This window comes from Erythrolamprus reginae, chromosome 1 (assembly GCF_031021105.1).
Source record: "Erythrolamprus reginae isolate rEryReg1 chromosome 1, rEryReg1.hap1, whole genome shotgun sequence".
NCBI lineage: Eukaryota > Metazoa > Chordata > Lepidosauria > Squamata > Dipsadidae > Erythrolamprus > Erythrolamprus reginae.
Genome location: NC_091950.1, coordinates 164,610,584 through 164,682,672, shown reverse-complemented (window position 1 = coordinate 164,682,672; position 72,089 = coordinate 164,610,584). Strand labels below are relative to the sequence as shown.

The 72,089-nt window shown below is 39.9% G+C and overlaps 1 protein-coding gene across 2 annotated transcripts; it reads left to right on the top strand.

Moving 5' to 3' along the window:
* Positions 1-13,310: 13,310 nt before the first annotated feature.
* ACTR3 (actin related protein 3) lies at positions 13,311-57,520 on the top strand. 2 transcript variants are annotated; one of them, XM_070731036.1, is made up of 12 exons: positions 13,311-13,785; positions 36,601-36,656; positions 41,443-41,567; positions 41,933-42,043; positions 43,982-44,077; positions 46,823-46,930; positions 47,828-47,971; positions 48,914-49,087; positions 50,721-50,813; positions 51,709-51,834; positions 54,351-54,434; positions 56,366-57,520. In XM_070731036.1, the coding sequence occupies exons 1-12, from the start codon at positions 13,742-13,744 to the stop codon at positions 56,459-56,461; spliced, it is 1,257 nt and encodes a 418-aa protein (XP_070587137.1). In that variant the 5' UTR covers positions 13,311-13,741; the 3' UTR covers positions 56,462-57,520. The 2 variants fall into 2 exon arrangements, with proteins under 2 accessions (XP_070587137.1, XP_070587141.1); XM_070731040.1 differs by lacking the exon at positions 13,311-13,785 and adding an exon at positions 20,535-21,001.
* The last annotated feature ends 14,569 nt before the right edge of the window (positions 57,521-72,089 follow it).

Genomic DNA, 72,089 nt, shown 5'->3' with positions numbered 1-72,089 from the left:
CCACTTCTCTCTTCCCTCTCCCTTTTTTTCCTTCTTTCTCATTTTTTTTGTTTCCCTCTCCCTCGTTCTTTCCCTCCATCATTTTCTCATTTTTCTCTTTTTCTCTCTCACATTCCCTCCCCCTCACCTTTTTTCTCTCCCTCTCTCTCTTGCTTTCTTTTTCTCTCTCTCTCTCCTTTTCTTCTCTCTTCCTTCCTCTCTTCTTTTTTTTCCTGCCCTGCAACACGCCGCGGGGCAATCGGCTGCAAGCAGAAGCTCCCAAGACAGTGGCACCGACGTCGGGTCGCAGTACATTGCTGGTGCTGCGCTGGGCATGGACACGGGGCTGGCACTGGCCCGCTGGCTGGCCCAGGACGGAGGTGCCAGCCCCATGCCCAGTGCAGCACCAGCAATGTACGGCGTCCTGCAACACATCAAGCCGCCGCCGCTGGTGCCTTGCAGCCAACCGCCCCACCGCCGCCTTACGACTACTGCTGTGCCCTCCCGCTTGACCCACGCTGCGCCACCTTTGTGGCTTGCCCTGCTGCCCCGCGCCCACCAGAGCTCCCAGTGCGGCCGAAGCGCGGGGCGAAGTAGGTGGCGGCGGCTGCTTCAGGCCCACCCCCGAGCTGAGCTTCCCTTGGCTTCCTTCAAGGCAAAAGCTGCAAAGCTCACCTGCCGCCTCGAAGGAAGCCAAAGGAAGCCCAGCTCAACGAGGACCGGGTGTTGGTCCCTTGAAGCTGCCACCGCTGCCGCCGCCCACTGCGGAGATCCCTTCGCCCGAACGGAGGCGACGGGCTCAAGGGACCAAGAGCCGGTCTTTCTCGGCGCTGAATTGTTGCAGCCTCAGCCTCCGGGCGAAGGGATCTCCTGAAGCAACGCAGCTCCGAAAAGGACCGGCTCTTGGTCCCTTGAACCCGCCGCCGCCGCCGCCTCCATTCGGGTGAAGGGATCTCCGCAGTGGGCGGCGGCGGCGGCAGCGGCGGCAGCTTCAAGGGACCAAGAGCCAGTCCTCGTTGAGCTGAGCTTCCTTTGAGGTGACAGGTGAGCTTTGCAGCTTTGCCCCGAAGGAAGCAAAGGGAGGGCCATAGGGAGGGCCTCCCTGTCGCCTGGCCGGGACGGTGTGCCCGTTAACAATTTAGTGCGCGGGTGTCCTGATGGCTTGTTTACTGCCCCCTCCAGACGCTCTTGCAGGGCTTCCAGGCTCCCTGCGGGGCAGCGAAGAAGCAAAAAAGCAGCACTCTCCGGTTCTCTCTCTCCCTCTCTTTCTTTCTTTATTTTTCTCTCTCAGTCCCTTTCTATGTCTCCCTCTTTCTCTCTCTCCCTCTCCGCAGCAGACCCCCCCCAACACCAAAAGTGCCCAAACGCGCGCAAACCTCACCGGTGCAAAAAAAAAAAAGCAAAAAAGCGGCACTGGAGGGACCAAGACGGTCTGCAACTGAGTGTCTGGAGGAGGAGGCGGAAAGCCAGGCGGCGGGGAGGAAAGCAATTGGCTAATTTCTTTCTCGCCTTTAGGGAGAGGAACTGTTGCTGCTCTGCCATAGGGTGCTTTCCTCCCCGCCCCCTGGCTTTCCTCTTCCTTGCCGCCGCCAGATGCTCAGCAGCAGAGTGGAGGGGAGATTCGGGAACTTAGTATATTATATATGGTAAAATCTTGTACGCTGCTGCGGGCCAGGTAAATAGCCTCAGCGGGCCGCATCCGGCCCGTGGGCCGTAGTTTGGGGACCGCTGCCTTAAAGTGTTTGCTATGCTCTCCTTTTGTATAAGATATTTGCTGTGGATAGTGTTAGTTACCAGAACTATAGGAAAATAGTGGGTTGAGTACAAGGCTGAGTGGCACAGCATGTAATGTAACTCTGTAAGCAATTTTGAGGATAATTTATAAAAGTTGCTCAGTTATGTCGCATGCAGACATGGCTCAAGATTTTGCAGTCGGCTTCCTTTGAAACATTTTACTCATTTTACTTTTCTTCTGGCTTGGTGTGATTCTGCTTCGTTGATTATTAAAAGCTCACAGACGTTAGGTAAACACACATCACACCTTTGTGTAAATTCTAGAGTAGGATACAAGAACTGGTCAGGATCTACAAAGAACTGATTCACCAAAGGCCTTGTACACTTTGGACTTCCTGTTTTAGGACAAAGGATCCAAATAGCCAAATATTAGCTGTTTTTTTAAATTGAAGAAAGAAGTGGGACTTAGATTTAACCTCCTTCCACTCCACCTTCAGCTGCAAAATCCTTGATAGAGAGGTTCAAGCTAACTGATAGGCTGCAATGGGGCTTAAATTCTCTAGTTATTACAATATCTTGATCTTTTTTTCCTCAGAATTCCTTGGAGGAAGAAGATTATGAAGATGGCTGCTGGCAATTCTGTTACAGAAATGAAAGAGAAATTGTCAATATCAACTTCCTTTAGAATCTCAGTACTTAGCAGCCATTTGGAAATTTACAAAGCCATTTATTATTTATTTTATGGTAATAGCTTAAGCTGCACTGTTTATATTATGGTTTTGAGCTGGGGGAAGATTTGCAGGTTGTGGCAGGGGTAGGTTCTATTTATCTTCCCTATCGATTCACATTGTAGTATCCTTACTGATGGTGTTCGTTTCCTCGTCGCCAGATGTGGTATCCTTACTGAATGAAGGACTGCACACTTGTGGTGAGTAACGGTTCTTTATTAACTAGAGTCTTCGGAGAGGGGCGGCATACAAATCCAAATAATAAATAAATAAATAAATAAATTAACAACGAGTAACGGTAACAGAATAAGCAAAAGACAACATGGCCGTGCCTGGCAGCTATATATATGCCAGGCTGCCAACCAATCACATTATAGTATTTTCCCGCCCAAGGAATATGGGGCGGTACAAGGCCTAACTGTCCTCTGGACACAACACACATCATGATGGAAGTGCGTGTTTTGCATGCACTTACGCTTGCTTTGCTCACACACACACGCGTGTATTGCTTTGTGCAAATTAGCTTTAGTGCAATCTCAGTGGTGAAAATCAAGCCCTCCCACAAACAAGGAGCAGGAAAAATGGGTGATCAGCTGCACTTCGGAAGACGCAATAAAGATATGTATAAACCTGGGGGGGGGGCGAGCCCACTTCCAAGCACACACAGAGAACAGAAACAAATTTGGGGGGGAAATGCAAAAAAAAATAAAATTCAAGCAAATTCAAAATAAAAGTGGCGGCCATGGACTGGCACCGACTGAACTGGATCTGTGATGTGGTAACATCACCAGCGGGTTGCTACTGGTTTGGGCATACCGGTCCAAACCGGGAGGAACCCACCTCTGGGTTGTGGGCAATGTTCCCTCTATTTTTTTGTGTGTGTGGGTGGAAAAGTATAGTGTCTGAGCGACACGTTTTCATGCCTGAGCACCTGAATGTTTTTCACAGATGTCATCCAAGACAACAACAAAATCAGTGCTATTTGAAACTCAAAGTTATGTTTATTCAATGTACCCTCATAATTAAAAATGTGATATATCAGTATCACTTATAATACTGCAATATTAAAATATTGTATGGTATTTAGGTTAATGAGGTGGAAGAATTGAAGAGCTCTGGCTGTGCAGTGGGGGGAGGGGGGAGTGATTGGCTACAAACGACTATGTAAAGCTCAGCTGAAGTGAGTCATCAAGACTGCGCAGCACTTGAAAGTCCTGCGCTAAAGTATGATTTTGTGTGAGCAGCCGCGTGGCTGCTCACCTTAGAGGGAACAGTGGTTGTGGGTTAAACAGAAGGGGGAGTAGCAATGCTTCTGTTCAGAAAAGCGCAGTAATAGAAGACAATAAGCAGAAGTAGAGAACCAGAACCTACTGGCATTGCTACTCAAATCATGATCAACAATGCATCCAAATGTGAAGAAGGGTATACATGAGCTAAGTTTTCTCATGACGCATTTGGTAATAAGCCATTCAGGTAACTATGGTTGGTGCAAATGGATACGCACAAGGGGATATCAATATGGAGAAAGTATCTATCCTCAGTTCCCAAATGGATGGCTGAAGAGAGAAGGCAAAAGTTAGCCTAAAAAGTTCTGTTATTTTCATGCTTTTAACCTGCAAAGGAAAAACATAAAACACTAAGGTGAACAGCAGGGAATAAACAGGTAAATGTACTTTAGTACAGTATATATATTTGTGATGTGTGCTTAGATTGAACACCTGTCCCATCCATTCCTGTAACAATATCCTGAGATCGGTTGGGTTAAAAAAACCCAGCCTTGTGAGGTCATCCAGACAAGAAGCACACCCAAGGTATTATATATTTTTTATTGTAAGGTTGTAGTAACAGAATCTTACAGTTTGAAAGTGCATTTCTCCCATTACCTTTACAGTCCAAACAGTTATAGAAAAATCCTTGTGATATGTTTGCTACTGCCTCATTCCTTTTGTGGGCTCAGTTGCTTATCTGACATTGAGGAGCCCAAGGCTCTTCCTCCTGTCTGCTAAGGTCATTCACACATTCCATTACAATGACTGGTCCCACATGATCAAGTGAGCTCTCATGGTTGCAGGTGGGTTTTCCTTTTCATCTGTAGAAAGTTAGCACCCACCCTTCTAGAAAAATGAAATATTGTAAGAAATATTAAAAAGACAGAATATTATATTTCCCTGGATGAGAAACGGAGAAACATATTTTTATGTTAAGGCAGAAAGCAGACTCTCTTTTAATAGTCCCTACCCTCCTCAATACCCCACGGGAGATCTTAGCACTTAAGAGATGAAAAATAGATGCCTAGGTCCATAGTTCCCTCTAAGCTGAGCAGTGAGCAATCACTCACTTAAAAATCATCATCAACTCAGAGTTTTTCAAACCTGCCCAGAAGCCGAGAGGGAAGGAGAGAGAGAGAGGAAGAGAGGAAGAGAGAGAAACAGATAGAAAAAAGAGAGGAAGGAAAAGAAAAAGAAAAAGAATGGGAGTAAGGAAGAGAGAAAGAAAATAAAAATCTAGTTTGAAACTAGCTCAACTATTTAAGTGGCATTTTGATATTGATAGAGCTGCCCTATCATGAGCTCACTGTTATAGACACACAGTACAGTATTTTATTTTGAAATTCTCTGAGGCAAAACAGGGTGGGTTTTTTATTTGTTTGTTTGTTTGTTTGTTTATGTATTTATTTATGTATTTATTTATTTATTTATTTAATATTTCTGTGCCGCCCAGTCCCAAAGGGACTGCCGCTCATACACTATACTTTTCCGCCCACCCACAAAAAAAAATTAGAGAGAACACTGCCTAGGTCTATTCCGGGGGTGAAATTCAGCTGGCTCTATCTGGCTCGCAAGAGCTGGTACGGCTGGCGGAGGCTAGTTCAGAGATCCAGTAGCGCCTGTGGTGGGAGGTGTACCCCCTCAAACCGGAACATCATCACGTCCTGGTTTTAACCATCTGTGCATGCAAATAAGGTTTCGCGCACGTGCAGATGGTGGTGCGGCAAGCAAAGTAGGTGTGTGCGCACATTTTCCCAAGCTGGTAGAGAGGTAAGTACATTTTTCCCCCTGCTCTATTTATAAACAAATACCCAAAATCCAACAAAGGTAGGATTAGCCCTCAGCCGTAATAGGAATTTCCCAAAACCCCTTCATTGCATCACTCAGCAAGATTCAACCAAGCCTGGGACTGAAAACAATCTACAAAGTTACCCCTGCATGGCCCAATGGGAGTCTGACAACCAATCAGAATACATTTCTTTCACAGGAACACAAAGCAAGTTCAAAGCCCAAGAGAGGGTATAAATCTTTGTCACACACATACCCGTGTGCTTGATTGGCCAGGACCTCAAACCATGTGATCCTGTCCACCATTAAACCAGGGGTGGGCTTCAAAAATTTTAGCAATGGGTTTTCTACCCAGTTGCTGGCTGGGTGTCGCCATGATGGGCGTGGCCTAGTTGGCCTCCTGTACCATGTTAGGGAGGTGTTTTCAGTCAACTTTAAGACTTATGGACTTCAACTCCCAGAATTCTCCAGCAAGATTACGAACTTTGGGGATCCTGATCCACACTAACAGAAAAACAGAATTGGAAGGGATCTTGGAGTATTCTAGTCCAACCCCTTGCTCAGGCAGGAAGACCTATTAACATTTAAGAAAAATAGTTGTTCAATTTCTTCTTAAAAACTTCAATTGTTAGAGCATTCAAAACTTCTGCAGGCAAATTATTCTACTGATTAATTGTTCTAACTCAGGAAAATTCTTAGTTATAGGTTGCTTCTCTTCTTGATTAGTTTCCATCAGCTGCTTCTTGTTCTATCCTCAGGTGCTTTAGACTATAGCTCGACTCTCCCTTCTTTGTGGCAACCCCTTAGATCAGTGTTGGCGAACCTTTTCAACACTAAGTGCTGAAATGGGAGTGCGCCCATGCGTGCTGGAAACCGAAAGAGCAGCTCCCAGGAAGGGGGCAGGAGAGGGGATGGTTCTGCGCAAGTGGCCATCAGCTCCATTTGTGCAAGTGGCATGCATGTGCGTGCCTGCCTTTCATGCAAATGGAGCATGCACGCACATGTTTGCCTGCTGTTTGAACAAGTGAGGATGCGCATGTTGCAAACTTCTCATGGACCACAGGTTGGGGAACCCTGCTCTAGTAATGTTTGTTGCTCTTCTCTGCACTCTTTCTAGAGTTTCAACATCTTTTTCACATTGTGGCGACCAAAGCTGAAATGCAGTATTCCAAGTATGGTCTTACCACCGCATTATAAAATGGTATGAACACTTCACATGATCTTGATTCTAAAAATCACCAGAAAAGTCTTCTGTTCCTAAGAATCCTTCTCCAGCTAATTTATTTTCTAATTGAGTTCTTTCAGCTTGCTGAGATCACAGTCTTCAGAATTCCTAACTCCCTTGGCACCAGTTGCGGCCCTATCTGGATCGGGACTCACTGCTCACAGTCACTCATGCCCTCATCACCTCGAGGCTCGACTACTGTAATGCTCTCTACATGGGGCTACCTTTGAAAAGTGTTCGGAAACTTCAGATCGTGCAGAATGCAGCTGCGAGAGCAATCATGGGCTTCCCTAGGTATGCCCATGTTACACCAACACTCCGCAGTCTGCATTGGTTGCCGATCAATTTCCGGTCACAATTCAAAGTGTTGGTCTTGACCTATAAAGCCCTTCATGGCATCGGAGCAGAATACCTCCGGGACCGCCTTCTGCCGCACGAATCCCAGCGACCGATTAGGTCCCACAGAGTTGGCATTCTCCGGGTCCCGTCGACTAAACAATGTCGTTTGGCAGGTCCCAGGGGAAGAGCCTTCTCTGTGGTGGCCCCAACCCTCTGGAACCAGCTCCTCCCTGAGATTAGAACTGCCCCCCACCCTCCTTGCCTTTTGTAAACTCCTTAAAACCCACCTCTGCCATCAGGCATGGAGGAACTGAGATAACTTCCCCAGGCCTATACTGTTTATGTATGGTATGTTGTGTGCATGTTTTTTAAATTATGGGTTTTTAGCTTTCTAATTATTGAATTTGTATTATGTATATTGTTTTCTGTTGTTGCTGTGAGCCGCCCCGAGTCTGCGGAGAGGGGCGGCATACAAATTTAATAAATACAATAAAGTAATAAAATAAAATAAAGTCTTAGCAAGGCTCCTGTTGGGTGGCAATTGTAGTCTTAACCATGTTGCAGCCTATTCGATTTGGGAAAGTAGTTCGTGGATAAGAGAAAAAACAAATTGTTGATACCTTCAGCCAAGTTTGCCAACCTTCTCAGGGAGCTGGATCCCCTTCAGCTGAAGCAGAGCCAACAGTAGCAAAACAGGAAGAGTGGTAGCTTTCTGAAAACAAAATCTACTCAGGCAAAATCCAGAGGGAAAGGAAGGGAAGGAAAAGAAAGGTTTTCCCTTTGCGGGCAGTCATCAATCAGAACGCAACTATGAGAGAAAACTAGAGAACTGTGTGATCAAGGGCAGGACCAGAATGTCCACCTCACTGCCTACAATATATTTGTATTCAACACATAGTTTAAAGATAAATGTAGGAGTGGTAGATAAGAGAGTCTTGTGAATACGTATATTTCAATTGGTTTTGAAAATCAGCACCTATTAAATAAAACATAGACATTTCTAGAATATTATATTCCTCTTTGGTATAATTGATGTGAGAACCAGTTTTGTGTAGTGATAGAAACATAGAAACATAGAAGATTGACAGCAGAAAAAGACATCATGGTCCATCTTCGGAGAGGGATAGCATGCAAATCTAATAAATTATTATTATTATTATTATTATTATTATTATTATTATTATTATTATTATTATGTCAGTACAACACAGCAAACGAGATCACTATGCTGGATTTCGTATTTCATCACCAGTCGGGCGCTTCCCAAGCACCTAGGACTGCGTGATATAGCGGCGAATTATGTTTGCCAATCCCAGTAAAGCGGCCTTTTGCAATTGACAGATGGAGATTTTGTCAATTCCGATGGTTTTCAAATGTCCGCTGAGATCCTTTGGCACTGCGCCCAGCGTGCCAAGTACCACTGGGACCACTTTCACTGGCTTATGCCAGAGTCGTTGCATTATTGTTATTGTTATTATTATTATTATTATTATTATTATTATTATTAATATTATTATTATTATTTATTGTTATCGTTATTGTTATTGTCATCATCATAATCATCTAGTCTGCCCTTATACTATTTCCTGTATTTTATCTTAGGTTGGATATATGTTTATCCCAGGCATGCTTAAATTCAGTTACTGTGGATTTACCAACCACATCTGCTGAAAGTTTGTTCCAAGCATCTACTTCTTTTTCAGTAAAATAATATTTTCTCACATTGCTCCTGATCTTTCCCCCAACTAACCTCAGATTGTGCCCCCTTGTTCTTGTGTTCAATTTCCTATTAAAAACACTTCCCTACTGAACCTTATTTAACCCTTTAACATATTTAAATGTTTCGATCATGTCCCCCCTTTCCCTTCTGTCCTCCAGACTATACAGATTGAGTTCATTAAATATTTCCTGAAAAGTTTTATGCTTAAGACCTTCCACCATTTTTGTAGTCCGCCTTTGGACCCGTTCAATTTTATCAGCATCTAAAAAACAATAACTTATTGGACCCAAATCAGCATGGCTTTACTGAAGGCAAATCGTGTCAGACTAATCTCATTGAGTTCTTTGACTATGTCACAAAGGTGTTGGATCAAGGTGGTGCCGTGGATATTGCCTATCTGGACTTCAGCAAAGCCTTTGATACGGTTCCACATAAAGAGCTGATAGATAAATTAGTGAAGATTGGACTTAATCCCTGGATAGTTCAGTGGATTTCAAGCTGGCTGAAGCATAGACATCAGAGAGTTATTGTTAATGGCGAGTATTCTGAGCAGAGACAGGTTACAAGCGGTGTGCCACAAGGGTCTGTTCTGGGTCCTATTCTTTTTAATAGGTTTGTGAGTGACATAGGGGAAGGTTTGGTAGGGAAGGTTTGCCTATTTGCCGATGACTCTAAAGTGTGCAATAGGGTTGATATTCCTGGAGGGGTCTGTAATATGGTAAATGATTTAGCGTTACTAGATAAATGGTCAAAACAATGGAAACTGCAGTTTAATGTTTCCAAATGTAAAATAATGCACTTGGGGAAAAGGAATCCTCAATCTGAGTATTGCATTGGCAGTTCTGTGTTAGCAAAAACTTCAGAAGAGAAGGATTTAGGGGTAGTGATTTCTGACAGTCTCAAAATGGGTGAGCAGTGTGGTCGGGCGGTAGGAAAGGCAAGTAGGATGCTTGGCTGCATAGCTAGAGGTATAACAAGCAGGAAGAGGGAGATTGTGATCCCCTTATATAGAGCGCTGGTGAGACCACATTTGGAGTACTGTGTTCAGTTCTGGAGACCTCACCTACAAAAAGATATTGACAAAATTGAACGGGTCCAAAGACGGGCTACAAGAATGGTGGAAGGTCTTAAGTATAAAACGTATCAGGAAAGACTTAATGAACTCAATCCGTATAGTCTGGAAGACAGAAGGAAAAGGGGGGACATGATCGAAACATTTAAATATGTTAAAGGGTTAAATAGGGTTCAGGAGGGAAGTGTTTTTAACAGGAAAGTGAACACAAGAACAAGGGGACACAATCTGAAGTTAGTTGGGGGAAAGATCAAAGGCAACATGAGAAAATATTATTTTACTGAAAGAGTAGTAGATCCTTGGAACAAACTTCCAGCAGACATGGTTGGTAAATCCACAGTAACCGAATTTAAACATGCCTGGGATAAACATATATCCATTGTAAGATAAAATACAGGAAATAGTATAAGGGCAGACTAGATGGACCATAAGGTCTTTTTCTGCCGTCAGTCTTCTATGTTTCTATGAATATCTTTTTGTAGGTGAGGTCTCCAGAACTGAACACAGTACTCCAAATGTGGTCTCATCAGTGCTCTATAAAGCGGGATCACAATTTCCCTCTTCCTGCTTGTTATACAACCAAGCTATGCAGCCAAGCATTCTACTTGCTTTCCCTACCGCCTGATCGCACTGTTCACCCATTTTGAGACTGTCAGAAATCACTACACCTAAATCCTTCTCTTCTGAAGTGATTAAGGCAATAGGCTAGAACAACTCCTGGGCAGGCACTTGTTCCTGTGTGTGCCAGCTGCCCATTCAAACAAAGGTTGCATGCGTGCGGCCCAGTTCTCCTCCCCCCGACATCTGGATCTGTAAGCCACAAAGATTGGGGACTGCTGGGCTAGAAACAGGGAGACTGTGAGTTCTAGTCCCACTTTTGGCACAATTCTAGGTGTCTTAGAGCCGGTCACTTTCTCTCAGTCCTAAGTAGGTGACCATGGAAAAACCCTTCTGAAAAACTTTGCCAAAAAAATTGCAAAGACGTGTTCAGGCAATGGCCAGGAATCAAAATTTATTCTAAGAAACCAAAAAATCTAAATAAAAACCCTATATGTTTCTGTTGGTTTTTTTAGATTTTTAATCAATTAATTGGATTAAGATATTGTGTATTGCATATTTTATATGTTGTGAGCCACCCCGAGTCCTCGGAGAGGGGCGGCATAGAAATCCAATTAGTAAATAAATTAATAAATAAAATGTACCATATAGCACTCCAAATAATAATGACAATCGAATGCAAGAATAGTGTAATTGCGTTTGGAATCTGTAATGATTAATATATAACATTGCTGGGGAAGAAATTTTGGAAGATGTTATAGATAATTTTTTAAAAATTGCATAATCGTTGATGAAAAAGAAAGGTTTTTTAAAAAAAATAAAAATATGCCACTTAAAACATTTTTCAATAAACAAAAGTAGGTAGTCCAGGAGTTTACAGTTTCAATAAGAAAGGATTTGAATCCAGTTGAATTTGAATTCTGCATGCTCCATCTGGCTTTTTATGTATAAAATGAAAGTAGCTTAAGGAAAGATGGCTGGAACTTTTTTCTACTCTTTATCTCACCTTGCAATGTCATTGTAAGAGACTCCTTCTGTCTTTTGACATATAATATTAAAATATCTTCTTAAATGCAATGGGGTAGAGAAGGAAGAAGGGCTACAGTATAAAAGAATAATAATTAAATTCAGGGATTTTCTTGCATAAGTGGAGGTGCCACTCCATTTACATGTTGGTTCTAGCAACACACACATACACAATAAATATTTATATTAGAAGCCACAAAATAATTACCGGTACCCATCAATGACCTATGACTTGAGATGGAGAAAGATCTATAATTTAAAATAGAATATTTGCTGTCAGTTGAAACAACTGACTCTCAATATTAGAACAACATTGCTCCCCATTATTGACTTCAACAGCACTTACACTAATGCAGTTTATGGAAACTGTCCAATAGATATGCTTCGTTGGCCCACTGTTTTCAAACATTTAGAGGTCAAAGGTGAAGAAAAAATGTATCTTGTGGCTTGTGAAGAGGTATGCAAGTACAGAAAAACAATTTCAACCGCTCATTGGTTGTTTTTTATTTGCAATATATTAGATGTATCAATACGTTTTCTAAAATGAAAAAAAACCCTTCATATACTTTACTAGGAAGCATGCATATTAATCTGTGTACATCTAAAGACTGACTTTAGGCACTAGCCCATGTTTACCTATATTATTATTTGTAAAGGCCTGCACTTCTGCTGTAATACAATATTTTTTTAAAAAAAATACCATGTCATTTAATTCGCATATTTCTCCTCCTTAGAAACAGGCTTAAATCCCAAAGTGACATAAGCTCAAGCCCCAAAAGAAGGTGCAACAACCTGCAATGAAATGTGAGAGTGTTCATAACTGTTCAATTGAACCAAAAGTGAATTGTGAGGATATAATTGTGAGCCGTTCATGTCAGATAGCACTGGCTCACGCATCAACGATGAACATGAGGCGAATATGGAAAGGAAGGCCATCAGACTGGCAACCAAATGTAGGTTAGTCAGGTCTATGGTGTTGCCCGTAGCCACCTATGGTTTCGAAAATCCGACGTTAAAAAAGCAAGACAGGAAGAAAATCGACTTATTTGAGCTGTAGGTGCTGGAGAAGGCTTCTGCATATTCCTTGGATAGTAAAGGTGTCCAACAAATATTGGAGTGCATAACACCAGACATGTCATTAGAAGGAAAAATCATGAAACTTACTTTTGACTTACTGTGACATAGCCATGACATGGGGAAGAATTGGCAGTAAAAGGCTGCCAAAGAATGCAGCGGCTGGACACCATCAAAGCTGACACCACCAGAGCACAAAAACTTTATTATTTTTTTATATTTCATTCATTTCATCTTCTTTACAGTTGGGAAACTTCAGTACAGGATTCAGGCTAGTAGAAAGATGGGTTATAAATGAAGTAGATAAATAGCTTGTTTAGGAAAATGTCAAAGGCTGCAAGAACTGTTCAATGTGCTAACACAAAATGCAACTGATAGGCAATATAAAAATGTACCTGTATATTTTTGTATGTTAAATTATAGGACAATAGATATACTATTTATTCAAAAAAAAGAAAGAAAAAGAACAGTCAAGAGTCAGATCTACTTAATCCTTGGATGGAAGACCACAAGGAAATCTCATGTTTAACTTGGAATGTGAGGCCTGGCCAAGTCCAAAAAGCATCCGACAAAGGACTTCCTTTCGCTGTGAAAGAGGCTTGCCAATCCTGCCTCGTATGCAAGCATTAAAGGCTACTGCAGCTCTGCAAAACGGCTGCCTTTTAAAAAGCCGGGATTCTGAAGGCAGCCAGTTAGGAAGGGTGGTCAAAGAAAGATTATTCCATCACGTGCTTTAAAATTTAAAAATGCCGTAGAAACCACGGCTTCTTAAGATATTATTTCTGGCGCTGACTAAAACGAGGAGGGCGACTCAAGTCAGCGAGCAACCAAGCCCCAACAAAGTGAAAGAAGGGACGCGCCAGCAGCGCCCGCCCGCCTCTCTTTTCCATCCCCCGAACAGCGCGCTTCTCACAAAAGGCCTCTTTTGCTTGACGCGCCCGCCCGCTCTGCCTCTTTCCGCGGCGCCCCTCCTACGCCCGCGTTCAAGGGAGGGAGGGAGGGAGCGACGGAAGAGACGGCCATCTTGGGCTCCCTCGCCGGGGCTGTGCGTGTGCGAGCGGGGAGGGGGGGAGGGAGGCAAGGCAAGGCAAGGCTGGGGTAAGGGAGTGACTCTCGCTCCTTTGCGGAAGTGGTGCCTTCACTCCCCCAGAGTGGAAGGAGGAGGAAGAGAGAGAGAGGCCCGCGGGGTCGTCGGCACCTTTCCCCAGCGGCGTCTCAAACCCGTGGAGGATGGCAGGGCGGCTCCCGGCCTGCGTGGTGGACTGTGGCACCGGGTGAGCCCAGCAAGAGAGAGATGAATGGGCGACTGGGCGCGCGGCAGCGGCGGGGGCTGACAGTTGGCTTCCAGCGCCGGAGAGGGCGGGGAAGGGAAGCGGCCGGGCTGCCGTTGCCTTTCATTGGGGCGCGTGGAGGAGACGGGGCTGCTCTTGCTTTCTTTCGCCGGGCATGGCAGGGCTTTCAGCCCCTCACTTAATCCAAGCACCCACCCCCCTTTATCCAGGGGTGGCAGGTGGGGAGGAAGGCTATACCTGACTGCTGGGGCCGACTTGGCTGCTTCCCGGCAGCTCTTTTTTATATATTATTATTATTATTATTATTCTGCCTTGCGGCCGTCAAATACGAGGTATTTTTGTGTGTGTGTGGGCAGAAGAAGGGGCGAGTCACGCCCTAAACTGCCCGGGTTCATACCGTCCCCTCTTCCAGTCCTTCGGCGAGGCTTTGGCCTTTGCCAGAAAAAAGGAAGGAAGGCGGCATTGTCTCCTCCTGAATAAAAAAAAAGTTAAACTGAGGTGGCCGGCGGTCTTCATTCATTGTATGCTTTGCGAGGATGACAGAGCACCTTCCGCGGCTGGGAAGGGAGAGACCCCTCGTTGAACGTTTTCGAGACCCTCCTTCCCCACTCTCAGGGTTGCAAGAATTTGGATTTTTGCTGTTGCATTGGTTCAAGGCGCTCCCCCCCACCCCCGCTGTTAGAATGCAATTTTGGAGAAGAACGTGTGCAGCCTAAATTTCATTTAGGAAAAAATAGCCATCTCTGGGGTGGGGTGGGGTGGGGGTGGGAAAAAAAATCAGCGCCAGCCTTTCTCGGGTCAAACCGGCCTGTGTATAATTTTCAACTTCAGTGTGCGGGGACTGAGGGGGAAGCCTTCAGATTGGCGGCTTCCTTTTGCAGTGCCATGATTTGTCCATATGTGCCATTTATTCAGCATTACTTCTCTCTGTGTGGGTGGAAAAAAAGAAGTCTGCCCTCTCTTAATGAGCAAGCGCAAAAGGAACTTCCTTAGTTTTGTCAAAGGCGCTTCCTCCTTTCAGGCTTTTATACCTTATAAGGCAGTTTTCGGTGACAAACCTGAACCAAATCCTTTCGAGAAAGCAACTTTTCTTATTTTGTCGTTGCTAATTAATGTGGAGAAAACGGGGCTCAACGTTGCTGTTTTCTAACCTAGGAAAGAACTTCAGTGACATTTCTTTCAGGGAATAGGAGAGGCATGGATGATAGCACTGGAGGGTTATCTAGGAAAGACTTCCTGGTACATAGGTACTTTATGGCCTTCATTACAGTTTCTTAAGGAATTTAGTTGAGGCAACTTCATTTTGTACTTTCACTTTGCTTCATGATAATAAAGATGGGTTTCATAGAAAATTCTGCATGCAAGTTGGCCATTGCAGCAGTAGCTCAATATAATTGCAAGTAAAATGCTTCTAACTAATCATTCATCCATCAGCCATAGTTTTCTGTTTAAAAATGGTTAATTAAATTTTTTAAAAAATATTTTGAAAAATGTGTCATCAAACAACATTCTTTGGAAATTGTGATCTTACCTTTCCATTTGAAAAACAAACCAAAACCTAAAGATATCTACATAAGGAATATGATTGCGATAGTTTACTTAAAAGGAGCACAGAATATACAGTTGGATGTAAAATTGCAGCAGTAAATTACAACTTGTACTGGTTGCTGTTCTGCTGTCTATAGTAACTTAAAAGATATGTGTAGGTACATTGAAATTACAGTACAGTGTTCATTGTAATACACTAATTAAAGAACATGTCCTTTTTTCATTTGAAGCTGTTTTTGCAGATTGAGAGGCTAGGGATCTCTGGTAACATGTTTCATTTGTAAATTTGTGCATAAATGAAAATGAATGGGAAATAATCAAAAGAGAGAAAGGGATTTAATTTTAGATTCTGCAAAGGGGGCTATCAGTGAATGCACAGTCATTGGTTGCAAAGCGCAGCATCTTTTAATTAGTAACTATGATTATGCAATGTCTAAATTGAAGTGTGTCAGTGACCCTGAAAAATCTGGACTCTGATATCACAAGCTTTAAAACATTAGGTATGAACATTAGAGAATTCAAATTCCAATATATTTTAAGGGTGCATCTTTTTTATAATCTCTTTTAGTATCACTAAATAGAGACACCCTATCTATTTCTTGAGGAGGTGACCATATACCCCGATTCTATATGTCCACATGTAAATTTGTGCAAGCTTCTACTTACTGTATTCTTCTAGTCTTACATATTGGTCTCAAAATAAGAGGGGAACAGAACGGAACATTAGAGGGGAAAGTCTGGATAGACTGTTATGCTAATATAATGTGCAATATGAAAATGTTTTAGAATTGCTTTAGAAAATTTCCCTTTAATGTTCCAATCTGTTCCCCTCATATTTATATTTATGCCTTCGTAACTTTGGGTACAGCTATAAATATTTGAATAATTACTAGTTTCCACTGTTGGTTAACATGTTGTCATGATACACTTTTTGCAAATGTGTTATTGCATTTATGATTGCTGTAGTTCAGTTAAAAGTGCAAAGAAATACAGGTAGTCCTCAACATACGACCACTACTGAGCACAAAATTTACGTTGCTAAGGGAGAAATTTGTTAAGTGAATGTTACCCCATTTTACAACTTTTCTCACCACATTTGTTAAGTGAATCACTGCCTTACATTAGTAATATGATTGTTAAGTGATTCTGATTTCCCCATTGACTTTGCTTGTCAGAAAGTTGCAAAAGAGGATTACATGACTCCAAGGCACTACAACCACCATCAATATGAAGCTGTTGTCAATGATTCAAATGTAAATCATGTGACCATGGGGATATTGCAATGATCATATGTGTGAAAAATGGTCATAAACGACTTTTTTTCATTGCTGTTGCAACTTTGCATGGTCATTAAATGAACTGTTGTAAGTTGAGGACTACCTCTAGTGGCTTCCATTATATTTTGCAGCATTCACTTCACAATGCCAAGAGATGAATTGGAGAAGAGCAAAACTAAAATAATTCTTCAATAATACATTGAGGTTCCTGAATTAAGTACATGAAATGTGACACTGTCTATTGAAGTAAAAAGTTAAAATATGATTGACTTGAAATATTGAAGTATAGCTTAATTTCAGACATATTAAATCAGATTTCCCATATGGGTTTAAATGTAGACCAGGTGATATTAATCTGATCTACCTTAATTTGGAATCCAGAATTGATCAGGAGATCAATGACATAAAATTGATCAGGAGATCAATGACATAAAATTGTCTCCAATTTTAGGATTGATGGCATAAAAGTCTGCTTTGGTGAATGATTTGAATATGTACCTAAAATGTGCTTATTGAATTACATTTAGGGAAAAATAGTAGTATTTCTTAATTTACTATATTTTATACATTTGTTATGTAACCTTTTTCATCTGGATATCAGGATATTTAAGTTAATGTTTATTATGGATTGTTGATTAATATTTTGAATTACTTTTGAGATGAAACATCCTATGTGATATATTACTAAATGTGGTTCAGATTGTAGTTGCATCAGATGAGAATACATGTCACATGTGCATTTATCAATATATTTTATAAACATTATTCCACTAAGTTTAGTGCTTTTAAAAATGCATGAGCAAGCTCAGAATTGTTATACATGATAAAAATATTAACAGCTGCAGGAAAAATGGAATTAGTAAAAACATGAATCAAAAGTCTCATAAGTTTGTATCTTTAGACCAAGCTGCACACATTATGTTGCACTGTATACTGTACTAAGTTCCATACTCCAGAAGTAGAAAGGGCAAGAGGAACCCAGTGTGGTAAATGGTTTTCAGGAATAAAATAGTGTATAAAGCTTCTTTGTAAATTTATCACTAAGGACTTACTTTTTGCACTCCCACTTTAGGTCTCAGAACTTTTTCAAGAGGCCATATAAATATTCCACTCATAAAGTTGTACAGTACATGTATTCCCAATAGATAATATAGAATGGTTAAAATAAGATTGAAATAAAAGTTGAGTGGTTATTATTTGGGCTTGCTAATAAAACTAATAACTAACTAAAGTCTCTATACATTATGAAAATCTGCCTTGGTTTAGGAATATGGATTTAAGATGATTTTAGGGAAGTTGTACATAGAAAAGCAAGAAGGACAGAAGACGTGAAAGTTCATTGCATGTTAGGAAAGCCATATATTATTTTACGTATACCAGTTTACTGATAGCTAGTCAGAAATAGTTACTAAGAACTAGTATGAGTTGTTATGCCTGAACAGTTAAAAACCAACAACACATTTTACTACAAAATGTGCTTTATTTTTGGAAGACACTTAGAACTTGATAGCATAAATTACAGTCTTTGGAGAAGGGTGGCATACAACTCTAATAAATAATAATAATAATAATAATACATATGTCTCATGCCTAAATTTCTTTTTCTGAACATTGCAGAATAAATAATCTCATGTTGAAAATAGGAAATGTACTTCACTGAATGACTGTGAGCTAGTCACTCCTTACCTAGCCTTCCTCAGGGTATGGTTATAGGGAAAAATGGAAGAGCATATGCTTCTATGCTACATTGAGAGTTTGGAGGAAGTTGGGGCATAAAACTAACAACACTTATATCCTCTGTTATGCAATACAATAAATTCTTTGTTTAACAGCCCCCCTCACTTTTAGTGGATTTAATAGATTATACTTTATTTATGTACAGCAATTCCGCCTCCCCCCCCAAAAAAATATCAGCCAAATTTATTGTTACAAAGTATGATTTGAAGAAGGCAGCTAAACATATTCATTTAACATACTAATAGAATAGAATGTTATGTAATTTAAGGGTTTTGTTTTGTGTGTGTGTATGTATGTATGTATGTATGTATGTATGTATCCTAATCCTAATAAACTGAATGTTTAAAAAATCTAAACTCAATACATATGCTTAATGTTATAGGGAAAAAAATAGCCAATTAATGATAGTGTAGTATTGTAGTATTTTAATGATAGCAATTCAGTGCTGTACGTACCTAATAGTACAATTTTTATATATATCCTGCTTTTCTAAGATTTGTTATTTTCATCATTTCTGTCAGCTAGCTGTGTTGCAAAGCACAATTGACTATAATCTGGTCTATCCAAATATATTGAAAACAAAATATCCTTGATGGAGGTTCAAAAAACTTAAAGATTGTGGCTCCTACAGATGTCCCTGATGTTTGGACTATTGCTAAATTTCTTTAACAAATAGTACTCTTTTCTCCTATTTTCCCCACAACAACCCTCTGAGGTGGACCCAAAGTTTCCCAACTGGTTTTTCAATCTAAGGCAGGACTAGAACTGTTATATTTCTATGCTTTATACCATGCTGAAGTCAATGGCATTCTCAGTGCAGTTTGCATCCCAGCGAACTGGGAAGATTGCATTATATTTGCTTAGTAGGTATATTTTACCAGTTATATCTTATTTATCAGGTCAACCTGCAGGATAATTTTATTCATTTGTTCATTCAATCAATTTTTATGTCGCCCTTCTCCTCAGGGCAGCTTACAACATGTTAACAATAGCACTTTTTAACAGAGCCAGCTTATTGCCCCCACAATCCGAGTCCTCATTTTACTCACCTCAGAAGGATGGAAGGCTGAGTCAACCTTGAGCCGGTGATGAGATTTGAACCGCTGACCTACAGATCTACAGTCAGCTTCAGTGGCCTGCAATACAACACTACCTGCTGCGCCAGCCCGGCTCCTTATCAACATTATTTAATATAATCAAGCAATGGCTTCCTAACAAGGGGAAACGGAACTACTTAAGAATTGTGCACAACATATGAAATAAGTCCCTTGCTATGCATGAAGCCTGTTATAGATCTACTTTTTTTAATCATTAAAGCAGCTATATTTTCAGGCTTCCTGAGAACAAACCAGTGTTTCTGTGCATCAATGCACTTGGAATCAATTAGGAATACCATTTGAAACAGCTATAAAAGCCTTTTAAATGATTGCTTTGTCCATATAACTTGTCTACAAATAATAGTTGCCAATATTCCCCAACATTGATATGTTTTGTAGAATTCCTTAATAACTGTTTTAAAAACTGACAATTGGAATACATAGTACGATATATAGAATAACCATAGTAAAAAATGTTCAGTAAATGAAGCATTCTGCAGAGTTCATTTGTGAGCTTACATGCCTTCTTTAGCAGTAAAATAATCCACGTGATTTCAGATCCGGTACATCTGGCGGCTCCCTCTTCTGTTTCTGAACTCTTGTTTGAACTGAAACCCCCTCACGGATCTATCTTGAGGCTGGTGCTACCTAGATCCAAACTGACCATCGGGCTAGGAGAAACTGAAATCCTGGTCAGGAGCCCGAATGGGCCACTGGGAATAGGGAGAGTGGTGGAAATTGTCCCGACTAGAATCAGGTCAAGAGCCTTTCCAAGATTCTGTCCCTGGAAAGGAGATGATGTCAGGCACCACTTATGGTGGGTGTCAACAGGCTACTGGTGAAGCCAATTCATTGCCTAGCAACTACTGAGGGGGCCATAGCCTTGGAAGCATAACGGGATGCAGGGAGAGAGGCATCTGCTGCAAACTGAGAGACAGCAAAAACTTTGTTTAAATCCTGATGTGCTTGCAGATTGGATGCCAGGATTTGTTCCTGGAGGATTCCCAGCCAAATTGAAGAGTGAGCCAAAAAGGAAGCTGATAAATAAGCCTGTATCATCCAGGCGGCTGCCTGGTGGGCTTTGATAAGGGTCTGCTCAATTCTTTTGTCTTACAGCCTCAACAACTCCTCCGACACCTGACATAGCAGTCAGCACATGAAGGACAGGAACTGGAGTGTCGACCGCAGGAACATGAAGAAGTGAGGCTAACTCTGGAGCCACATTAAAATGATTGCAGTTGAGTGAGTTAGCCGTAGGCCCTGACACCAGAGCCTTCCACTGTCTTTGGACGTTGTCCAAGAAGAGTTGGGGGGCAAGGATGAAGTCCACCTCTGGTGTGAAATCAGCAAACAACGGGTCAATATGCGGAGACGTTGAGTCTGCAGCAGAAGTAGATGGGCTGTCCAACCCCGCATCAGACTAGACCTTATAAAATAAGGACTTGAAGAGCCCCGGAGGGAATAAGGCCGAGGAGATCTATTGTTCCTGTGACAAATCATCAACATCTGAAAGCTCATAATTCCCCTGGTCTAAGTCCAGTAAGTGCTCCTAACCACTGAAATCCAATCATCAGATTGGTGATCTAGGCTCTGTTGTTGGGCAATGGTCCTAGGCCAGAAACAGGACCCCTGGGAACTAATGGGTAGAACCGCTCACAGATTTTAGACAGGTGGCCAGTCCCTATTGCACTGCCGCCATCAGCAGCTGAAGGTTAGCTGGGTCCAAGGAGACCAGAGCCACCCAAACGGGAGCCCTTAATGTAGAAGGCAGGGCCTGAAACCCGGAGCTGAGGGGAACCCGAAGAGAAGGCCCCAAAAGAAGGCTGAACCCCAAAGGTCTGCAGTACACCTAAACAGAGCCAGATTATCAAGGGATAACTGATTGCCCAATGGGAGAGAGGCCACGAGTTCATCCTCCTGGTCCATGGAAGAGGAGCTGTGATCATGGGAGCAGATGGGTTCCAGCTTCCTGCCTGGCTACCGAGCCTGTTCGGGACATTGTCCCTGCAGCGCTCCACCCTCTGTGGCCTTTGTGAGGCACAATGTGAGGATTTTTCGACCAATTGACTATAGGGGCAGGCTGATCCTTGTCTGCGGCATGGCAATTTGTGTTGTGAAGCTGCTTGCCCAGAAGCTTGTCAGCTGAATGGCCCATCACCATGCTGCTTGTATGCTGAAGAAAATGGTTATTGCAAGTTACAAAATGGCCACCACAACTGACTGTTGAGAAATGGCAGGCTGGAGGGGAACCAAGAAGCCACTGGTGCCAATCTGGGCAAGCCCTGTGTGGTCCAGACACCTAGAAACTAGCTGAGTAATTAGGGCCAAAATGCTGCTATCAGGCCAAGCAAAGAGGATGAGACTGCGGAGGGAGCATGAGCTTCTCGTAAAACAGCTGAAAGATGGGTGGGAAATGATGTCCATTCTGGCAGGATCAAGCAAGCGACTAGCAAGCAATATGAGGAGGCTGTGTGAGTGTGACCTCCAGCAACTGTGCAGAGCCCCTCAGTAATGTGCCAAAACTTGGTGTAATAGAAATGTCCACCCTGTCAGTGGCAAGCCCGCGGGAAAGCCAAACATAGGATGGGTGTGTTTGTGTGTGTGTGATTGGGCGAGGCGCTCCAAATGCAGAAATTCAATAAAGACAGGCCAGGGGCCCGTAGCTGTCAAGTCCACCCCTCTCCCAAAGCGTCTGAGCCACCTTAGCCACCGGGAGAGTCCCATTCCAAGTCCTGCATGGTGAATGTCCAGAAGCTACTGCCGCAGCAGGAGCCGAAGCTCAGATGCTAAAATGCCTGAGCACCTCGCAAGGCACAGAGGGCTGGGGTCAAGAACTCACAAAGTCAAAACAGTCTGAGTCGAAAGCCAAATAGAGTGGAAATAAAGCATCCAGGAAAGGAGAACTAATTAGCCATGTCCATTCAGTCTGAGGACCAAGTTGAAGCTGGGTCCTAGGAGGGCAGATCCGGCAAAAAGTAACAGACTCGGTTCTCATTCTGAGTGGATGAGGACAGCCCATCCTGAAAGCTGGCTCCAATCACAATGGAGAAAAGGTCTGTTACTTCTTTTCACTTGAATTGCTATTACTTTACAATTGTCTCATAGTATTGACAGAGTTGGGCATGTATCGTTATATGCACATTCTCTCCTGTCTTTCTCAGATCCCAATTCCAAAGTAATTTCATAGGCTAAAATACGTTTTGGTGGCTTTTTCAAAATTATAATATTCCCTCTATAATCTCTTCTGTTTCAGTGTCAACTGAGGCAATTGAGTTGACTGATTTGAAAAGCTCTGTGCTAGGATTACCATATCTGGAATCCAAAAATCCAGGAAATCAACCAAATGCCACCTCAGATGTGGTAGTGTTACCATTTGCTAATAATCAGTGACATCAGTGATAATTTCCTGATAACAAATTTATTGCTTATGTTTTTTTATTAGGCCCTATAAGCATATAGGGCCATTAGCTCATGAGTAAATATTATTTGAAAATACTAATATTTGTTGCAACAGTAATTGTTGAACTGAGTAAGCCAATCTGTGGTTTGTCTGCATAGTGTTGCTTCTATTCCCTCTTCCTCTTTATAAATTAATAGGGTTACAGTATTTGTCTGCAACCTTGAAGTATCAGTTTCTTCCTCCAACTTCACAGACTTTACAGATGCAGTTAAAGAATTGTAGTTCCTTATTTTAAATCCATATTAGTTTACATACTTAACTAACAAGAAACCTGCAGACCAATATGCACCATCACAGCCAACAATTACTTGAAAAGGTATTTTGGTGAATGTTCTAAAACAAAACCTACTTTTTAAATAAATGAAGTAGATAATGCTTGTATAGTTTATATGAATCTTACATTTATCTAAATTAATTTTTAACTGATTTGAATTATACCTTGTCCTATATATTAATAACTTCAGAGCAGATATTTGTTAGTTACTATTTAGCAAGACTTGATATTTGAATTCTAAACATGTTATTCCTTCAATAACATTTAGCAGTAATTTGTCTATTAAATTTTTATTAACTAGCTGTATTGGTGAAATACAGTTTATAATTAAACTATTAATAGTCTGATTCAAAAATTAACAAGAAAAATTAAAAGTGAATAGCTATACATTATCACTGGTGGCAGCCCAAGAAACATAACACTTAACGTTTGAGAGCCCAGGTGAAAATTTTAAAACAAGGGTGACTGACCACCAACCGAACTTCTGTGAAAGTGAGCCAATTTCCTGAGATGCAGTTCACCAAAAGAACTTTCCCCCAGTCCTCTGCCATTAGCACCTCTTAAATCTGGGAAATACCCAATATTCTCTGTTGGGATGAACACAGGTTGGTTCTATTTGGAGGACATGTTCCTGCAGATGTAGGGCTTTTAAAGTTAATAACCACACTTTGAATCACAGCTGAAGCTAGTGCTATTCTGTAGTATTAGTGTTATGTGCTTGCAATTGTCATCTGCTAAGGTGGATAGCTTCATAGTTGTAGTAGACTGTTGTGATGCTAGGAATGTGAATAAGCATTACCAGAGCCTCTTGCAGGTATGTAGATTTAAAGCTGGTAAATCAGACACAGTTGGTTTGTTGATTAACAATCATGTTATTAATCATTGAAATCAAATGACTTAGTGGCTAGGATGACAAGGTTATAACACCACAATAAGAATAAAATCAGCATTTAAAAAGTGACGGTGAATTCAGATAACTGCTTTCTAGATCCATGCCTCTGCTGGCTAACTAAAGCTGCCTGGTGGTGATGGGAGGTCAGGTCAAGTTGTAATAGCTGAATCCTTCCTTGGTTGAAGAAATTGTTCTACCTCTTGAGGAAGTACTGGTTCATCTTCTTCAATAAATCATAATTGGATCTTACCATACTGGGCAATTTTTAGAGCTATGCAACCTCCTCCTGATGAAGGTAATTGGGAAGGTAGTTGCAGAACAGCCTTGGGCCCCAGGATTAATTGGTCTCCTTTCAGTCATGATGCAAGCTTGAGTATAGGTCAGAAATGGCTGGTTCATTTTTGACCTCTTGTGGGGACAATGGAGGATCTGCATCCCTGCTTGAATTTGTAATGCTCTTAGGTACCATTGGTCATTATATCCCTCTGATTGGCTCAGAGGGTTGGGGGTAGGTGACACAGGGTTGTACTGGTTTGCTTCCTTCCTCAATTCCAGTTATGGCTAATTAGGAAGATGTCTCACCCTTGGCTCCTAATATGTGGAGTGCTGCAGGTTTTTTGCTCTCTGGTGCAAAATATAGTGGCATGGACATGTACAGTTGGAATGACACATGACACAGCTGCTCTGTCAGCTGCATTAATTAGCTTCTGATTTGCTTCCAGGTTCAATTAAAGATGCTGTTTTGACCCTTAATCTCCTTTATTATTGGGGTTGGATTATTTGAGGGACACACTTTTCTCAGTTACTTCTCCCATTCCATGAGGTGGATCCCATCTGCAAAGGAACTACATCTGGTGGGACCCAGGATGAAAGGCTTTTCTACAAAGGTCTCTGTCCTGTGGAACATCATCTCCACTAGGGTGAAATTGGCTCCAGCTTTTGGAAGTTCCTGAAAAGTTCTGGAACATCACTTGTCCAATCATTGTCCAATCAATCGATTGTAAAAGGCAGCTTTGTAACACCTTACATCCTTATAACACCTTACTTGTAAGGTGTTACAAGCAAAGCTTATCCTTTTAGTAAAGGAATGTGCTTTATCCCAAATCCTTAGCAAGGATTCAGTAGGTGGATAAAAATATCAAATCCAGTCTAAACATTTGGCTGACTTTGCCAATTAAAAAACATAATGCTTTTTAATTGTAGATTAAAAAAACTTTATGGTCTTTATTTTACTTGGCCCAGAACCACAGATGTGAGATGGGTGGCATATATGATAAAAGTTCAAAAAAACATGGACTGATTAGAAAGAATAGTATTGTTCTGTTTTCAGCATTTTAATTACAGTCAGAGAGGGCCAGTTTGATGCTATAGAGAGATTATTCCTCAAAAATGCTACTTCTACTGAGAAGGAGTATATCCGGAAGAAATAGTATCACTGCTTGTTGGAGTTGAAACTCAGCTCCAACTTTTTCCATCCAGACTTTCACTGTCTTCAAACTTTGAGTCAGGAGTTCCACAGCATCTCTGGCCTGACCTGGAACGCATTACGGATGACCTCTTATCATGGACTGAACAGTTAATCTATCCCTCTATAGTTTTCTGTTCATTAAAAAGTGGGAAAGAAAAGAGAGATTCCTAGTAGCATAGTGGCTATTTGATTATTTGTTCAGTGTGTTTCCTCTATTGAATTGGAAACAATTGGAATATTTTAAAGCTTATCCTTTCCTCGCAGTTTAGCCTGATTCAATTCTTTAAATTTAAAAATGTAGGAAGGCAAAAGGTCTGATCATGCAAAATGGCATTGGAATACTCTAGTTTCAAATACTAAATCAGATATAACAATTTACTCTGTGTAAGCTAAGTTGTATATTGCTTACTCAGAAAATATGAGATTATAATATATTGCCAATAACAGTTCTGCCAGATACTTAAGGACTAGTGTTTATTATTAAATTGGAAATTAAAGATGGCCCATGATGATTCTTCAAATAAGTATACTGTATATCTTTTTTTTCATGATTTAAAATAATGTGTTGTGAGTTTAAAAAATCCTTGAATATATTTGATTCGGTGCAACTTTTTCTTTGAAAAAATCTAGATCTATATATTGAGGAGTATCATTTCTTCTCCTGTTCTACTTGTCCATTATTTTCTTACACAATATAACTTGATAACGGTTTAATTCTGAATGAGAAATTACTGTTTAAAATGAACTTTAAATCTTTGAACAATAAAGTAGTAAAAGAGCAAATGTGCTTGGTGTTAGGTGTCCTCAGTGTCTGCCAATAACCATGTTTATTTTCATGATTCATTCTTCTACATTTTTGCTAGAGTAGCTATGAATATTTTTAGAAATGCTGAACTGTGCAATATAGGCTTTACTGGAAATACATATAACATTTTTTTCCTAATCCTTAAAATATTTTGCAGAGAATAATTTCCATTACAAGATACTAAAATTTATATAGTGAATAGCATTCTGTTTTAGTTTTCCAAACTTATCATTTGTTCTGTTTTAGTTTTCCAAACTTATCATTTGTTAGAGTATTGCTTGACTTACGTTCTTTTTTGGAACTTCTTTCTCAATAGCATGCTGATCTTGAGAGTCTTTCTTTAAAGTAACTCCTGATTAGTTTAGTAGAATTATACATTATATGTGCAAATGAGCAGGTATAGGACTAAATACTAAAATTTCAGTTTCTTAGAGTATTTCAAAATTTACTAGTACATGTAATCCTTTTTAAACCATTGTTCTATTTAGCAACCATTCAAAATTTAAGATGGCACTGAAAAAATAATTTTATGACCAGTTCTCAAAGTATCCCTGCAATTGTGATTTGGAAGCTTTTCAACCGGTGTGTGTTTAAGCATCTTGAAATCATGATTGCAATTTGGAAGCCTCACAACTGGCTTCTGACAAGCCAAGTCAGTAGAGAACCTGGCAAGTCGCAGTCATATGATGTCCCCCTAAACTGTGAGTGATTTACTTAATAGCCATAATGGGACTGATGTTAAGTCCAGTATGTGATGTTTCATTTAATGACTGTGTCACTTAGCAATGGAATTGCTGTGCCCTGTACTTTCCAACATAAGCTTTCTCATCTTCATCATTACAGATAACCTTGTGATCAAAATTTGGGTATTTGGCAGGTTGTCGACATTTATGATCTCTGTGCAATTCAGTCCCTCCCTCCCTCCTCTTTGCCCTTTTGGAAATCCCAATTTTCACCACCTTTGCTTACCCCTACTGTCTTACTTTTCACTTCTGATGTCGTACACTGCTCATTTGCGATCGCTATGCCAGTCATACTTCCTCAGTAGCAGAAGGTAGAAGATTGGGAGGGTTCCTTCCTTCCTTCCTTCCTTCCTTCCTTCCTTCCTTCCTTCCTTCCTTCCTTCCTTCCTTCCTTCCTTCCTCCCTCCCTCCTTCCTTTCTTCCTTCCTTCGTATTAGCAGTACATCAGTAACAAAACAGATAGATTGTAAGTAGGTAGATAGATAGATATACACACATATATCCATGTGTGTACACACACACACACACACACACACACAATAAATACCTGGCACCAAAGTGAAGATTTCATATGCAGTCTTCTCATCCACCTCACCGTATCCCATACCTGGGGGATAAAGCCAGGTCTTTTCAGAAGTCTAGGAGCGTAGAACCCTGCCAAACATCAAGAGTTGTGCAAATAAGACTTGGGACTATATCTATTCACCAGTTTTGTTTTCTAAGATCTTTGGGGAACTCAAATACATTATCTTAAATAGAGATGATAACAAAACCTTGTTATTTGGTTTCTGGGATACCTGTTTCTCAATCAATATTTTAAAATAAGCTTTGAAATAAAAAAAATACATGAGCAGGGATCCTGACAAGCACTAAGAGTGCCCATAGTTACCATAGAAACATTATTTCCTGTTTCTCATATATAGTTCACAAATTAGCTTTTTAGGTAGAGATATGATAGTGTTGTACTTGCATGGCATCATTAGATGAATGACTAAAGACTACATGACATACAAATAATAATCCTAACACTCTTTTATGACTGATCTTTAAAAATATCAGGTACAGGAAAAAGAGGAGGTGGCAAATTATTCAGATCCAATAAACATACAGTTCATTGAATGCCAGATGGTGAGAGCAAATTGGATTCTGAAAAATAACAAGTAGAAAGGCATTTCAAGAATCTCCATGAAAATCGCCTGCTTTTAATTAGGGAATATGGCCCATATGAGAACAAAGAGCAATCAATGGTGCAGATATTGCAAAGGGAAAAGATGTGATATTTATAGAGAAGGTGAAAGTTGATGCAGAAAACAAAGATACAGGCACTGTTGAATACATATGGATGGGCAACAAAACTGGAGCAATATGTTAGGTTGTGCAGTACTAAATGTGACTGAATCCATGTAGTTAGTATAGTAAGATACATTGCTTATGGATACATGTTGAGAATGTTTGGCTTTAGCTAACACAATGTTAAATATCAAGAAATCCTGGAAACAGTTATTTAAATTTTCAGCCTCTCCTTGCAAAATATGATATTTATTGCATTTATATCCTACCTTTTGTTAGCCGCCCCGAGTCTTCGGAGAGGGGCGGCATACAAATCTAATAAATACAAATACAAATACAAATTTTCTTTGGGAATTAAAGGCACAAAGATAGGAGCTTCTCTCATTTTATCACTACATCAAAAACCCTATGAGGAAAGTTGAGTTAAGCAATTAACTCATATTTATTTCACAAACTATGTAGTTAAATGGGAAGTTTTGCTTAAACATCATTTAATAATGACATAGAAGCCAATGAGGCTATAATAAGTAGTGGAGTTTAAGGTATTTGTCCTTTTTTCCCTAGACTATTAATGTGTGGCTAGAAATATAAAACCAGCCAGGTCTCGAGCCACATTTATTTATTTGCAGGACTTACAGGTAATCCTAAATTTACAAACACAACTGGGACCACAAGTTCTGTTACTATAAGATATGGTTGGTTGTTAAGTGATAATTTTTTGCTGCAGTTTAAGTGAACCTCATGGTTTTAAAGTGAATTGCTTCCTCCATTGACTTCATTAGTTGGAAGCACCTGAAAATGGTGATAAATAGTGATCATGTGACTGGAGACCTCCACAGTCATAAATACAAGGACTATTTGTAAGTCAGTTTTTCAGTGCTGCTGTAATTCAAATGATCACTTTAAAAACTTGCCTATTTGATATGATGACTCACAGTAGTTCATAAGGGAATAGTTTTAATTATAGGCAGTCCTCAAGTTACAACAGTTTATTTAGTGACCACTCAAAGTTGCATTGAACAGTATTGAAAAAAATGACTTGTGACCATTTTTCACAAAACCGCTGCAGTATCCCAATGGTCACATGATCAAAATTCAGGTGCCTGGTAACTGGTTCATATTTATGATGGCTGCATGTCCTAAAGTCATGTGATCAACTTTTTCAATCTTGACAAGCAAAGTCAATATTAAAGACATTTATTTGACAACCATGTTACTAACTTAACAAATGCAATGACTCACTTAACATCTGTGGTAAGAAAAAATATAAAAAGGGGCAAACTCATTTGGCAGATGTTTCAATTAGCAACATCATTTTTGGGTTCCATTGAGGACTACCTGTAGATGGCCCATCAGACATCTATTCTAAATGGAAAAGCTTTTTAAAAACTTGATTGTTCAGTTGCAGTGAAGCTTTAAACATGGCTGAATGGGTGTGCCTTATTACTTCTGTATGCCTGTCACATTTCTCAAGGAGTTCTTTAACAGCTATAGTCAGTGTCAATTCTGTAAGGCAGCTTACCAACCATAGCTTTACTGTTCTCTAATTCTAATCAATAAGATATACAACAGCAAAATAGTCCCAAAGATTATATAAAGTCAGAAATGAATATATAAATATTCCATTATTGGAACAGATTTAGTCCAAGAAAAGTTTCAAAGAGAGGGTCTTGGATATTGCTGCCAAGATGATGTCACATCTGTCACAAATTAGCCTCTCAGATAGAAAAGCATTTAATAACTTTTTAGACCAGTTTTTCACTAGTGCACATTTTAACAACTAGATTTAACAACTAGATGATAAAGTATGAAAGATTCTCCGTACTGAAGGAGTGGGTCCAGCAGTCACATGGGTTGCTCCTGTCCAATCCGTTGGAACTGAGCCTAGTATTAAAAAAGAGTGCTGGATCCGCCCCTTCCCCAGAATTCGCTCAGTTCGCATATCCTGCGGTTGTATTGTGATAGCTCGTTCAACATTCTAACACCTTCCCTTCGATCTTTCCTTCAAAAAATAGTAAGATTTATTGTCTTTGTTTATTACTTGCACCATTGCGCCAGCCGTTTAAAGAAAAAAAGTAAAAATGCGGCTCGGCTTTTTCCCTTAGGAGAAGTTGCGGTTTCGTTTTCCCCCGGCGGTTTTGCCGGTTACGATTCCTGCGGCCGCTAGTGGATTCTTCTAATCCCTTGGCCCGGAGGTCCTGGTGCAAGTATTTATTGATTACATTGATTATTTATCGTATAAATATATTAAGGGCTTAAAATATTACCTCCTGCGGAGTGAGACGCCTTCCAGTCTCCTGGACTTAGTCGATCGCTTTTCCCTTAAGAAATTCTACGGAGCGATCTTTTCGGCGCGAAGGCCTTCGCGCCCTTTTTTAAATCTAGGCCTCTCGTGTTGGCCTCCTGCCAGCCGCGTAGGCCTCAGTCCACCGCGTGGATCCCGGAGCGGGCCTTGGGGGTCCCAGGCTAAATTCTCCACCGGCTAAGCCTCCAACCAGAGTGCCTTGGTTTACTTAATTATAAAGTTTAGGGAGGCTGGCCCCGCTGGATTTGGGGGCACGAACTCTGGGTTTGCCCAGATTGTCCTCACTCTTCAGCAGCTTCGAGGCCTCGAAGCAGGATCCATTCCTCTTGGGAAGTCCTTGAAATTCTTCTCCTTATTATTCAGTTATTGGCTCAGCCTTGTCTTCTGTTAATTGTCAGACTATGGCTACTTTTCCCAAGAGAGGCACTACCAAAGGTCCCAAAGAGGTTAGGCCTACTGGTAATTCTACTGAAGTTCCCCAGGCCTCTTCCTCCTCCTTCTCAGGCACCCATTCCTTAGCCAAGCCCACCAGGGTTGAGAAGAGAAGGGACCCAGCCCTACAAAAAAATACATGATAAACCAAACTTTTAAGGTGCAGGCCCAAGTGCATATCAATCCAACCCCCCCGGAGGCCTCTAACCTGCCTCTTTCTGGGGTTCCTGTGCTATCCCTGGATGAGCCAAACCTAAATCCACCCCAACCTAACCTATGGGGTTTAGGTCCAGAGGAGCCAGATATTACCGAGGATTCCTCCCAGCCAGAACCTGCTCAGGCCCTCAGGGATCCTCCGGCCTTTCCGGCTGATATTTCTTCCTTGCCACCGGAGTTTTCAGTCTATCTTGACTATTCTGACTAACACCATTGACGCTAAACTCTCATCTTTCAATGTGCCTTCTCTGTCTCACCCCTCTCCACGCTCCTCCCGTCCCGTGAGTTCTTCTCCTTCCTACAGAGCCCCAGCCATGGAGGTCTCTGACTCCTCTCAGGAAGAGGATGAGGACGTGGATGCAGAAGAGGATGATGACCCATTTCAGCGTCTGTCGGAAGATGAGGAATCTCAGATTAAGATTCCAGCCCCAGCTGCTATCTTTCCTTCGCAGCTTTTCAAATCTCTCCTGCTTAAGGCTAGAGTATCCACGGGGCTAGCCGGGCAAGAAAAACAGGCTACTTCTTCCTCAGATCCTCCGGAGGATAATCTTTCCTTTTTTTTTTTTCATGAAAGAACAGGAAGACAATGAGGTAAGTCCTATGCCCAAGTTGTTTAAGGATGCCTTGCGTAAACAGTGGGACCACCCAACTGCTGGCTTTACTCCCACTCCCAAGGACTAGAAGCTCTACAAGCTCTCCTCCGTCTATGAGGAACTCCTAACATGTCCCAAGCCAGATGAACCAGTGAAGACCCTCCACTCGACTGCCGCCATGCCTGGCGAAGCAGAGGAGGTCCTCCGGCCAGAGGACAAACGACTTGAGCAATGCTCAAAAGGAGTCTTCTTGCAGACTCATGGGCCTTTAAGAGTGCTGCTGCGGCATCCTTCCTTTCCAGAGCTATGCTCTTGTGACTTCGTCAGCTCCAACCACACCTGCCTCCAGATGACTTACGGGGCCAACAGGATTTCAACAAAATCTTCGCAGCTGCCCAATATGTAGCAGATGCTACCCTCCAATCTTCCAGATTTGCAGCCAGGTCAGTAGCAGCCTCCACAACGGCCAGAAGACGTCTATGGCTCCGCCCTTGGCAGGCGGGAGTAAGACAGAAGTGGCAGTTAGCCATGGGTCCGCTGAAACGTGACCTCCTCTTCGGAGACCTTCTGGACCCTCTCCTTACAGAGACCACAGACAAGAAAAAGGTCTTGGGACCTACCACCTAGAAGGTCCCTAAACCGTAGCCCTTTCGGCGCACAGGGCGTCTACAGGATCAGAGCTTCGCATTTCAAAGGAGTCCAGGTCAGTTTTCTCCTCGGTTCGATCCCAATCTAGAACCACCAGGGGCAGAGGTTCCCGTTATCAGAGAGGATCCTCTTCTACCAGGGCTTCCAAAAGAGCCAGAGGGTAAGTTTCCTCCTTTCCCATAGGCGGTCGCCTAGCCTGTTTCTCTTCCGCCTGGCACCGTTCTTGTAAGGACCCCTGGGTCATTGACACTGTGGAAAGGAGCCTAAGGTTAGAGTTCATTTCACCTCCCCCTAACCGTTTTATTTCGTGTCCTTCTCCCAGTTCCCCTCCATCTCGTATCCGAATGGAGGAGGCTATTTCTCTTTTGTTGACTATTGGAGCTTTTCAACCGGTCCCCTCTCTCCAGAGAGGTTTAGACTTCTCCCATCCTCTTCATGGTCCCTAAGACCTTTGGAGGCTGGAGAGCCATCTTAGATCTAAAAAAATTGAACCGGTTTATAAAATATAGGATTTCAAAATGCATTACTTATCTTCCTTTTTTTAGCAGCTCTACATCTGGGAGACTTTATGGTGTCTCTGGATCTCACGGAGGCCTTCCTCCATATCCCCATTGTCAAGGTCCATAGGAAATTTCTGCGCTTTGCCTTTCAAGGCAGGCATTTTCAGTGTAAGGCCATGCCATTTGGGCTCTACTCAGCTCCCAGAGTCTTCACTAAACTCTTGGGATCCTTGGCGGCTCATATCCGGGCTTCTCCCATTCATATTTTATGTTATTTAGATGACTTTTTAATTCATGGAAATTCCAGAACTGGGTGGCGGCAGACCTCTCTTTTACCATGTCGGTTCTACAGAATCATGGTTTCTCCATAAATCTTAAAAGGAGCCACCTTGATCCATCCACTTCCATTCTGCATCTGGGAACTATCATTAATTCTGAGTTATCCCAGGTTTTCCTCTCCACTGAGAGAAAACGCAGCCTTTTGGATCTCATTGCTCGCATCCTGCCCCAGCAATCTACCTCCATTGCCACCCTATCTTCCCTTTGGGTAAAATGGTGTCATCTATTGGTATTGTCCCCTGGGCCTGTCTTCACGCCAGGGAACTACAGTGGCTTCTATTACCTCCCAGAGATCGGGCCACAGCAACTCGAATCGTCGCCATTCCACCGACGGTTCGCAGATCCCTCAAGTGGTGGACTTCTCCAGCCCTAGACAAGGGATCTCCCTTCCAGTGCCCCGACCAGTTGTAGTCACCACAGATGCCAGCCTCTCGGGCTGGGGAGCCCACGCCCAGGGTCTTTTAGCTCAGGGCACATGGGCACTGGAGGAGGCTTCCAGGCCCATCAATTGATTAGAATTAAGAGCCGTGTCTCTAGCTCTAAAACAATTCCAATTTCACATCTCCAACCAGCATGTGCTGATTTTCACCGACAATATAGCCACCAAAAGCCATATTTGCAGACAGGGAGGCACAGGAGCCTAGGCCCTCAGGAGGGAGGCCCTGAAGTTAGGCCTTTGGGCAGAGAAGAATCTCCAGTCGCTTCTAGCCGACCACATCTCGGGGAGCCTCAACGTCCAAGCGGACTGGCTCTCGCGAGCGACCATAGATCCAGGCGAGTGGAATCTCCATCAGTTACTGTTCCACCAAGTCTGCCTCAGGTTCGGCCATTCAGTGCTGGATCTATTGGCGACCAAAGCCAATGCCCAGCTCCCTCACTTCATCTCCAGGTTCCCGTCTCCGGGAGCAGAGGCAATCACTGCCCTCAGGAGCCCTTGGCCTCCAGGTCTATTGTATGCCTTTCCTCCAATTCCAATTCTGCCAGACGTGATCAACAAAATCCTCCTGGAGAAGGCCCGAGTAACTCTGATTGCCCCTCACTGGCCTCGCAGGCCCTGGTTCGCGGACCTCCAACAATGTCCGTCCAGGACCCCTGGCGACTCCCCGTTTTCGGAGGATAGGTCGCGACAGGGGGCCTCCTTCCATCCAGACCCAGAGTGGTTTCACCTCACCGCCTGGTTATTATCCGGAGGGACTTAGACCTGCGAGGGTATGACCCGGACACAGTGGAAATCATCCTGAAGTCTAGAAGAGGGTCTACCAACCGGATCTACGACCATACTTGGTCCAAATTCCATCATTGGTGCTTGCAGAAGGGCTTATCTCCCCTGTGTCTTCCCACCCACAGGATAATCACCTTCCTCATGAAAGGCTCCCACCAAGGCCTCTCTACCAGCACCATCCGCCGACACCTGGCCGCCATCTCTTCCGTCTTGGCGGGGCCTCGCAGGCAGCCCCTCCGCTCCCTTCCAGAAATCCAAGAATTTCTAAGAGGAGTGGCCAACTTCAGGCCTTCTAAGATCCACAGATATCTCACCTGGGACTTGCCACGGGTTCTCCATCCTCTTACTCAGGCACCTTACGAACCCCTGAACTCTGCGTCCCTCAGGTACCTATCCTTCAAGGTAGCATTCCTGGTGGCGATTACATCCGCCCGACGCATATCTGAGTTGGCAGCCCTTTCTATCAGACAGGACCTTTGTCAGTTTCACCAGGACAAGGTGGTTCTGCGACTGGACCCCACCTTTCTACCAAAGGTCAGTTCCATGTCCCACAGATCTCAGGATATCATATTACCTTCCATCTGCCTCCAACGAGAGCATCCCCTGGCAACTAGATGGCACACTCTGGTTCTCACTAGAGCGCTAAAGGTTTATATCCAACGCACAGGATCCATCCGGAGGTCTGAAGCACTCTTCATAGCCTACCATCCCAGATCCTTGGGATCCAGAGTGTCTTCTACAGTAATAGGTCGTTGGATCAGAGGGACCATCTCTAAGGCCTACGAGACAGCTTCCCTTTCCATTCCAAGGAATATTACAGCGCATTCCACCAGAAGTGCTGCCACATCTGCCGCTTGGGCGACTCAGGCTCCGTTGGAAGGAGTCTGCAAAGCAGCCACTTGGGCCTCGCCAAATTCCTTCATCAACGATTCGTACGCATCAGCGGACGCTGCCTTCGGCAGAAGAGTACTCCAATCCGTTATCTCTCACGATAGCTATGTACTCCCACCCTAGGGACCTATCTCTTGGGTATGTCCCATGTGACTGCTGGACCCACTCCTTCAGTACGGAGAATAGGCGTTGATTGCTTACCTGAACGCCTCTTCTCGTACGGTGAGTGGGTACAGCAGTCACTTCCCTCCCTTTGTGTGGTCTTCTTTACCTTCTATTCTATTTTCTTATAACACATGACAGTTGAACATTATAGAGCTTCACTACTGGGCCTAGTCTATGGATTCGCGAATTCTGGGGAAGGGGCGGATCCAGCACTCTTTTTTAATACTAGGCTCAGTTCCAACGGATTGGACAGGAGCAACCCATGTGACTGCTGTACCCACTCACCGTACGAGAAGAGGCGTTCAGGTAAGCAATCAACGCCTATTCCATACAATTCTGTTTAAAGAACGACTATAAATGATGTACTAGCTGTTAAGACATACCTTACTTGGATGCAAACTAGTAGGAAATTAACCTGCATATCCCTAGTAAGATAGCATTTTTATATCAAAGACCATTTTGAAAAGAGTAGACTGTTTAGAAGAGATTGGGATTGACGGGAAGGGTGACAGTTTATTATGAATATGCCCTACTATTTTCTCTATTTTAATAGGTTTTTTGTTATGGTCAGAGAATTAATCAATACAAGATATTGTATTATATTATTTCTGTATCTGTTCAAGTATATTTTAGGATTGTACTTGGAACAAAAATATTATCTTGGGCTGACTGACTTCACACTTCTTATGGGCCTTGTTTTGACATAAGTAAATTGGCATCGGCACTACCTTTTATGTATAGCCTGAAAGACTTAGCTTAATGACTCTCAGTGAGGAGAATGTGTCTCTGATTAATATTTTTGTACTTCAGTATTTGATTATGTGACTGATTTGTAAATACTGTAGTTTTGCTGATCATTTTTAAAGTTGTTTGTTTATGTTGCTTTATCTTACAGGTATACTAAACTGGGATATGCTGGTAATACAGAGCCACAGTTCATCATTCCTTCATGTAAGTGTTTGGGGTACACTGTTGTGTTATTAAAGGATGTACCGGTAACTGCATTGTCACTTAATTTAGCTCACAGTTTTAAGAATATTTATACTTTTGAAATTCCATTTAAATGAGGGTTTAAATGATAGATTTTTTTGAAACCACTTCAAATGTTTTTCAGATTACTAGATACACTTAGAATTTACATAATGTATGAATTTATAAGGAGTCAATCATATTTCACCAGTGTGAACATTTTGATCATTGTATTATTTAGCTAATGAAAAAACCCGAAAAATATGTAATGGAATTAATACTGAGTTCATTTAGGCTCCCTTTTGCTATTTTATCAAAATATGTCTTTTAGCTAAAGTTAGTCTGATTAGGACATAGAGCAAAATTAATTATCTATTAGAATTTTTTTATCTTTTCTGGTACTTTGGCACTGATTGAATGATTAGTTGAATCTTGCTGGAGCAGGACAATTCACTGACTAATAAATAGAAGCAGCTGCGATTAGAAGAAAAGATGATTAAATGAGAAAGTTTTATCAATTGTCAGGAGACTTGCAATCTTGACTCTTAATATTGATCTAGGATTTTATCATTCCCTCTTCCTTTTTTGGTGCTTAGCTATTCTGGATTAGTAACAGCATTATTTTACTGTGGGAATCAGCTGGTATTAAATTGCTGCTTTGCTTTGCCTTGTCTGCATATCCGTTAATCTGTGAAATCTTTCCCGATTTTCCCTTTCTAAATGCCATCCGGGAGCAGTTGGTTCCATAGAGTCAGAGCCGCCACAGAGAAGGCCCTCCCACATGGTCCCGCCAACCTACATTGTCTAGTTGATGGGACCCAGAGTAGGCTGACCCTTTGGGCCCTAATTGATTGCTGGGAGGTATGCATCAGAAGACGGTCCCATAAATAGTCAGGCCCTAAGCCACGTAGAGCTTATAGGTGATAATCAACATCTTAAATTGCATCCGGAGACTGATTGGAAGCCAGTGCAGCGCGCGGAGTATCGGTATGATGTGGGCGTACCTACGCACACCCACAACAGCTCGTGCGGCTGCATTCTGGATTAATTGTAGTCTCTGAATGGTTTTTAAAAGTAGACCATGTAGAGAGCGTTACAATAATCAAGCCGTGAAGTGGTAAGAGCATGAGCGACTGTAAGGAGAGACTCCTGATTTAAATAGGGCCGCAACTGGTGCAGAAGACGAATCTGCAAAAGTCCTCCTAGCCACAGCCAGAAGATGATGTTCCAATTTCAGCTGTGGATTTAGGACGATTCCCAGATTGCGGACCCATTCTGAGGGGGTTAATATTCCCCCCCAGAACCAAGGATGGACAGATGGAACAGTTCTTTGGAGGCAACACCCACAGCCACTCAGTCTTGTCGGGGTTTAGTTTGAGCCTGTTGACTTATTTTTTAAACATTTATATAGCCACCCATCATATCAAACTCTGAAATGATGAAAAAGCATATTTGGACAAAAAAAGTTTATGGGCTAAGGGTTCTTGCACTATTTTGAGGCAGATCCTGCAGTGTCTAGTGAGCCATTTATTGTGATGCTTTAATTTGAATACTTGAAGTGGGCAGAGAGCTTTGTTCTATGGCCCTTTTGTCTCCATGACTCATTGTAACATTTTACTAACCATATCATTTATCATAAGTGTCTTAAATGCCTTGCATACATAGCACAGCAAGTGGCAAGTTCAAATCCACTTATACTTGTACTCATTTTATTAAATATAAACATATTTGGACTAAGTTGATATGGGATTTCATTCAAGGGGTTTTCCCCTTCCAATATGTTGGAAAGAAATACACTGGAAAAAGGCAGTAACAAATCATTTCCATATTGCTTGTGAGTCAGTATGACTATATGCAATCATCATCAGATAAAGCTGCATTTGGGAATATTTTACTTTATTTTACCCTACAGAAGGATGTATCTTTTACTGCAGAAACAACACATTAATTAACAAGAAATTTTAAAGTTTTTAAAATATTTTTTAAAAAATTTATGTTGTAGCCTATTTTCTTTGCTATTGTCACATTTTCAATAATTTTTCATAATGTGATTGAAAATGCTAATTAATTTTTATTCACCACACTGAACATTTATAGATTGTAATGTCATCAATGATATATATGGTATTTTGTATATTTTATTTACTTTAATAAGCTTTCTTTACATTTTCATTACCATGTTTTTTGGAGTATAAGTCACATCTTTTCTTCCCTAAAAGAGACTGAAAATGTAGCTTTTTCGAAGCTTTCCCCCCCAGCCCTAAGTCTTTGCAGGCTTGTTTTCATTCCTACTCCCTTTGAAAAGGGCTTTTTTAGCCCTAACCAGGGAATAAAATGATGTGCTGAAGCTGAACAGACTAAGAATGCTAGCCAGATGAATACCTTATACAGTAATACCTCGACTTACGAATTTAATTGGTGCGGGAAGGAGGCTCGTAAGTTGAAAAGCTCGTATGACGAAACATTGTTTCCCATAGGAATCAATGGAAAAGTGATTAATGCGTGCAAGCCCAAAAATGAGAAACCGGCTGCCACCACCGAAGGAGGCTTGAGCCTCCCAATCCTCCCCGCCCCTTTGCCATGCATGTCATCCTGCATGCAGGATGCCATGCAGTCAGGAAGGTCATCCTGCTCCCCCCCCCAGCCAAAAACACAAAGGCGGTCTGCCAGGCGGCTCCCCCCGCTCCGCGCCTCCTTTCTGTTTGTTTTGTCTCGGTCTGCGGAGGGAGGGAGGGAAGCGGGGCGGCAGGTGAGGTGACCGCCTCTCCGTTTGCCAAGCACCGCGAGGAAGGAGGGAGAGAGAAGCAGACGGGCAGCAGCTGCGGCAGAGGCCAAGTCTCGCTCCGGGCTGTGCCGGGCGGAGCGGCCTGAGGGGGCCGGTGCGGCGGCGCCTCTGCCTCCTCCCACGCCCCGCCCCCGCTCAGCAATCAGCCCGGTGGCATTGCTGGCGTTCCAGGTGGGCCGCCCGGCATGACAAGAGGTGCGGCGCTCCCACGGGGAAAGGAGAAGGGGGCGGTTCAAGCCCTTCCCCGTGCGTCCCTCCGGAGGAGCCCCTCTGGCGGTTGTCCGGGCGGGTGAAGGTAGCTGGGCTGCTGACAGGGACAGGCGGTGAGGGGGCACAGCCCAGAGCGAGACTTGGCCTCGGCTGGTATCCCGAATTTGAGCTCGTAAGTAGAACAGAAATATCTCTCCCCTCCTAGCTCGTATCTCGAAATGCTCGTATATAGAGCAGCTTGTATCTAGAGGTACTACTGTACTCTTATACGTCTTATACTCTAATGCGTCTTGTACTCCGAAAAATACAGTAATTGTGTTTAAGAGGTTAGAGTAATGACTTAATCATTAAAAGTACTTAAAATGTATTTGTTTCAGGGCGTTTTAAAATTCTCAAGCAGCATAAATCCAAGGCAGTCATTTTATATTGCAGGAATAATTCCTGTCTTTAAACACCATGGTAACCTTTTTTAAAATTTATCTAGATATAATTTTCAGTTCAGTGTCAGATGTGTTGCTTTTTTCAGTGCCATTTTTCTTTTTTAATATTTTAACTAGCCGAAGAACTTGCATGATTTAGTAGCCAGATTTTATATTTTATATATGATAGTTTGTTATTTCTGTAATCTAGAATCAGACAAATAGACAAGTGCCACTAATAGTGCATTGAGGAAAAAAATCTGATACTGTATTTGAGCATTGATGAAGAGCAAGGGAGGAAGGGGGAGGAAGGGTTTATAATTTATTCAGGCAGTCTGTCCTTCCATAGATTTATCACTTATCAAGTGTTGTGATAATTAGATTATTTCTGTCATTTTATTACTATTTCTATTAAGATATTGTTATTTAATAATATATGTTAATATATTGTTATTTCTATTCTCTGTCCATTCAGAATATTATTTATTATTTATATCTTTTAATGAAGAATGTTAATGCTCTGGGTTAAAGATGAAAGTTTTGTTTGGTTATAGTGATCAATTGATTATACCATCAGGTTGCCAATTCTCAGTTATCTCTTTTCTAAAAACTGCTTCAGTAGTTTTTGATTTACAAGTATGCATTTTATGCATATTTAGAATGTAAAGTGAACATTTTGACAAACAGCCTGAATAATAAATATTTGCTATACAAAAAGTAGTTAAGAAATAAGAAGAAAGCTCCATGAAACAATATTCCAAGAATTTATTAAAAAATAACTTGTATTATATAAATGTCATGAGGCTATGTTTCTGGCCAGGCCTTGTGCCTGGAATTAAAAATGATAATTCCTACTTCATTTATATATCTGAAGCACATTATATTTAAGCCCTTTTTATTGAATCAGAGATAGTTAAATTACAGTTTGAATGTTTAATACAGAAAAACAGATTTGTGCTTTGGCTTCATCTCTTAAAGTCCATTACTATTAAGATTTGTCTGTATTACTGATTCCAGTACTTCTGTGCAGAATGCTATTATCTCTCAACTCTGCTTGATCCAGGCAAACAGTTAATACACTACCAATATCTATGAGCTCACACTTTTTTTGTGGTTTAAAAAATAGCACTCAGATTTAACGTACATTTGCATTAATACCCCTCCCAACCAAATTCTAGTGATGCTTTAAACAGAGGGTTGACTTGTATTTGAAATTTATTTTTTCTAGAAAACTGGGTAAACATATCAACAGTAATATCCTTCCGAGTATATGTTTTTGTAGAAGAATAAATGTTTTATTAAAAATTAAGGTTATAATTCTATCTGTAATTTGCTCTTGTCTTCTGTAATAAAGGTATTGCCATTAAGGAATCGGCCAAAGTTGTCGATCAGGCACAAAGAAGGGTTATGAAAGGTGTGGATGACTTAGACTTCTTTATCGGGGATGAAGCAATAGAAAAACCCACATATGCAACAAAGGTATTTAAAATAAAAAGTGGCATTCTCTCTTTTAAGCAAAGAAAGAAAGATTGTAATTTGAGCTTAATTTCCCTCATACAAATTAATGTTTTATTTACTGTATCATATAATTTATTATAAACAGCAGTATGTTAATATTTCAGATTAAGATAAAGTTTTAATATGTTTACCAGCATATTTTAAAACAAGTTATTATAATTGATTTAATTTTTAAAAAAGCAGTACCATGTAAAAATATAAACTGTATATTGTACAAATAAGCTAGAGCAAAGTTAAAGGCCGCCTTCTATATTTATTCCTATTTATGTGATGCTACCATAAATTTAAATTTAGTATTTTTTTAACAACATTCACATTTTAAACAGTGGCCCATTCGCCATGGCATAGTTGAAGATTGGGACTTGATGGAGAGATTTATGGAACAAGTTATCTTTAAATATTTAAGAGCAGAACCTGAAGACCATTATTTTCTTTTGGTGAGTATAAAATCCGATTTGAAATATTGGTGACTCAGAATTACTCAAAGTAGAACAAATCCTTCAATTTGTAAAAACAAATGTAGTAGACAATTGAGTAAAAGCTGAAAAGTAATATCTCTGGTATATAGTACAGCACAACAATATGGTATATAATGAAAATTACATTGAATAAAAATTTTAAAAATGCAGTATAGCAAAATAAAATAAGGTAGTTGTCTGGCTCAAAGCTTAAGCCCTGGTGACGCAATGGCTAGAATGCAGTATTGCAGGCAAACTGCGCATAGCCTAGAGCAGTGATGGCGAACGTTTTTTCCCTCGGGTGCTGAAAGCATGTGCACACACACTATTGTGAGTGCCCACACTCATAGTTCAATTCCTGGGGAGGGGAAAAATTGCCTCTCCTGCCCCCCCAGTCCCTCTGTAGGCCAGAAACAGCCTGTTTTGCAACTTCTTTTGGGCCCGTTAGGCCCTTCTTTCACCTTTCCCAGGCTCCAGAGACTTCCTTGTGCGTGGAGAAGGCAGAAATGCTCTTTCCCATTCTTCTAGAGGCCCTCTGGAAGCCTAAAATGCCCTCCCAGAGCCTCTGCATAAGCTGAAAATCAGCTGCAGAGGGCTTTCCAGAAAGCATCTGAAGGCAAAATGGAAGCCAGTACATGACACATGTGTCAATCCAGAGCTGGTTTGACACATGTCAATCCGGAACCCGTTTCTCAGCTGCAGAGGGCTTTCCTGAAGTCGGTGAAACGGAGGTCAGGGAAGATGCGTGTAAGCAGCAGCAAACGGCTGCAGAAGAAATGGGCTGACAGCTGTCTCCTGCTGGGTGGGGCTGTCAGTGCGAGGTGAGTCAATAATTAGACCCACTCAAAAAAAGCCCTAGCCCTTTTTTGTGGGGTCAAAAGAAAATAAGATGTGGTCTTTATTTTCAGGGGAAGATGGTATGTCTTATTGCTATAACACTGAGAATACATAAAAAACAAGCTTATAAAACAGATACAAAGTGAATAATTCTTTGGGGAAAATAATTATTTGGCTAAACTGTTTCTAAAGGTATCTATTATTAAGATGTTTATAAGCATAATTTTTAACAAACACAGTTCAGAGAGCCTCCCTTTGATGGATCTATTGAAGCAGAAGTTTGGTAGGTAATTTGTCAAGGATGGATTCCTTCTTTAATCAGAGAATTTGGATTCTTTCCATTTAGGAGAGAGTTGGATTCAATAGCCCAATTGTTCTCTTCCATATCTATAATTATAGCAATTATTATGACAATAAACCAACCTAAAGTACTTCTCTAAAATGCTTCTGCATTTTATAGCTTTAAAATCTTGAAATAATATTTGTAGTCTCTAAAGCCATATAAGAGAAGAAAGTCAGAGCTTACTTAGTATTTAATGACTGTAAGGCTATTATAATAAAATACACAATTGTAATATATGAAAGAATATTCTAAAATTGCTGACCTCATTTAGCTCACTAAAGAATTCTTCAGGAGCAGTCTTGATTTTTAAGATAAATGTTCATGAAATTATGTAAGATATTGTCTCACTATTAAATCACTCGCTGACATTAACAAGGTTTTGAATTTGTATGTAGAGTTCCTTAACAGAGTTCTTCTGTTATTTGAGAAGGTAATGTCTGGGAATAATGGGACAACAATGTTCTGTATTTGCAGGCACTGTTGTCTTTTTGTGGGGGGAAAATAAGCATACTTAGAAAGTTTAAAAAATGTCTCAACTCAACTCAAGCACAATATAGTAGAGAGAGAATCTATAGTTCTTTTTGATAAGAAATCAGTTCATCTGTGCTGTTGGATATATTAGATCCCATAAAGCTATCAAAACAAGTAAAATGAAGTGTAATTATTCAGCTAAAAATATTGCATGGTCTATGGAAAGTAGATTAAATTGAGCTGAATAGTTGTGGTTTTCTTCACAGACTGAACCTCCTCTAAATACTCCAGAAAACAGGGAATATACTGCTGAAATCATGTTTGAATCCTTCAATGTTCCTGGACTTTATATTGCTGTTCAGGTGAGATGTAGAGTTCTGATTTTGTTAAGTAATATTCCTTAAGAAACTACATGGATTCTGTGTCTATTGCCCTAGAATTAGCCTGTTCTGCATTGGCTTCACTTAGAAATTTACTTCCGGCATTTGACCTAAATGATAATGGTAGCTTTATGAGAACTTCTTTTGTGCTATGTCCCAACTGGACCACTGGACAGACAATGAGTTTACCCCAGTTTGAGGTGAGCGGCCTTTTGCATGAAATCCATGGATTTGGATATGTTCCAAATATGATCTGAAGTATAATATAAAATTTTGAAAAGTCTGTATTTTGTAAAGTCTATATTTGCACTCCTTTATCTTCTTTATTTTCGTCTAACCATTAATTTGGGATACATAAATCACTGTTCCTAATATGGGACATCTAGTCCTATCATTTACCTTTTGTTGGATAGCATGCTTAAGTAAACAATGAGCATTAGTGATGCTGGTTGGGTGGGATAGCTAATAGTTTCTGTACAAAATGTACTAACTGCCTCTTATGATTAGGTTTGATGTGGAAATACTACCAATGTGCAAATCACACTAATGTAGAATTTCATAAACTAATACAAATTAACATTCTATCAATTTGAGGTAAGAGCAAATGTAATGTCTTGGTTTTATGTGCTATATAATTGTCTGTGAACTCTGTTTCTTGGAGGAAAAATGATCATTAGCACAGCAATTGCTATGTAAGTTGTCAATCACAATTTCACTTCTGACTACTCTGAGGATATAGAGCACCTTATCATAAGTGTTTACTGGATGAAAAAGTAGCATGGCACCTATAGTTTTATTTCTATACTAAACTCTTCTATAGTGTGTCCATGGTTTGCTACCACAGTATTTCTTTGATAGGATTTATTTTTTGTTTAACATTTACAAGACATTTGGCATTACTTTGCAGTTGAAGATAATCTTTATTTTAAATCAATTCTGATTTATTAACATTCATCAATATTTATTGTTACACTTTTTAGCAGTGTAGTTAGTGTTAGTGCTGTCCCACTTGAAAACCATCACGGAACCTCTGTTAGACCCCCCCCCCTGTAATTTGCATATTGAGCAAATAGATCAACAGATGATGCTGTTAATAGGGCTCTGCACTACATCCTACAACATCTTGGATCTCCAAAGACATACACAAGGGTCCTCGTTATAGACTTTAGTTCAGCATTCAATAACATTATTCCTGACATTCTTCTAACTAAGCTAAACAAGCTAGGTACCTGAACACACTTGTAAGTGGATAAGCTTCCTAACAGACATAAAGCAGCAGGTGAAGCTAAGCAAAGTCATGTCACATGCCTCTACAATTAGCAAACACGCCCCCCCCCGCGGGCTGTGTGCTCTCTCCACTTCTCTCTATATAACAATGACTGCACCTCAAACGATCCATCGGTTAAACTACTGAAGTTCTCAGATGGCACAATAGTGAGACAATGATGAATCTGCATAAAGAGAGGAGGTTGAACAACTAGCCTTGTGGTGCGACTGGAACAATCTGGAAATGAACACACTCAAAAACGTAGAAATGATGGTAGACTTTAGGAGAAATCCACCCATACTACCACCGCTTACAATACTAGACAACACAGTATCAACAGTAGAGACCTTCAAATTTCTAGGTTCTATCATACCTTAAGATTTAAAATGGACACCTAACATCAAAAATGTCATCAAAAAAAGCACAAGAGTGTTCTTTCTCCATCAACTCAGGAAGCTCAAACTGCCCAAGGAGCTGCTGATACAGCTCTACAGAAAATTTTTTGAGTCTGTCAAACTGTCTAGTTTGGTTCTGCAACCCAAGAGGATAATTAGAACTGCAGAAAAAGCAATTACTGCCAATCTGCCTTCCATTGAGGACCTGTATACTGCACAAATAAAAAAGAGGGCTATGAACATATTTACAGATCCCTCACATCTTGGACATAAACTGTTTCAACCCCTACCCCCAAAACAATGCTATAGAGCACTGCACACCAGAACAACTAGATACAAGAACAGGTTTCCCCAAATGCCATCACTCTGCTAAACAAAAAATTCCCTCAACACTGTCAAACTATTTACTAAGTCTGCAGTACTATTAGTCTTCTCATCGTTCCTATCACCTATCTCCTCCCACTTATTGCATGGCTGTAATTTTGTTGCTTTGTATCCTTTATATTTATATTGACTGGTCCCTAATTTTATTTGATTGCTTATTTATACCCATTCCCATTCCAACAAAGAATTGATAATATATCTGATTGCTGTATCGCAAAGATTATATAGTAAGAAACCCATTGTAATACAGTAAACAGTACAAGTAGGAAAGGATAATCTTTATATAATATTGTATTGAACTCATCATATTTGCAATCACTTTATGCCAGAAAGATAACATGAAAAAGTATATTGTATTTTCAGCCAGTCTGAAATTAATGTAGCTTCAGTGGGATAGATAGTGCTGCTTTCCATCAATACTTTACCTACTGAGATTGTCTCAGTGCTTGAGTGCAAATTTCAGGAGAGTTTTAGTTTTCTTTTCTATAGTTCTGCTGCAATTATTTAAAATTTAATAAACTGTATCTGTCCTTATATATTGTTCATTTTCTTTTTCTTGTAATGTGTACAATTTTCTTGGGCTCTGTAATGCAGTATAAATATATTGTAGGATTTTGTCTTATATATTATTCATTTTTTGGAGATTATGAAACACTTACGCTCAAACTGTTTCCTTGGTAGGCTGTCCTTGCTTTAGCTGCATCTTGGACATCAAGACAAGTAGGAGAACGGACACTGACTGGAACGGTTATAGATAGCGGGGATGGTGTCACTCATGTCATTCCTGTGGTAAGATAATTACACAGTTTCGTTTATTAAAGTGCAGTTCCCAATATTGTAATTGTTATGGAAAGCTTGTTTTCAGCCTTTTCCTCATGAATTCAGAGCTATGTAACTATCATCTACAAATTACAAAGTATGCAAAATGTTAACACTTATTATTTTTAACTAGTGTTAAGAAATATGTTTTCTTAGTTTACAAACTATAAGGCACTTAAACATCCTGTTTATTTTAATTAAAAATATTTCAGTAATAGTTAACCTGGTGTACAGTATTCAATATATTTCATTAATAATTCCTAAAATTCCATACCTGTGGCTGATAGAAATTATGTCTAAAACATCAAAAAGACCCCATTTGGTATACCTGCTGAAAAGTTATGCTCTTCAAAGATTTCATGACATAGAAAATGCTAATACTGAAATTCTTGTTTTAGTGTTCTCACTTTTGAGAAAGTGATAATAGGTATTATTAGATTGTGCTGTAGGCTGCCTTGAAAGTTATATAAATAGAAACGCAGAGTATAAATACTGTGTTTTCCCGAAAATAAGACCCTCTTATATATTTTTTTGAACCCCGAAATAAGTGCTTGGCCTTACTGCCATGCACTGAATAGCCCGATTGGGATTATTATCAGGAGATGTCTTATTTTGAGGGAAACAGGTATTGAAATACCCTACATGCAAGTCTTGCTATTAGGGAATGGGAGGAAGGGGGAAGGATTATTACATTGCAAAATTTTATCTTTTTATCTGCTTAATGTGACACTATTAGAATTTGTTCTGATAAGATACACTGGTCAAGTACACACCAGTGGGAAGAAGATCAAAGATCATAGAAATCCAATTAATAAATAAATAAATAGTTGTTACGATTGTTACTGAGGACATTTCTTTTGTTTTCAGGCTGAAGGTTATGTAATTGGTAGCTGTATCAAACATATTCCAATAGCCGGACGAGATATAACTTACTTTATTCAGCAGCTGCTAAGAGAACGAGAAGTAGGAATTCCTCCAGAGCAATCATTGGAAACTGCTAAAGCAGTCAAGGTAATATATTTGGTTAATGTAAATGGATAGGCAATACCTTTAATGAATATTTATTTATTAAGGAACCCATTGTAATTGTTCTGTCGGGCTCTCTGGTAGACTCCTCCCAAAAATTCACAGGTACAAATTTCAGACACACACACGTTTGAAAATTCAAAACAATGTTCTTTATAATGAAAATTCACTTAAACCATGCCCTCTTTTGGTATAGCAAAGAGCTACCTACTCTTGCTTGCCAACCTGGCCTGCTCCTCCTCTACCTGCACTCCCCACATACTTCAGGGGGATGCAGGCAATGGTGATGGATAGGAATCCACTGCAGGAATATCCACCTGTTCCTCGGTATTTCTCTCTAGTGAAGCGGGAGAGGGTGGAGAAAGATTTCTTGCATTAAGAGTGTAGCCAAAAGGTTCCCTCTCCTGGAGCTGTGTCTTAAGTGCACTCTCCCCCCCCCCACGCTGAGGGAGGGAGAGGGGCGCTTTTGGAAGAGACAAGGAAGTGTATGCCTGGCTGCATCTGCTGCTGAGCCTGACTAGAAGTTTGCCTGTCAGTTCAGCTTCCTGAGGCAGCCCACAAGAGTTTCTTTCCCCTCCCACTTTGCTCGAGAGCCGGAGGTGGGAGAGAATCAGTGGACATAACACCGAGGAACATGACAGAGCTGCAGGTCCCATGTAGGATGTGTGTCTTGTAGCCCACCCTGCTCTACCCTGCCACCCCCAAATTGATTAATATTAATTTTTGATATCCTCTCATTTATGCCATTTGTAAACTGTCCACAGTCACTTAGCTGAGATGGGCAATGTAGAAATTTGATAAATAAATAAGTACTAGTCCGTATCTTAGTTTTCAAAGAAACTTTTATTCCTGTTATATCTAAAAAAGATCAGATAAAAAGCTTGGATATTTAATTATTTTAATAAATATGTATTCTTGTCTTTCCAGGAACGTTTTAGTTATGTCTGTCCAGACTTAGTGAAAGAATTTAATAAATATGATGTAGATGGTACCAAGTGGATTAAACAATATACTGGAGTTAATGCTATCTCAAAGAAAGAATTTACCATTGATGTTGGCTATGAAAGATTCTTAGGGCCAGAAATCTTCTTTCATCCAGAGGTATGTGTGTGTGTGAATTCTTCCTAAATAATATTTGAAGTGAAAGAGGGAATGGTTGTTACATTTTAAACCTACACCACTAGTGTATCTCTCTTCCTACTTTGAATTGGTTTAATTATACCACCAATGTAGTTTTTATGTTGAGCTGTAAGGTTAAATGTTTCTCCCAGCTGATGCCGTTTTTTATATTGAACTGCTTGATTCATTGCTTAGCATTTGAGATGTGTAGGTGGATTCTGAATTGTTCAGCATAAGATAACAGCAGGCAAAATAGAAAGAGGAAAGTGATCAGAGGACACATTCTGGCTTTCAGTGGGCTGAATCTGGCCTCTACAAGTGCCCTTTTTCTCTCAGAACAAATGTTTCTATTCTGTTTCCCCCTGCAGTTCTGTGTGGTCCTGTGATCCACCTCTGTGTGCATGATTAAGCACATTGCATCCCTTTATCTGTATTATGAAGCTGAAATATTTCCTTTAAATCATAATAATACTGTTAGTCATTTTTGATGTGGTATGATTAAAGGGCTGAATTACATCCTCCTAGATCAAGATAAGTTTATCTGAAGTGTTACATGTTTAAAAGAAAAACCCTACCTCTACATTTATTTAGATTTAAGAGATGGGTAACTGGATACTTAGAGATATATTGACCTAAAATTTCCACAATTGCTGAAAATTGGTGGCATGGTTTCCATTATTTAGAGGTAAGAAAACAGTGTGTAGTATAAGCTCTAAAATACCTTAACAGAGCTTTTTAAACAAACTGAGGGAAATGCTCAAATTTTAGCAATAGCACTTACTTATATATTGCTTCATATTGCTTCTAAGTGGTTTACAGGGTCAGCATATTGCCCTTAAGAGTCTGGGTCCCCATTTAGTTATCTCAGAAGGATGGAAGCCTGAGTCAACCGTGAGCTAGTCAAGATCAAACTCCAGGCTGTGAGCAGAGTTTGCCTGCAATACTGCATTTTAATCCTGCACCATCACAGCTCGGTATTTTTTTTAATAATCCAAAGCTATTCCTGCTATCTATTTTATGTCACTCACTACAATGGTTTTAGACCTCTACAAACATTTTAAATACAGTCACAGAAAATCTATTATAACAGAAAACAAGGTAGAAGTTGTGTAAGTTTATTTTCCTTCACTTTTCTAACTTCACTTTTCTTTTAATCAGAAATAATTTCCCCTAAATCGTGCAATTTTTAATACAAAACTCCTAGCCAAATCACCATTTCTTTTCATACATTGCTTCCCATTTAATTTGTGGGTTAATTATCTCTAGTTGTTAAATTTATTCCATCTTTCTTCTATTTTATTGTTCTTGAGAATGCTAGAACAATCATTCGATACTAATCATTCTATTCTATTTTTTTAAAAAAATATGTGGGATAGCGGTTAAGGCACCAGGATAGAAACCAGGAAACTGAGTTCTAGGCCTGCTATAGGAATTAAAATTGTCTGGGTGTCTTTGGGCTAGTTATTTTCTGTCAAACCACTCTCTTAGGGTGATGGTTGTAAGGGAAAACAAGAGGCCAGGAGTATTAGGTATGTTCACCATCCTAAAAGAGAGAAATGAAGCAAGGTAAAACTAAACAACAAAAATAATAGGAATACCTACTTCTTTTTTTCAGTTTGCTAATCCAGACTTCACACAGCCCATCTCAGAAGTAGTAGATGAAGTTATTCAGAACTGTCCTATTGATGTTAGACGTCCACTGTATAAGGTTAGTCAAATGAGAGGAGGTAAAGTATGGTTGTAAAAAGGTGTTGCTTAAATGCAACTTTTTTCTATTTCCTAAGAATCTCCCTCCCTTTCATTTAGATAAAAGCAACGTTTTTAAAATGTCTTAATATAAATAACTAAAAATAATATTTGAAAGCATGGTGGTTGATATAAATGTCAGGATAATAACAATTGAGCTTGATATTAAATGGTTCTGCTTATTGCTTAACCTAGATTGTCTTCTACTATATCTGATATAATTTGTACATAATATGATGTAGTATAACTTATCAATGTGAGGAATGAACATTTTGATCATAGTTAAACACAGACAAACTGCTGAAATCAGTTGTTATGTGGTCAGGAGGCAAGTCTAGTTTGTGAAACTGAAAAAGAGTTTTTGTGATCTCCTCTGGATTCTGATTCTCCCAGAATAAATGTCTCTTTGGAGACCTTTGTACAGGAATTCCCGAGGCCTTGGGGATAACTTTGCTGAGCCAGCTTGGAAATGCTTTCTGTCAACAGGAGGTCATTTTATCTCATCTGAATCCTCTCAGCTGCCATCTGACTTTTAAGATTTGCTTTTGTTCTGTAAATTTGTTTGGTTCAAATTTAATTAAATTTTATTGATTGGTGAAAGCATATTTGAGCGACGCTATTCTCCCTTCTTAAGATTGCTCAACACATTACTTAAAAGATATAACTTTGCATTTGCCTTCTATGTAGAAAATAAACTCTTTGAACAGGTCCCATGTATAGAAATTGCAGCTGTCTTTTTGTCTTTTATGACTGGTTACACATGTCATTATTACCACTATTCCTTATTCCAGAAGTGAATATCTCTTTTTTCACTGTTATATAAATGATTTTATTTTGTTTGTGCAATTTTAATTCAGAATATTGTCCTTTCTGGAGGCTCAACAATGTTCAGGGATTTTGGACGGCGTTTGCAGCGGGACTTGAAAAGGACTGTGGATGCTAGACTGAAACTTAGTGAAGAACTAAGTGGTGGCAGACTGAAGGTTTGTTTCATAGACAATAGAATGCATTGATTTAAATGCTTGCGTGGAATGGAAACTTCTAACAACGTCCTTATAGTACTGAATAGTACAGTGTTTCCCCAAAAATAATACAGGTTCTTGTATTTTTTTGATCCCTGAAATATGGCCTTGGTCTTACTATTTTTGGGGTGCAAGAGGCGGAGCTAGGCACAAGACGTGCGTCTTACTGGAATCTAGCAGTTCTGTGGTGTCTTTTGGCCAGCCTGCTTAGTTCTAGTTCCAGCTCCAGCCATCATCAGAGAGCGGGAGGAAAGAGAAACAAAGAAAGACTTCTGCTGCTTCCGCTTTTGGCTGCAGTAGTCTTTCTCTCTCAGCTCTTTCTTTCAAACTTTGGCTCTGCAGCTTCCAAACCCTAGCCAGGGCAGCAACCACTCTGCAGGTGCGCTTCCCACTCTATGGTGGACACAATATTGAGGAACACAATGAAGCTACAAGTGTCAGATAGGATTTGTGTCTTGCGGTGGGGTGCAATTTGGAGGTGGCAGGTGGGGCAGGGCAGGTGGGGTAGAACACAAGACGTGCGTCCTACCTGAGACTTGTAGTTCTGTCACGTTCCTCAGAGAGAGCAAGTGAGAGGTGGGTGCACGCATACTCCATAGGACTGGCTCTGCTCCTCTGGGCTCTGCCTCCGGCGGCATTTTCAAACACACTCCTGCCTGTGAGGAAGAGGAGGTTAGCCTTGATTCCTGCCTCTTTCCCTGGAAAGTAGTTGGGGGACTTTTTTGGGGGGGGGGGGGAGGCTTACTTCAGCACATGCACTGAAAAACCTGATCAGCCTTATTATGGGGAAGTGTATTACTTTTGGAGTAACATGATAGTATTAATCTGATTTTCCTTGTTATTTTCATGAGTTTTTATTGCTGTAGAAAATACTCAGATCTGTGCTTTTGAAATGATGAAGTTGTGATCTTTACCACCTAATGCAGGCAGCTGAGTACTTGGTGTTTCAGAAATTCATAGGCAATTGATCTATTGGTTGCCTAGTGCTTTGGGGTCTTCATCATCTTCTCTCTGCATGTCTTCCAGTTGGCTCAGTTTCATTTTACCTAATTATTTGATAGTGTTTCCGTTGTTCATCATTATTTTATTTAATTACTGCATTTTTCATCGGCCCTATAGTGTTTCCGATGGATGATGTATATCCTAAAACATGAAAAACAGATACTAAAAGCATATTAATGTTAGTATTATTCAGCAATTGCAGTTATATATTGCTTGAGCCTGCAAGTTTTAGTGAGTTACAGACCCTCTAGGCTTGTTAAGGCAACAGTCCATTTAATTCATCTACCTCAAAGAAAGTTTTCATTCTCTATTATGAAAGAAATTGCCATAGAAGCTTCAGTACTATCCCATACAAAGCAAGTATCAGAAATGATTTAATAAGGTAAATTTGAAGCATCTAAATTTTACAAATTTGTAATGGCCTGTTCTATACATTTTGAAAGTTTTTCAAGTTTGAAGTCCAGTTACAAACACACTGAATAATCCCTTACCTCCTCAAAATGCCCTTCCTCTGTTCAGATAGTTCAGATTGAAATATTTGGCACATCCCTAATTTTGAGAATCTTTTTTTGTTTAAAAATTCATTATGGTTTTTAATAACAAAAACTAGATGTTTCTGTTTCTGTTTAATAACATACATTAGATGTTATTTTGCTTCAGCTCTGGATGCTGCTCCGTCTCAAGCAGCATATTAGGAATGACAAGTATTTAGTTGAATAGTATTTTCTAAATAAATAGTGATTACAATGAAAAATGTGATGATTTAAGATAAAACATTGGAAATTTATTTACTGTATATTATTATACTGTATATACTATTTCCCAGTAAGGCTTTTGCTAAAAAGCTGGCCTGTTCTTTTTAGATGGAAATGCCAGGAATTAAATGTAGAAATTATGCCTACAAAGTATATATTTTTAAATAGGTAATTGACTGTTGATCTATAAATTATTACTGTTTTCTTAATGTCACCAGTATATTTCCTATACCTTGTAATAATGATGCTGCTCCATGGAAATTATACCTGCTACAGAAAAACTATATACATTAAAAAAAATGATTTAGAAAAGTACAAGGTCAACTGCAATGATTACAACAAATACTTTTGTAGACCTGTGTTTTATTTTAGTGTTATTTCTTGAAGCTGTTCAGTTATAAGACTATATGAGAATTGGGTTACAAATAATCTGAGTCCATCTTCCTCGACTCTAGGGTTCTGTAGATATATTAATCAGTCAAGTGCTTTTTGTTAAACGAAACAAAAAATAAATTAAAAATGAATAAAAATTGAGTTAAAGTTATATAAATCTATTCTCAATAGATTTGATTGTACAGTCATAAGTGTGCTATATTCCTTGGAATAATGTTAAGGCATTTATTTTTATACAAAATAATACTGTAATATAGTGAATTTTATATGTGGACTTGTACATTTTGTGTAATTAATCTTTTATACTGATTTTGTTTTCCATTATAGCCAAAACCTATTGATGTACAAGTTATTACTCATCATATGCAAAGATATGCTGTTTGGTTTGGAGGATCAATGCTGGCTTCCACAGTAAGTTTACAAAAATGGAAAAGGACTCTGAAGAGAGGGTTTACTATAAGAGTAACTGCAATGTTACTATACATAATAGGCATTACAATAAATGTTGTAAAGATATTCAGAAATAATTTTCTTTAATATTTATTTCATTGGGAGTTGCCCAGAGTTATCTGAAAGACACATGGCTATATAAATGTTTTAAATAAATAAGTACTTTTTTGGTAACTAAATTATCAAAGGCCCAGTCAGAACTGTGTAAGTGTCTTTATCTCTTCCTGGTGCAGATGATATTCTAAAATTTTAGAATAGGGATGTACAGAGATACCTCGTCTTACGAACCCCTCATACAAACTTTTCAAGATACGAACCCGGGGCTTAAGATTTCTTTGCCTCGTCTTAAAAACCCTTTCTGTCTTACGAACCTAAGCCCGGGTCCATGGGTTCTCTTATTGCGCAAGTGCTCTCGTACTGCGCATGCACTCTCTGACTGCCGAAGGGATTCCCGTGCCTTGTGACTGTCACCGCTGGGATTTCCCATTTGCTTGCATGGAAATTCCCTGCCGGATTCCCCCACCCCTTTTGCTTGCACCTGAGGTGGGAAACGCCAGAGCTGCCCCATTTCCCTGTCACTTTCCCCTCTAGCCCTCCGCTCCCTCTACTCCCCGCAGCCGCCCATCCTGCTGCCAAAATCTCCCCTAGCCTGCCGCTTCCTTTGCCCCATCTCGCTGCTAAAATCACCCCTCCAAAAGCTTCCTACACTACTCCAAATTGCCCCAAAATCGCTCCCCCAAAAGCTTCCTATCTTGCCCCAAATTCCCCCAAAAATCACCACTTGAAAAACTTCCTATCTTGCCCCAAATTCCCCCAAAATCGCCCCTACAAAAGCTTCCTATCTTGCCCCAAATTCCCCCAAAAATTGCCCCTCCAAAAGCTTCCTAAGCTACCCCAAATCACTTCCAAAATCTTCCAAACTCACATCTCCTTTCAAAATGCCTAGTTTTTCCTTGCTGCCTTTCTTCACGTCATTTGCCTTCGTTAGGACCTCGATTTGGGTGGCATAGGAAGCTTTTGGAGTGGCGATTTTTGGGGGAATTGGGGGCAAGATAGGAAGCTTTTGAAGTGGTGATTTTGGGGGAATTGTGGGCAAGATAGGAAGCTTTTGGAGTGGTGATTTTTGGAGGAATTTGGGGCAAGATAGGAAGCTTTTGAAGTGGTGATTTTTGGAGGAATTTGGGGCAACATAGGAAGGTTTTTGAAGGGGCGATTTTGGGAGAGATTTGGGGTGGCATTAGCCTTTGTTAGGACCTCCATTCCTCGCTTCTCCTCGCTGTCCGTCTCCACTCCATTAGCCTTCACTTTGTCCACCTGCCGCTTTTTCTTTAAGCCTTAAAGTTTGGATTTTCCTAATGGGTTTGCACGCATTATTTGCTTTTACATTGATTCTTAAGGGAAACAATGTTTCATCTTATGAACTTTTCACCTTTATGAACCTCCTCCCGGAACCAATTAAGTTCATAAGACAAGGTATCACTATATAGTACTTATATCTAGGATAAGCTATAAGACTTACAAATTTGTAGACGCTCATACTTGGCTAAGCCTTTTCAAACAGGAAAAAACAAAAAACTCTTTGAGTAGTTCATGAGATGCTTCCTGAGGAGACTTTAAAACTTTAGGTCCATCTACTCTGGAGTTCCATGCACTTAACCTTCAAATGTACAATAAAAACTGAACACAATATTCAAGAACATCAATTTATTGTTTATATCTTCATTTCAAAAATTGGAAACATTTATTTTATAGGGTAACTGCATAACATTAATACAATAATCTTTCTTACGAATTTGTTGGTCTTTTTTCCAAAATGTTTATTTTAATAAATATAAAATTGTAATATGATCCAGTATATTGATTTAATTTTATCTTTTTTTCTTCTTTTTCAGCCTGAGTTCTACCAAGTATGCCACACCAAAAGAGATTATGAAGAAATTGGTCCTAGCATCTGTCGTCACAACCCAGTTTTTGGAGTTATGTCTTAAATATGACATTTAATGAATTGAGTTTAGCAAGGCAAGGAAATGGTCTTTCTCAGTGCTTGTTTGTCTGGATGGTCGGTATTAAGATAAGAAACATGACTTGAAAATAAGAAAAAAAAAGACCAAACACAATTAAACAGGAATATTTTAATAACTGTCTCAACATGCTGATATAGTGGGAAGCCAAAACAATTCAAAGTGTTTTTTCTTTTGACTGAATATTTGAAGCTGTTCATAAACAAAACAAAAGAAGTTGGTCTTTGTTCTTTTTGTGCCCTAATATTTTGTATATTAATGGAATATCCAAGATTTGATGGGATTTGATGGTATGTAGATAGTCAGCTCTATAATTCTTCTATTGTACTCTTAATTGTGTACAATGCAAGAGCCTGTTTATATTTCCTACTTTTTTATACATTGAGAAAAAATATCAGTGATTGAAAATAATGTTAATATTTGACAAGAAAAAACACCAGTGACCAATTGGAGGGGAATGTGAAAATAATTATAATGCCCACATGGAGTTTCATCATGTAAATCTAATAATGTTTAATATGACCAATCTTCCACTTGCATTCCATACATAATGCAACTTGGAAAATGCTTTTGGAGCTGAGGGACTAGAATCTTGGATTAAGTAATGCCTGCTAGTGCTTTCTGATTATTTGGTGCATTCTCATTCTATTTCTTGCTTGGGGAAGGGGAGGGAAAGTAAAGACAAGACTGTTGGACAAGTATTGCAGTTCTGTAGTGTCATTTCTAATTGCAACCAAATATTCCGATTATGAAAATGGGTGTATTCCACCATTCCAATAAAGACACAACATTCTTTTTTAATATTCATGTGAGGCCTTTCAATTTCGTTGTTTAATCATTTGTGAAGGTCCTTCTAATCTGCAATCACAGTTTCTCACTCCCTAATTTGGAAAAGATGAGAGGGGATACATGTATGCAAGTGGTGTGTTAACCTATTTAATAGTATAATGCAGTTTTAGAAGCGTAATTCTAATTAAATACATGTTTTTCATGAGATTTTGGTAAATAAAGCTGTTGCATTCCTGGCGTCTTGTGTCACAGATTTGATACTGTAACTCAAGAGAATTAGTAAGAACTATATTGATGGTATGTTTAGTCAGAAGCAAACATGGTGGGGCTGAGTATCAAGTATGTAGAGTATGTAAAAATGGGAGTATTGCTGCATTTAACCGAATGTCATGATAAAGCTCTCCTTGACTGGAAGCCTTGAACAGAGAGAGTTTTCTAATCATTCAGAATTATAATAAATTTCCATTTTAAACTTTTGGGTAAGCGTGGGGTGGTCATCACCAGAAACTGGGATTTAAAGTGCATCCTGGCTGTGATTCATCTTTATAAATGTTGAATGTCTAAACAAAATTATAACCAAGTATGAGTGCTGAATCTAGAATTATGTTAGATATGCTCACACAATGCAGGATAATAAGCTTGCTATGAACTAGGGTTTATTAAGGGCTTAGAAATCCATCTCAAAATCTAATTTTTTAAAAATAGTTTTTATTGAAGTATAAAAATGCAGAGATAAAAAAACCTAATGCAAAGTGAGAAAAAGCGACAAAAAAAGAAGTGTGAAGAAAAATAGCAGGGGAAATAAGGAAGGAAAAAATAATAATCCAAATTTGGATGTCCCATAAAACTACCCCCATAATGGTTTGTTTACCTGCTAATATGAAAAAAAAAGTAAAGCAGAAATTGGAAGCTGCATATAAATGACTTCATTCTTAAGTCTGGATTCCTTAGGTCTTACTGTTACACGTGTCTCATAAAGAATAGGGATTTCTTCATAGTATCACAGACTGAACTATATGTAGCCTGAAGTGAAGAATCTATATGGTACCAAGATCTATTTTGTGGGTTTCCTGTGGAATTTAGGATTAGCAAATTGCCAGAAGATACCTTTTGATAGCTAACTCTGAAATAAACTCACCAGAGAGAAGTTGTGCTTATGTGTATTTAAGATTCAATTATATTTTTTCCATGAATTTAGTTTAAAAATTAAGGATATTTATATAAAATCTTGATTTTAAGGCCGGTTATCAGGAAGGGATGTCCATTAAATGTACTGTATGTTTACACAAGATATATATAGATATATATAAAACCCGAACTCAGAACAATCTACACACACACACACACACACACACATATATATGTCAGTTGTATGGTTAGGGTAGTGATATAATTAACATAATTTGCATAATTATGCAGGCCAAGTAAATTGCATCAGTTACCGTACATAATTATGGAACTTGATATAAATAATGTTACTTTTCTGAACTGCTTACAGTGGACATGGTGGGGGGGGGGGATAAGATATGAATTGACTGCATCTGAAGTTGAACAGGGATTCATAAAACCTTGCTTCAAACTGAATAATGATTTACTTAACATCTGGAGAAACAGTAGTTTACTTCAGGAGCTGCCAGCTCTTGATTCTGAAAAAGTCAATGGTATTACACATGAATACTATACAGATTTGCACAGAAGTAACTTCTGTGTTACACAGTAATTCAATAGGACTCACATGGAATTCTTTGTGGTCAAGTTTGCACTCTTGGTCTTCAAGTAAATAGTCTTGTTTATTTTTGCACTGTAGAGATGATGCTGAAACCTGTTCCTCATCTCCAGTTCTTCAAACCTTGTGTTATAATCTTGGTTTGTAAAACAATTCTTTTTAGTTGCCGGCTGATACGATTAGTTGGTAGTAATCTGTGTTTATATCAATTAAAATTATTTAAATGCTTACTACAAAAATAAAAAGAAATAAGATATTTTTCTTGATAACATCTATCAGTCCATCTACGTGTGTTAATAAGTAAAAGTTAACGGCAAGAATTTACTTACTTTAAGCAACTTGTAAAGGAGCTGGATAATTATTTGTTTTTTTGTAGCAACTTGGAATGCATTAAATTAACTTTTTTTTAAAAAAAAAATCAAAATCTTAATGAAATATTATTTATAAATGAAAGCCTCTGTTCAATACCTTAATAAACTCATTGTAAGGAAAATGTATGGATTTTCTATTTAAAATGAAATTTGTTGAAGATTATGTGAAAATCCTGTGTAATAATAATAAAGAATTGGCATTACCAGAAAATTGTGAAAGACAATTTTGAAAATAATATATTGCATGTAACTGCTAAATATTAGATTTCATATATAATGTGTACTGTTCTAATCTTTAATAAAAGTTTTTGCTGTCTTCTAAAAAGCTGACAGCAGAGAGAATTCTGCACAAAATATTGGTTCTTATCTCCTAAACTTCAGCATTTAAAATATAACGTTTGTCAGTTTGCATTTGTCGAGGTTAAAATAGTATTTTTAATTTTATGCAGAATTATAATACTAGGATTCTCTTATGGTATACCTTCATAGATTTTGTCTTTTTCCCATGACACTATTTAATGGGAAATTTAAAATAATTTATATGTTGTTTGAAATAGGCTTGGTCTATGATGATCATGAAACAAATTGGTACCAATTCCAGTGTAATTTGGGACTTCCAAAACTCCTTGAGTGTAAAGCCTTCAAATCTAGGATAGGTGTTTTCTAGGCAACCTGAATCCACTTATCTAGGATAAGTGTTTTCTAGGCAACTTGAATCCATATATAAAATTAAAATATTCCCCACCCCACCCATCCCTGTGTTTGTGCCTTTCAATGTGAATATACCTAGGCAAAAATGTTAGGAAAAAAATCATGGCTCAATTTTTTTGATGTGCCAATAAGGATTGTAGGTGTTTTTTTTGAGCAATGCTTTTCATTGCCATTCTAACTGATTCTGTTCTATAGTCAAATCATCGGGAGGGGGGGATGGTTTTCCAAATTATAGCCTCCACCTTTACTGCCTTTCAAAATAGCTAAGGAACCATCATAATGCAACAGCCTAGATTCCTCTAGTGATTGTCCTGTTGAGATTCATCACTGACCTTGTAATGCAGCTCGAAATCCTCACAGCTAGGTAAATTTCTATTATTTATTTAATGTGATACACTGAAGCTATTTTAACAAGGAATATGTTGGTTTCCCCTCAGTACAGCCATGCCATATTTCAAAATCTGTTTTTAAGATTTCGGAGAATTAGGGAATGAGATCTAGAGACCTTGCAGGGCCAGACCTGGCCCCCAAATCCCTAAATAAGAGGCCATTCTAGTTCAGATTATGTCTAGGGTTTATTTTTCAATATCATGTTGGGAGACCTTGTTCTGAATCTATCTGTTTTTTTACCTCTGCTACCAGTTGGATATATAAACAAAAGGATGCAGGCATATGAAGGTGTCCTTAGTACTGAAAACAAATTCCTATTTAAAATGCTCTTGATAGCACCTAGTCTGCAGTTTTAAGTCCAAAACAAATAAATAAAAAGTATAATTTGTTTATTTGACTCTAATGCCCCCCTATTTTTTTTAAAGTAGTCACATTGCACTGGAATTTAATATATGGTAATATTGTAAATGTAATATGGTAATGCTGTGTGTAATATATACAAACAGTTATGCTTACCATCTTAAATTTTATATATTTATCCAATAGCAGAAATGTGTTTATTGCCTTTTAGCTAGCTATTGAAAATGAAATTCAAAGCTATACATTGAAATAATATTAAATTATAATGATTGACAACATGATAGAGTCCTGACATAGAATTCCTCAAAGTCTTTTTATGTTATATGTTCAAAATCACCTCCAGTGTCCCTAAGGAATGCAACATTTCTAAATGAAAAATGTATTCTAAAGTCTACAACATTGTATTAGAAAACAAATAAAATCTATGCTGATCTTCTTTTGAACCAGTAATACTGATCCTTATACTAGCTACATTCAATGTTCCTCATTTCAGCATTATTATAAAATAACTTCCGATTGAAGTAGCATACCATCAATAGTTACTAAATCAGAAGTAGTGATTTCCATCACTTTAGAACCAATCTTCTATTTATGCTTGGAATATTATGCACTTCTGCAATGTATATTTTCCAATATCTGCTCTGAACTTTATAATGAAACTGGAATCTGAATAGACAGCTGTCTATTATTATAATGACAACCACAATGATTCTCTTAAAGCATGCTTCCAACATATGGCTAGAGAATGCAGAACTCCAGTCAATCCAAGTTAATAATACTTGTAGATACATGTAGAAAATGATTATTAGTCCTGAATTTTTAGACTCTTCATGTCTTTAAAGCTATTCCTTATGTCAATAGCACCAACCATCTGATAAATGTTGGCTGACATTTTAACAGCTCACAAAGAAACTGAATACGTCTTCCATCTCTGAAGAGGCTTAATATGTTGGAAAAAAAGTAGAAGCCAATGCTCTATAATTGGAAGTATGAATCACTTATTGAACATCTTGGCACTCAGTACTTGTATGTTAATTTTTATCCTAATAGAAATCCTAAATGTAGATACCATCATGGTAAATATGTTGTTAGCTCCCCATTTAACTACAGATAGTCTTTGACTTATAAGATTCTTGGAACAGCACTGAAAAAAGGGATTTATGATCATGGCAGGCATCCCCATGTTTGCGTGATTTACAGGCAGACGCTTGGCTAGTGACACACATTTATGACGATTGCTGTGTCCTGTGATCCCCTTTTACAACCTGACAAAGTCAATGGGGAAACCAGATTCACTTAACAACTGTCTTACTAGTTTAACCATTGCAGTGATTCACTTAACAAATATGATAAAAGTTGGAAAATGGGGCAAATGCAACCAATTTCTCATTCAGCAACATAAATTTTGGACTCAATTGTGGTCGTAACTTGAGGACTACCTGTAATTGGGGAGCAAGCGTATTAACGAGAAAAGATTCCATTTCTTAGGACAGTTTTCTGTTTGCCTTGTCATTTAATCAGCTACACAATCTGGATTTTAAATAAGCGTAAACAGAATTGTGAAACATTCATTTTACTGTTTATAAATTATTTACATAGGTTCATAATATGGTTTATTCACTTTTGGGACTGACCTTTTGGCTCCCTCTCTCAATTGCATTTTATGTCTTAATTTGCTTTTCTGTACAACTTTAAAAAACACAACTGTGTAAAAAGCTATTTTGTTGTTCCAAACCTAAGTTGCCTATCTTAACAATAAAAGTATAATGTATAATTCTGGAATACAAGTCAATATGATCTATTGTGTGCATAGCTGTCTTTTTTCTCTTTTAATTATTATTTTACACAAAAACCAGCTAATCACATATGCCTGATTCATGCTTTTTAGAAAAGAAATGCATGCGCACAAGGTGCTCCAGAATACTGTAATTATTCATTGAGAAAAAATGAAAACCTTAATCTTATGATTTATTTAAACCTCTAAACTCAATTCTTATTCTACACTACTTCAAGAGAGCCTTGAAGAGTTGCCTCTTTCCTCAGCCGGTAGGATGATATGACTGCCCATTGTTGAGGCTGAGTTGTGAATAGTATGATAGTTTTCTTTCCCCAATATGGCTGTTTTGTTCCCGTTTTAATTGTTAACTAACTAATAAATTTTTGTTTTTAAGCTTTATTAGCCACCCAGATTTGGGAAGTGATAGAAATGAGAGAGGGAGGGAAAAGAGAGATTTATACATTATTAGCTGATTACCCGGTGTTGCCTGGGTATTTATTTGTCGGAATCTTGTATTAAACAGGAAAAGGAATAAATTATAGTGTTAAAGCAATTTTATTTACAGGGTTTTAAAAGTATAAGGATCTTGTTGAAATCCCAGCTATGGAACCTGTGGACAGCTAGGGGATTTAGAAGTGCCGCTCCACTACCTCTGCCACCACCCGTTTTACCATTTCCTCAAACTAAACATAAATCCCTGAACTGGCTCATGCTGTGCCACCTCCACCCCTGCTGAAATAAGCTGGGTCTCCTCTCTGGCCTCCATACCTTTTTCACCTCAGTTGGGGTGGTCCCATCCTTTGCCGAAGCTGTGAGATTGGAGCAGACAATGTGCTTAAGCCATAGTGCCTTCAAAGGCCTCTGTACTGGCCTAATGAGGCTCCCTTCCCTTCATAAGCCTACTGTGTGAGGGAGGCCTAGGCCTGAGTTGGGGCGAAGGACCATCCTGGGAATGCAGGTCGAAGCTGTTCCCTGGGAGATTGGGCTGCCGCAGTGAGGTGAGTGATCCGGTCAAGCTATGGCATGCTTAAAATCCTCTGTACTGACATAATCATGCTCCCTTCGCTTCATAGGCCTACTGTGAGAAGGAATATTAGGCCTGAGTTGGGGCAAAGGATGATCCTGGGAAAACAGGCCAAAGCTGTTCCCCATGAGATTGGGCCACCTCAGTGAGATGGGGGGTTGCGATCCGCTTAGACCAGTGTTTCCCAACCTTTTTTGAGCCACGGCACATTAATCATATTTTCAAAATCCTGGAGAACACTGAACGGGGGGGGGGGGGGCGGGGGGGGCCGCGCGCGGGGGGGGGCTAAAGAAAAGTTTGGACAAAAAAAAATCTCTTCCTCCATTTCACTCTATTTCTCCCTCTTTCTCTCTTCCTTCCTTTCTCTCTCTCCATCCCTTTTTCTTTCTCTCTTTTTTGCTCTTTCTCTCTCCCTCCTTCCCTCCCTCTATGTCTTTCTCTCTCCCTTACTCTCTCTGCCTCTCTTGCTATCTCTTTCATTCTCTCTCTTTCTATCTCTCTTGCTATGTCTTTCTCTCTCTCTCTCTCTTTCTCTCTCTCTGTCTCTCTCTCTGTCTCTCTATCTCTTTCTCTCTCTCTCTTTCTCTGTCTCTCTTGCTATCTCTTTCTCTCTCTCTGTCTCTTTCTCTCTCTTTCTCTATCCCTTTCTCTCTCTTTCTCTGTCTCTCTGTCTCTCTTGCTATCTCTTTCTCTCTTGCTATCTCTTTCTTTTTCTCTCTCTTTCTTGCTATGTCTCTCTTTCTCTCTCTCTCTGTCTGCCTCCCTCTTTCCTTTCTATCTCTCCCTCCTTTCCTTTCTATCCCTCCCTCTTTCCTCCCTCCCTCTTTCCTTTCTATCTTTTTTCTTTCTATCTCTCCCTCCCTCTTTCCTTTTTATCTTTCTCTCCATCCCTCAGCGGCGGCAAAGAAGAAGGAAGGCACGCTGCAGAGGGCACCGAGGACAAGAGCGCTCGCTCGCTCCCTCGCCCTCTGACTTCCCTCCCTCACTGCTGAAGGGACGAGCGTGAGGGTTTTTTTGCTTTTTTTTTCCTTCCCCCACCTCACGGGAAAGACAGAGAGAGAAAGAGCAGCGAACTGCGGGATGCGGCAAAGGACTCCTTGCCAACCCAAAAAGGGGTGGGGGTGGCAAAGGCAAAGTCTGGGAGGCGGGGAAGGGAAGAGCGGGAGACCCCCAGACAGAACGGCTGAGGGGAAGGAAAGACAGAAGGAGGGAGGGATTGAGAAGCGAAGCCAGGGAGGGCTGAGAGAAAAGGGGAGCGGCGCGCGCGAGAGAGGGGGGGGCGGGCATTACTGAAACGAACGGAGAAAGCCCTCTCTCGCAGCGAAAGCGCTCCCAGCCAGGGGGCTGCGATAGAGGGCTTTCTCCGTCCGTTTCTTTCTCTCGCAGCCCCCTGGCTGGGAGCGCTTTCGCTGCGAGAGAGGGCTTTCTCCGTTTGTTTCAGTAATGCCCGCCCCCCCTCTCTCGCGCGCGCCGCTCCCCTTTTCTCTCAGCCCTCCCTGGCTTCGCTTCTCAATCCCTCCCTCCTTCTGTCTTTCATTCCCCTCAGCCGTTCTGTCTGGGGGTCTCCCGCTCTTCCCTTCCCCGCCCTGTCCCTCTCGCAGCCCCCTGGCTGGGAGCGCTTTTGTCCCGAGGAGCTGAAGCCGCCGCGAGAGAAGTCGCGCCCCAAGGCAGGGGGCGGCAGAGGAGGAGAGGGGGCAGATCGGGCAGGGAGCGTCACGGCACACCTGACCATGTCTCGCGGCACACCAGTGTGCCGCGGCACACCGGTTGGGAAACGCTGGCTTAGACCATGGCACATTCAATCAAGGGCCACTGTACTGTCCTAATCAAAAACACTGAACTAGGCTCAGTATACAGAACATGACAGTTGTTCTGAGAAGCCACCTCTAGGGATGCTAGGGGTGTCTTACCCGCATAGTATTTTTCGCAAGAGAGTAAGTCATATGTGAACCAAGTTTGGTTGAAATTGTTTGAGGTGTTCCAGAGTTATGCTGGAACGAACACACACACACCCCCCTAGGGGTGCCTTAACCCCACAGTATTTTTTTCCAGGTAGTCAACTGTGTACCATATTTGGTTGAAATTGCTTGAGGCCTTCCACAGTTGTGTTGGAACATATATACATACGTACATAGACATACACACACGGGTGCTAGAGATGTCTTATCCCCACAGTAATTTTTTCCATGTACTGTAGTAAGTCATCTGTGTATCAAGTTTTGTTGAAGTTGCTGGAGGTGTTCCACAGTTATACTGGAATCTCTCTGTCTCTCTCTCTCTCTCTCACACACACACAGATAGAGGTGTGTATGTGTATATGTATACATGCATACATACATACATACATACATACATACATACATACATACATACATACAAAAGATTTAGCCAAGATTGTTAATACTCTTGTACTACGGACTGACAGGGTCAATTCAAAATGTTATCTGAGCTAAACTTCCTATTTTCATTGGATGACCCTGGCTTTAGAATGAAATTCCCCCCCCCCCCCTTTTTCTCTTCTCCATAGCACATATAAATGTACCTACCTGTATCAGATCAATTCTATATTTCCTTTTTTTCTCTCAAAGTGCAGATTTTGATCTTTGTAAATGCTTTTTATTGCTTGTAAGTTTCTTTTTTAAACTACTATCTCTGTTTCCAATGAATTATCATAAAACACACTAAGAAACTTAAATAATCATCATAAAGTTGAATAAATAAATTAATCATAAGATTACATTATGCCATAACTTGCTCTAGCACAGGGGTTTGGCCACTGGGCTACTTGAGTAACTAGCCAGTGTGCGCACTTGTGAATGTACATGCACATCCACACATTTGCACTAGTGTTACCCTGAGTGCCATGTGTACAGAACACATTTGTGTCATGTACGCACTTATGGCCCCATTCGTACACACACATGCATATGTAAAGGCACCTATATCTCCCTGCCTTTGGGTGCCCACCCATAAAGGTTGGGGTACTTCTAGTGTCTATAAACAGAAAGTTTAAAATTAGCAAAACTAGAAAACATAGGTGGTGATATGTTCTATGTTTGGCCAACATTTTAAAAATCTGGTTAAAGACATGTTCTAAGTGGCCAAGGTCAAATTTCATCTACAACAAAACTCAGATAAGCAGAGGATCCTGCTGGGAAGGTGTCTTTCCAGCAGGTCTTAATGATGATGGTCATCAAAGACAAGCAGTTTGGTGAAGGGAAAAGTGCTCCTGATAACTTCATCTCATTTTAAATCAGGTCCAAAACTGACCTCTTATATAATCAGAGCCATCGTTATGATACTGATCTTGCATTGTTCTTCTGGGATTGTATGGCCACATTCTGCATCAGGAGTTTTTGAAGTTGGCTTTAAAACTAAGTAAAGATGTAGAAAAGAATTGTCTCAGTAAAAAAAATGGATTTGGCATATAGAACAGAATTTCAACTTAAAGGAGTCCAAGAGGCTGCCATATACTTATGTACATACAGTACAAGCACTGTTCCATTATATAACCACAATTTTTGTTTGTTTTCTCTAATATCAGATCATCAGCTATGCAGAAGCACTGATAAAACAAAAGGGGGCTTTATTTCATAAGGCTGCTTTTTTTTTTACTATTGATTTAAAACTACGTTATGTAATTAAACATTGAGTGAATTGCTGGGAATTTGTGCCTTGGACATTGTATCCCTGCCTGTTTTAATTGGGGTTATTTTAGAAGGATTACATTTTCTAAATATTTAAACTTAGGATTCACTTCTTTAAATGTTAAAATCTTGAAGAAATTATCCAGAATCGAACACAAGTAGCATGTCAGGGGGAGGAATGAATAACTTAGCATGAGCTATTTAAATATAGCACTGGAAAGTAGTACAAAAGCAGCATGTTCTGGAATAATAATTAGTTTGAAGAGCTAATACGCAGACTTCAGCTATGTCTTTAAAATATACCATTTAACTTTTACAGTCCTGAAATTGCACTCACAATATTTTGGAACAGATTAGATCTTTTTCAAGAGGCAATTGGATTTTATGGTTTTTCTTTGAAAATGTTTCAAGATGTCTCTTGAAAAAGCACCTTTGGGACAACTATGACCATTAACAGGAAAGTTAATTTTTGTTTATAAAGAGTATAAGCATCTTGCCCTGAAAGCCATGTCTTGACTTGCTTTGAAGGTTGGCTTTTGACATGTTTCCTTTTCTCCTAAAAAAAGGGAATTCACATTGCCATAATTCCCTGCACAACCAGATTTGTTTATTTATGGCAGAAGCACCACAATTAAAGCAAGATATAATATATGATGTAATATTTAAAACATGAAATACAAGATTATAATATGTACAAATTGAACAGATCTTGCCTAGAAAAATAACCAGGTGTATAATAAATATAATGCTTAGAATGCTTTCATATTTCATTCTACCAAAATACCACTAACAAATCACACATTTTCTTTTAACATATGATTTTATTGGCAATTCAAAGTTCAGAGTGGCATATCTACGCCACTGGAAAAAATATCCCTCATCATCTGTACAGACTGTATCCTGCAAATCATGCCCAAATCACAAGCAAATACATCTTTAGTTGAATTGTAACTCTAATAGCGAATAGGACCTGTCCCTAACCTGATCTTCCAACAATCTTACCTATCAACCAGAGGTGGGCTTCACATAATTTAGCAACTGGTTTGACTAGTGCAGAACTAAAAATGTGAACGCAGAGCTCCAAAAACACAGTAATTTCATGTGTGCAGCTTCCAGTATACCTTCTTGGACAGCCATGGTGAGTAGAGTGGGTGAGGCACCGAAATCAGCTGGGCTGTGTGGGCGAGGCAAGCGAGCCAGAGTAAAAGATATATAGGATGGGATAGCGCTGCAGTGGGCCCAGCCAGTGGTTGGAACTACTGGTTCTCCCAAACTTGTCCGAACCGACAGCAGTCCACTTCTGCTACCACAAGTGTAATTGTATTCATTCTCCATGATGGGTGGAGCTAGCCCCCAAGGATGAGAAGACACCGCCCTTTGGCCAATGAGGAATTCACCTTGCTACTTTCCATATTACCCAGAATTAGAATCTTCTCCAGAAAGCTTGGCTTTTTCCTAATGTGTCTGAAGAAGGATAAGTTTGAATGAAGCCTAGTCATTTTGGTCTCTCATGGCAACTCTGGATTGATTTGTTTGATCATCCTTTGCTTTGTTTTCTTAACTGCTGTAAGATTTTTTTGCTTGTTTCCTTGTTGTTAATCGTTAATCTTAAAAGGCATAAGCTATCCACCTCTGATATTTTCATTGTCAATTCTAAAGCTGATTGACCTACTTGTTGACATTAATTTGATCTAGTTCATATTTAATTTGAGACCTGTTTTCCCCCATGATACTCTTTGACTTTTATTACCAGACCTTATAGATATTGTTGTATTTTTGGCTAATAGTGTAGGGCTGATTATTAAGTATTAAAAATGGTCAAAATTCACTTTTTTTCAGTGTTATTGTAACTAAATGAATGGTTAGCAAGGTCCCTCAGGCAGAGAATGAGGGGATGTTCAAAGGGGAAGTTGTCGTAAATGTCACCAAACTATCAAGTACAGTTAGTAGAAATAAAAAGAGGACACATTTTCTTGTGGGTGATTCGACCGTTAGAGGTGTTGATTTGGGACAGAGCAAGGATGTGGTTAAGGTGCTGAGGTGTCTCCCAGGGGCCACTGCCAGCAGGGACAGGAGGCGGATTACAAACATTGTTAAGACTGTGAGTAAAGGTAATAACGTTGATGTGGTGGTGCATCTTGGCACAAATGATTTGTCCCAGAGAAATGTTAATGTAGTAAAAAGAGATTTTCAATGTCTAAGTGTGAAGCTGGGTAAAATAACTGATTCAGTGACTTTCTCAGAGGTGTTACCGGTTTGTGGCCAAGAGGATAAAACAACGTGTATCAGAGAGTTTAATGTGTGGTTAAGGCAGTGGTGTAAAGCTGAAGGTTTTGGCTATGTAAGTCATGATGTCAGTAGGTGGTCTAATAGGGAGTTGTTTAAGAGGGATGGTTTGCATCCATCATACAGAGGTACCCAGGTGCTCGGTGAGGAATTCAGAACTTTTTTGGACAGGCATTTAAACTAGGTAAAGGGGACAGAGATGTAACTGATGTGGGTGATTTCTGTCCCCGACCAATGAGGATAAAGCAGTTTTTGGAAGCTTATGAAAAGGGAGCTGCAAATAATATAGATGTAGTTGTTGATGATAAGGGGCAAACTAATAACGAAAATAATGTTCTTCGGGTAATGTGCACAAATGCTCGAAGCTTGAGCAACAAGCTCTGTGAATTAATGGCCATAATATCTAGAGATAATTTGGACCTGGTTGCCATAACTGAGACATGGTTTAAGGATTCTAATGAATGGGAAATATCCATACCAGGATATACACTGTATAGGAAGGATAGAATAGAGAGAAGGGGAGGTGGAGTAGCCATTTATATTAAAGAAAGTCTAAAAACAACACTAATTCAAAATACGTGTCAAGATCTAGAGACTCTCTGGATTTGCATGCAAAATAAAGAAGGTTCTGTCATTAGAATTGGGGTGATCTATAGGCCTCCAGGGCAATCCGAGGAATATGACAACAAGATGGTGGATGAAATTACCCAAATGGCAGTAAAGGGAGATATTGTGGTTATGGGTGATTTCAACATGCCTGATGTTGACTGGAATATCCCCAGTGCCCTTACATGCAAAAGTAAGAATATAGTAGAGGCCTTTACAGGAGCAGCTCTGGCACAGCTGGTTAAGACACCAACTAGAGGGGAGAATATTCTAGATTTAGTTTTTACGAATGGGAATTGGGTTTCAGATGTCAAGGTGGGAGAAAATTTAGGTTGCAGTGACCATCTATGTTTGTGGTTTGATGTAAAAACTCATTGTGAGCAATCCTATAATGCAACCAAAGTATTGGATTTCAGAAAAACAAATTTTAATGCAATGGGAGAATATTTAGATAATGAATTAAAGGGGAGGGATAAAATGGCAGGAGCGAGCATCCAGTGGACTGTATTAAAAAAGGCCATCTTAAAAGCCACTGGACTGTATGTAAGACAAATAACTAAAGGTAAAAGGAAGAAGAAACCGCTATGGTTTAGCAATGATGTAAGGGCTATAGTCAATGAAAAAAAGGCTGCCTATAGGAGGTATAAAGAGTCTGGAAGTATAGCTGATAGGGAGGTATATAAAATGAGACAGAAGGAGGCGAAACAGATAATATATGCTGCTAAAGCCTCAAAAGAGGAAGAAATTGCCAAATCTGTAAAGAAGGGGGATAAAACCTTCTTCAGATATATTAATGATAAGAAGAAGAAAAACTGCGGCATCATGAAGCTTAGTACTGGGAATAATACATGCATTAATGGGAATAAGGAGATCGCTGACCATTTCAATAGCTACTTCTGTTCAGTTTTCTCAAAAGACACCTTACAAAATAATACTATAGAGGGATATAGCATTGCTTCCAGCTGTACGGATTCAGCTCCAGTGATCTTAGAAGCCGATGTCTTAGAAGAACTTGAACGATTAAAGATAAATAAGGCAATGGGTCCAGATGGCATCCACCCCAGAGTTCTTAAAGAACTCAGATCTGTCATTGCTACCCCCCTGACTGATTTGTTTAACCAATCCTTGTTAACAGGAGAAGTTCCTGAGGATTGGAGAATGGCCAGTGTTGTGCCTATTCACAAGAAGGGCAGTAGAGAAGAAGCTGGTAACTACAGGCCAGTTAGCTTGACATCAGTTGTAGTTAAAATGATGGAGACTCTACTCAAAAAGAGGATAAATCAGCACCTAAAAAACAATAACTTATTAGACCCAAATCCACATAAAGAGCTGATAGATAAATTAGTGAAGATTGGACTTAATCCCTGGATAGTTCAATGGATTTGCAGCTGGCTGAAGCGTAGACATCAGAGAGTTATTGTTAATGGCGAGTATTCTGAGCAGAGTCAGGTTACAAGCGGTGTGCCACAAGGATCTGTTCTGGGTCCTATTCTTTTTAATATATTTGTGAGTGACATAGGGGAAGGTTTGGTAGGGAAGGTTTGCCTATTTGCCGATGACTCTAAAGTGTGCAATAGGGTTGATATTCCTGGAGGCGTCTGTAATATGGTAAATGATTTAGCTTTACTAGATAAATGGTCTAAGCAATGGAAACTGCAGTTTAATGTTTCCAAATGTAAAATAATGCACTTGGGGAAAAGGAATCCTCAATCTGAGTATTGTATTGGCAGTTCAGTGTTGGCAAATACTTCAAAAGAAAAGGATTTAGGGGTAGTGATTTCTGACAGTCTCAAAATGGATGAACAGTGCAGTCAGGCGGTAGGGAAAGCAAGTAGGATGCTTGGCTGCATAGCTAGAGGTATAACAAGCAGGAAGAGGGAGATTATGATCCCACTATATAGAATGATG

Excerpts from the sequence above, each read along its gene's own strand:
- ACTR3 (XM_070731036.1), top strand. The coding sequence starts at position 13,742 with ATGGCAGGGCGGCTCCCGGCCTGCGTGGTGGACTGTGGCACCGG. Across the intron at positions 36,657-41,442 it reads ACAGTTCATCATTCCTTCAT|GTATTGCCATTAAGGAATCG; the intron begins GTAAGTGTTTGG and ends TCTGTAATAAAG. Across the intron at positions 49,088-50,720 it reads AAATCTTCTTTCATCCAGAG|TTTGCTAATCCAGACTTCAC; the intron begins GTATGTGTGTGT and ends TCTTTTTTTCAG.